At 39.9% G+C, this 70,838-nt stretch overlaps 2 protein-coding genes across 6 annotated transcripts in view; both read left to right on the forward strand.

Annotated features, from left to right (window-relative positions):
• The first annotated feature begins 1,460 nt into the window (after positions 1-1,460).
• Positions 1,461-54,591, forward strand: PPFIA1 (PTPRF interacting protein alpha 1). 4 transcript variants are annotated; one of them, XM_082059617.1, is made up of 30 exons: positions 1,461-2,746; positions 3,870-4,133; positions 20,170-20,271; positions 21,524-21,688; positions 22,143-22,217; positions 22,718-22,819; positions 23,063-23,284; positions 24,064-24,210; positions 25,119-25,253; positions 25,786-25,860; positions 26,293-26,376; positions 26,957-27,088; positions 29,310-29,372; positions 30,557-30,636; positions 30,893-31,025; positions 31,711-31,934; positions 32,625-32,859; positions 36,251-36,402; positions 37,133-37,305; positions 37,753-37,846; positions 43,403-43,484; positions 43,610-43,810; positions 44,603-44,665; positions 46,873-47,048; positions 47,138-47,235; positions 48,421-48,596; positions 49,133-49,201; positions 49,656-49,821; positions 51,015-51,085; positions 52,203-54,591. In XM_082059617.1, exons 2-29 carry the CDS (start codon positions 3,870-3,872, stop codon positions 51,071-51,073), a joined length of 3,747 nt encoding a protein of 1,248 aa, XP_081915743.1. In that variant the 5' UTR covers positions 1,461-2,746; the 3' UTR covers positions 51,074-51,085; positions 52,203-54,591. The 4 variants fall into 4 exon arrangements, with proteins under 4 accessions (XP_081915743.1, XP_081915741.1, XP_081915740.1 ...); XM_082059614.1 differs by lacking the exon at positions 25,786-25,860 and having other exon boundaries at positions 1,463-2,746; XM_082059615.1 differs by lacking the exons at positions 25,786-25,860; positions 51,015-51,085.
• Positions 54,592-56,336: 1,745 nt separating this feature from the next.
• Positions 56,337-70,838, forward strand: part of CTTN (cortactin) — a 22,705-nt gene continuing 8,203 nt past the window's right edge. Inside the window, exons 1-10 of one of the 2 annotated variants that reach the window (XM_082059211.1) lie at positions 56,337-56,441; positions 59,963-60,046; positions 60,464-60,537; positions 61,866-61,995; positions 64,768-64,878; positions 65,541-65,595; positions 66,118-66,228; positions 66,658-66,768; positions 68,009-68,119; positions 69,843-69,898. In XM_082059211.1, the coding sequence (XP_081915337.1) occupies positions 59,963-60,046; positions 60,464-60,537; positions 61,866-61,995; positions 64,768-64,878; positions 65,541-65,595; positions 66,118-66,228; positions 66,658-66,768; positions 68,009-68,119; positions 69,843-69,898 (843 nt within the window). In that variant the 5' untranslated portion in view covers positions 56,337-56,441. The remainder of the gene's footprint in view (positions 56,442-59,962; positions 60,047-60,463; positions 60,538-61,865; positions 61,996-64,767; positions 64,879-65,540; positions 65,596-66,117; positions 66,229-66,657; positions 66,769-68,008; positions 68,120-69,842; positions 69,899-70,838) is intronic. The other variant, XM_082059212.1, reaches the window with a different exon arrangement.

Below are 70,838 nucleotides of genomic sequence, written 5' to 3' on the forward strand. Positions count from 1 at the left end.
CAACCTAAACCTCCCCAGCACATCCATCCCCTCACGGCTCTGCGAGCCGCAAGGCTTGAACACGCGGCTTCCCTTCACATATTTTTGAATGCGCGGGTGGAGGGTGCAGACGGGGGGTTGAGGCCAAGGGTTAAGGACAAGAGGGCAGGCTGAGGAGCAGATCCAGGAAACAGGAGCGGGCTGAGGATCTGGGAGCAGACCAAGGGATCGGGATGTGCCCCATCTCCGACTAAGCAAGCTGTCCCTGCGCTGTTGGCAGAGCGGGCAGACCCGCCTGACGGGGCCATGCTGTGACACGCAAGCCCCGGGGAAGGGCCACGATTGCGGGGTGACTCTGGCACACACAGCGGGGATGACTCCGGTCCTGCCCTGTTGCAACGAGCACACCTCCTACCCCGGGGCTGTGCTCCGCAGAGGCGGCAGCTCTCCTTTGGGGAGGACACGTGTGGGCGGCGGGAGTATCACTTGTAAGGGAAGGGAAGGGAAAGGGCAGCACGGGCCATTTTAATTGCTATTGATTTTATGGTTAAAATCATAGTATTTGATTGTTATTCGATCAAACCAAGATTATTGGAGCATCTCCCTTATGAGGAAAGGCTGAGGGAGCTGGGTCCCTGGAGCTTGGAGAAGAGGAGACTGAGGGGTGACCTCATTCATGTTTATAAATATGTAAAGCGTGAGTGTCAGGAGGATGGAGCCAGGCTCTTCTCGGTGACAAACAATGACAGGACAAGGGGTAATGGGTTCAAACTGGAACACAAAAGGTTCCACTTAAATTTGAGAAGAAACTTCTTCCCAGTGAGGGTGGCAGAGCCTGGCCCAGGCTGCCCAGGGGGGTTGTGGAGTCTCCTTCTCTGCAGACATTCCAACCCGCCTGGACACCTTCCTGTGTAACCTCATCTGGGTGTTCCTGCTCCATGGGGGGATTGGAATGGATGAGCTTTGGAGGTCCCTTCCAACCCCTGACATTCTGGGATTCTGTGATTCAAGGCCACCTGAAGCCAAGGAAAATATTTCCTTTGATCCTCTTTGACCACAGCACACTTTGGCATGTCACAAAGTGTTGCTTATTGAACGATCGGGTTGGACTGGATGAGCTTTCCAGGTCCCTTCCAATCCCTGACATTCTGTGATTCTGTTATTCTGTGATCCTTTGATTGTATGTTTTGAAAACAAGAGCAGCAACAGCAAAAGTCACATCCCTAAAAAGGTTGGGAGCTGCAGAACGCTGCCAAGGCTGCAGCGGGGTCTCGAACCTGCGGCTCAAAGCGTCGGGGAAAGGAGGGCAGGAGCGCCCGAGCCTCCCCGCGCGGTGCATTGTGGGCCCCGCACTGATTTATGCGGGAGCCGCAGAGGGCGCCGGGAGGAGCGGGAGGCGGCGGCGCTCGGGGCCGGCGCGGCGGGTCGGGGGCCGGCGGCGAGCGGGGCTCTCCGAGCTCTCCGGGCCTTCGCCACCCCCTGAGGCCGCGGCACTACCACCGGGCCCAGGTCGCCGCCGACCGCGGGACGCAGCGGCACCTACCCGGCCTCAGCCGGCCCCTCGCCGGCCACCACGGACGTGGAGGCGGCGGCGGGCGGAGCCGGGCCCGGCCCGGAGGGACGCGAGTCCTCCCGCCGCGGGGGAGCCTGCCCCGCCGCTCGGTAGGGGCCGCAGGGAGGGCTCGCTCAGCCCTTGCGGCGCCGGGGCCTCCGCGGCCGCGCTCGCTCCTCAGGGGCTGCGCGGAGCCCCGGCCGGCGCTGCGCGGGCGGCTGCGGGGCCGGGCGGATCGGGCCGCGCTCCGGCGCCGCTGAGGCCTCCGGCGGGGACAGAGAGAGAGGGAGGCCCGGGCCGGCGCTCCCGTGAAGCAGAGAAGCCACATCTCCTCCGCCAGCATCTTTGTTTGCCGGGCCCTGCCGCGGGGAAGCGGAGCGGCGAGACCCGGGCGGCGAGTTCCCGGTGCCCCCGCGTATTTTCGGGCCTTTCCCCCCCGTTTCGGCTGAGTTTCCCGGGCGCTGCCTCGGTGCTCGGCGGCTTTTATCCCCCTCCTCTCGGCTGGAGATCTCGGATCCGGAGCGTCGCCGCTGGGACCGGCCGGGGACTGAGGCAGAGGAAACAACAGGTCTCCCTTCTCCTCGCCTTCCGAAGCGATTCCAGCGCCTCGCTCTTGGGATTATAAATGTGTGAACACAGACCCAGGGAACTGGAAGGGGAGCCTCCCGTCGGAATTAACACAAGAGAAAAGAAGGGAGGCTTTTCCAAATCCTTTACGAGAAACCTCGTGCCGTTTTCCCATCCTGCCCGTGCTCTCTTTAATAATGCCATTGTGACCTGAGTGGAATTTATGAGCGATGAACTGTTGAAGCTTGTTGCACCACTGCATCGGACTACGTATTTTTTGGGTTTTTTTGTTTGTTCGTTTATTTTCCTCGACACATGATTCCCCCATCCCAGCTGTTGCAGGACCTGTGGGCCAGTAATAGAAGGATGGGAAGCTGAGACAGTTTATTTTCACATTCTTCTGTTCTGGGGACTTGGCTGGTTGGCTGAAGCTGCTGCTTTTTACTGGATCTGCTCTTTTCTCGGCAGGTTTATTTGTTTTCATGTGCACGGGGTGTTTCAACTGAATAGACATTGGACTAGAGCTGAATGGATGCTTTGCAATCCAAAAGGTTTTTGGGGGTGACAATAAACTGCTAAAAACAGAAGAACTGGTACTGCAGGAAACCAGGGGCCTGTTTTCCAAGCCTTTTTATTTTATTGAGCAAGGTAAATAATGTGGCGGTGTTGAAAATGGAAAGGCTTGTGGTAATCATGCATGAAAATGTTATAAAGCACTTCAGGCTGTTCCAAGTCTTCCAAGGGATTGCGAGGTCCCACTGTAAGGCTCAGAATAAGTTTAATTGTTCTTGAAAATGTTCAGATATTTGAAATTTAAGGCTGAGAACAAGCTTTGTGGTACCTGAGACGCTGAGAGAACTATTTTTTCTGATTTGCCATAGGTTTATGATGTTGAGAGAGGCTGGCTGAAGGACTTCAGAAGTCTTAGAGGTTCAGTGAGAGTGTGCAGTAAATATATTAGTGTTTTTTTTCTCTCCGCTTTTAAAAAAACTTGATGCCTCAGCCTGTTGTAAGGATCTGCTAAGGTCTCTTAAAAGTCCTTCCAATTCAACAGTAGAACAGTGTTTACATTTGCATTGGTAATTGTAGTCATACTGTGCCTTGAATTATTTTTGCTTACCTTTATTTTTGTTATCCACAGTGGCAGCTGCTACGAATTCATAATGAACTTTTTGCTTTTTACCTTCATTTACATGTGCATCTCCTGAATTGGACTGTTTGGATTTACCACTAATTTACATGCATCACGTTTAGCATACACTTTCTACAGCCAGCATAAGCTCAAAGTACTGGTTTAGATACTATCTTTGTATGTTTCAAGTGTTGGAAGAAGCAGATAATGATTCTCAAAATATGCAGCGTAATCAGTTACTGGTTTAAGTGTCTGATTTTTGGTGGCATGCTGCATGCCTTATCTTTGTTGTTTTGTTGGGTTTTTTTAAGATCTCAGCAGCAGTTTAGCCTTAACAAAAATATGAATCCATTAAAATGAGATCACAGTCTGAAACGTAGCTGTAAAAATCTGGTTTTGCAAGAAGTCACAAGATTCTCATTATGAAGCGATGCCTTGATTAAATTGATTGGATACCTTTTCTCCCGCAGTCTTAATGAAATAGTGGCAAACGCTAAGGTGTTGGCAACTTTTGCTGATGCTATCAATGGGAACGCTAAGTTGCTATGATGGGTAGTATCCAAAGTTCCTTTGCTTATCCTGTTTAGATTTGTTTGACTTAAATTTACAGTCTTTGTTTTGTCTCGATTTTATTTCAAGATGATGTGTGAGGTGATGCCAACCATCAGCGAGGCAGAGATTCCCTCTGGGGGAAACGGAGGCCACGGTTCAGGTTCCCCGCTCCAGTCAGATGCAGATTCCCATTTTGAGCAATTAATGGTTTCCATGTTGGAAGAAAGGGATCGCCTTCTGGAAACACTCAGAGAAACGCAGGAGACGCTGGCGTTGACCCAGGGCAAGCTCCACGAAGTTGGTCACGAGAGAGATTCCTTGCAGAGGCAGCTCAACACTGCACTTCCACAGGTATGGACGTTGTGAAAGGAAGGGATCTTTCAATAATTCTCCTATTCTTTGTGAGATTTTTGGTTGGCTTTTTGTATATTTAATTGTCTGAAGAGTCAGGTTATGTTAGAGGGAGATGAATCTGGCTTAGTACTTTCCTGAAGTGTCTGTTGGTGCTTGCTCACTTAGAGAGGGATATAAAAACAAGGCAAGTGGGGAACATCAGCCCAGTTTGCTTTCCCAGTTCCTGGCATTTCTTTCTCTGGCTTAGCTTGAGCATGAAGTCTTATCTATATCCTTTTGTTTAGTAGAACTTGATGCACTTCTCTCACTAGTATTTTTTTAATGTAGGCCTGATACTGTTGTGGAATTTGATTTAAAAACTTGAGAAGTTGTGAATACATACAGCCTGAGTTGTCATGGCATTGTAGAAGTCCAGGTGTAGGTTGTGGTGGTTGGTTGTTTGGTTTTGTTTGGTCTTGGTTGTTGTGTTTGTTTTGTTTTTGGGGGGGATATGTTTGGGTTTGTTTTGGTCTTGCTAGGAGTTACTAATTATTGACTCCTGGAGGATGAAACATGCCAACATACAGCCTGTTGCGCTAAATGTGTTACATAGCGCAGTTGTGTGCAGTTAGGCAAAGTGATTGGTGTCTATGGAACTTCTCGTTTTTTAAAAATAATACAACGATTAAAAGAATACGAGTGGACTTTGAACACCTCGAAAAGCCTTTGGTTGGAGGCAAAGCAGAGGCCGCTTTCAAGTGTCAGTTAACTTGAACTTTCTGGCATGGAAGATTGTCCAAAGTGTGTCACGATGGTGTTAGACTTGCGCACCTTGTTCCAAGAATACTTATTATTTTTATAGTTGCTGTTTATACCTTTTAAAGCGGTAGTTTTAAACCCTCTGTTTGCGTGGCTCTCATTATAATGTAATCACTGTTTGACTCTTGGTGTGGTAATTGGTTCTGGCAATTACTCAGGGATAGAAACTAAAAACTAATACGTGTTAATCCAGTTGTGTTACAATGGTATGATGGAAATGAGAAAGGAGATGTTTCCAACCTTTACTGCTCCCGGTGTTCAATCATATGCTGCAGGCAAAAATCACTCTTTTTTTTATTATTGTAATAATTGTGGCTTCTCTTTAGCCGCTATTTCAGGTCTGCTACATTAATGGGTGCCTTTAACCAATTGTATCATCTGTAAACTGTTATACTTGGATTTGTGGCTGAGCAGAATCCCCCAAGCTCTAACCTGTGCTGTTCCTCTCTTCCCTTTTCAGTTCTCAGCTTTCCCTCCTAAATCTAGTAAGCTACTTACATGGCAACATTTCTAAAAGATTAATGCAGTTAAAAAAAAAAACAATTCCCATTTTCAAGAATGTCATAATTGTATGGCTTCATGTGAAATCTGTAAGAAAACAAGTCTCATGGTTCAGTCGTAAGATAAATTTTACTGCGATTTTATAAAAATATACAGCAGAGTGTAGATTTTGGAGATTGCTGGTGAAAAATCCTGTTGGTGCGCTGTGAGAACGATGCTGATTTTATCCTCAGTGGTGCTTAAGATAAATGGTTGTGGAAGGTGACAATTGATGGTGCTTTGAAAAGCCAAACTTATTTTATTATTCTGGCTACAATCAGAAATAACGCCTCTATTTTACAAGTTTTTGTTGCTGTTATGGTAAAGCATCAGGTACTTTATGGGTGTAAACATCTGAATAGGTGAAAAGGTTTCTTTTTTTTTAATTCTAATGAGTGTCCACTAGGAAAACTTGGTGGTGACTGTGATATTTGAAACTATTCAAACTTTTTTGTTAATTGTTTCAAGCTGGGCATTGTTTTGAGCTACTGTCTCAAATGACCTGTTTAGCTGTGGATTTCAAGGAGCGGCAGAAGCAGGATACCTTTAAATTTGCTGACAAGTGTGTTATTTTTTCAGGAAAAAAGGGTTTTAATAGTGGACTTTTTTTTTTAAAGTTCTTTATCATAGTAGTCGTTTTGAATTTAGTAGGAAGAGATGTGAAGATCAATTAAACTAGTTGTACAAATACTAGTAGGATTGCATGAATTGCTAAATCACAACATAACCAGTGTATTATTCCTCCCTCAGACTTGATGTGTTGCTTTGTAGTTGATTTTTGGAGCACTTTATCGAGTTCAATTGTTTGTGTGTAGAGTTTTTCTGTTTTATATATTTAGCTGAATCAGCCAGTTAGACTGTTCTGATGACTGATGGAAACTCCTTTTATAGATGAAGGAATGCCAGATTACTTCTGTACCAAAACTACTCTGTTTGTAGTATGAAGACACTCAATTTCTAATGACATCCCTGTACTTAATTCTTTACATTCATGAGTTTCTGCATATAAGGAAGAGGCTTGTACTGGTGTGCATATAGTTACAAAACGGCAAATTGGTACTTGTTTATTTGCACATCTTGTAGATTGTAAAAGTAAATGCAATTTAGAGTAAGAAGACTTTTGTTGTGGGTATCTAATTCACAGAAGAGCATTCTAATCTTGTATAGATGTGCTTTATCTCTTACATTTGCACAGAGTAAAACTGACAAGTTTTTCTTGTATGGACAGCTGGAAATGAAATACAGCAGCGTTGTCTTGATAAAATAACTGGATTCTTGGCAATGCCTGTTGTTTTCTGGGAGTTACCTTCTGTTAGAGATTACGCTGGTCAAACTGGACTCTGACCTTGGAAGATGAACTTGATGAAATCAAATTGCTGTGCAAGAACTTAAAAATAAATCTGCTCTTCCTAGAATTTTTCCCCAGAAAAAGTGAAAATTAACTTTGTACTCCGAGAACTTAGAGAACTGTTATTTTTAATGCAAACACGTTCAATTGTGATTTAATTATGGTCAGAAGAAATACTCCTTTCTGTTTCTTTCCACACCGCTAATGTGTTTTCTAGAGTGGATTCTACAAAATTCAAGATTAGCGTGCTTGAAATTTGTGAGTTAATCTGTGCAACATACAGGGCGCTACTGCATTTAAAAGTTAAATTTGGAAGTTAAAGTATATGAGGTCCAAGTGACAACCAGTTCTTGCTGTTGAGGTGTTGCAGGCTGGGGTTCAATTTGCTGGTAGAATTTCATGTAGAAGTTCCTGTAAATGACAACAAGAGGCTTGTTTTGGGGTAGAGAAGATTAGAGTTTAAATTAAAGGGACTCTGGTACCTAACACTAATAACACCAAACTTGATGAATTCACAACAGCTGTATCAGGATGACAATTTTAATGTGTATGTTAAGAATTTTGTAAGCTGATGTACAAATACGCTTCTTTAATACATCAACGCTCTCATTTAGATCCATCTTAATCTTGCACTTCTCATTATTTTGGTCTTAAATTTATCAAACTCCTATTCAGAATGTCTGTATTCAGCAGTGTATATAGGGGCAGATGAGAACTTTGTCAGAGGCGGTGGGTGTCTGTGTGTAAATAAGAGCGTTTTACTGTAATATGGAGTTAAATGGGGAAAAAACAAAACAAAATGCCAAAACCAAGAAAACCCAAAACAACAAATCAACCCTGCCTATAATTTTGGTTTGGCTTCAGCTTTACTAGGTCGCCCATTGTATCTTAATTTCAAGTGAGTTCCCAGCAGGCCATCTTGAGTTGCATTTTATTGTTAGTAAATATTTTTATGACTGCTGCACACTTTAGTTAAAAATAGTGTGTATCTCTTGGTATTAATGTAAATTTAGCTGTGTCTCTATAGAGTGATCTTCCTTCAACAATCTCAGAAATGCTGCTCGATGCCTCACAGCAAATAGTATCTAAACACTTGGTCTGGATACGGGCCTGGTATTGTTTTATTATGATGTACTTAAGAATTTAGTTGCCATTTTAGTAATGGTGTTACTTGGATTTCCTCCAGACAAGTTTTAAGTCATACAGGATGTCATGGATGTAGAAATGAGGCTTTGCATTGTACATAATATGAAGAACAGAGTTGCAGAAAGTACATTAAATAAAGCACTTGCCAAGCTTTGCAGCAGCTGAGATTTGCTTAGATTTCTTTTTATCTACACTGGTTTAAGTCAGATGGAGATAGGAGTTAATGTTCCAAATTCTTCACTGATTCGATCGATAAACCTCAGCTTTGCTAGCATTTCTTTCTTTGCAAGACATAAAACCAGACAACTTTTGTCTGAGACCTTCAGAATATTAAGTTATCAGAAACCATGCTCTATAATTGGGCCAAAAAAGGAGTAGCTACACTTAAATATTATAGTGGAGTATGTTGAGGACCAAGTCTAGTGTTTGGTCTGACTTAGTTTCTCATTTACATACATCTGGGCGAATTTGTTTATTGAAACATCCCACCCTTACCCAGCAGACATCTGCTTGCCTATCATTACCAACTTGCAGTTTATATTGTGCTTTTAATTTAGCTTATCTTGATTATAAATAGACCTTTTAGCTAGATTAAAGTTAGAATTAGTTTTAAAGTTGGGTTTTTTTTTTTGTAGTTGAGGGTGAACTTTAGTGTTCTTATGATGTCTCATCAATCCCTTTAATAAAAAGATTTTTATGAAGCCTAAAACTATTGTTTTTGTTTTCCTTGGTTTATTTGTAGGAAGAATGTTTTGGTGACTACACAGAAATGTTTTTGTTTGTTTTTAATAGTCGATGTAGCCCTGAAAGATGAGCTAGTGATTATTTTTTCTTCTGTTGCTATGCAGAAATGTCTGATAATCGGTTTATTAGTGTTTGCTGTGCTGTAGTCTGACAAACAGGCAGCACATAAGCTTGAGTGAAAGAGCTATAATCAAAATAAACTTAAATATATGGTATATTTAGAACCAGGTGAACTTCACAAATATCTATGCGAACTTGTCTGCAGCCTCTTGTACAACAGGTAGTGGTTATTTTGGTGTTCTGAGAATTCTTCACCTGCGAGCCCATCTATTTCTTCTCTATTCTTTCTAAGAGTATAACTAAAAACTACTTTAAGTATGTTTTTTTATCAAGACTTCAAGATTTAATGTGGCTACGTAGTTGCAATTTCCATCTAGGTGTTTTTTTTAAAAAAGGAAATAAAAAGCCTCTTGGATATTTTTGGGTTTGTTTTTAAGAGAAATGTGAATTAAAAATCCAACACTCCCCTCATCTCCCTGTTCGCCTTCCACACCTTACAAGTTGTTGTTGCTTTAACATCCACTGGCCTGTGACTTTGGTTTCTCCTTTCTGGTATTTATTTAGGTGGGTGTTGGGTTTACTTACTGTAGTATTTGATCTTAGAATTAAGAGTACACATTTGATTGAGGTTTTATATATGTAGATCCCTTACAGTTAACAACATTGTCAGAGAGCTTGGATCCCTGGAGAGAACATTTTACCTGTTTGGTAGTAATTTTGGTTTTTGCTCTTTGTAAGTTAGCACTGCATCCCAGAGCTAAATTAATATACTTCACACTTCAACTTCATTTTGCTTGTTTTAGTTGTTCTGCTTCAAATGAATATGTAAGAGTCTTCACATAAGCTGCTTTTAGAAATTTAGGCAGCTTAAGTCACTTTAAGTCTGTAAGGCTGACTGGTATCTGTTGACATGTATTAAGAAATACATATCATAAGCTCTTGTACGTAGGAATCTCAAGCTACAAATACTGAGAAGGGGTAAATTGCCTTGTGTGTGTCAGGTCATCTGGGTGTTCCTCACTTTCCAAGTGTATTTTTTTGGGAGCCTGCCTGCGGATTCTCCAAGTGTAAATGGGGAAATGCGTGGCAATTCTTGCCAGGAAAAATGTTTTCCCATTCTCTGGGCTGAGACAAGGATTATTATTTTGCTGTCGAGTGGAGTGAGTTTTTTATTCAACTTGACTTTTTCACAGGAGTACATGAAGAAGGGCTGTTTCTGCATTTTGTAGACTCCAGATAATTGCCTGGTGAGCTGAACCCATAGCTTGAGATTCCTCTCCTCGTTCATATATTCAGAATTGGAGCAACGCTGTGGTTACAGTATTTGCTAATGCTCAGTTTCATTCGGATATGTTGTTTTCCTTTAGAATCTCTGTAAATTGATGTGAATACTGGGGTTTTGTATGAGCTCTACTGAGCATCAGCTCCTCTTCTGACCAGCCTGACGAGGCTCTGTGGCCTGTTCCTCGGTGACCAGAGCTGTAACGTTTTTAAGAGGAGTTTTGTTACTTAATCTGCTTTTCTGCTGTTCCACAGTGGCCAACCTCAAACTTTGCCCATGTGAGTGTTTGTGTCTTTTGGACGGCAGTGAAAAGCTTAACGGGAATATAATTGTGGTTGCATCTGAAATATACTATGACTTTTGATGGGTACATATCAATAAGAACAATCAATGCATCTTTTCCTGTAGTTCATATGGTTACGTTTTCAGAAATATAAACCTTTAGAAGTAGTATTTTGTTTTAAAACTTCTATGAAGTGCCCCAAGATTCTTTAATGAAAAGATCCTCATGCTACCAGTATTAGATGTAATCAGGTGTCATCAGGACAGATCTTAAACGAGGCCCATTGCTTGTTTAAAGGGCCATGTGGAAAAAAGCTTGAAAAATTTGTTAGGCATGTCCTCCTAGTTTTGTTGAGGAGAGAAAAAGAACTTCCACTTGGAAAATAAGCAAGTTTTTTCTATTTGTTGCAATAGGAGAATGGGCAGCCTTCAAATAGAATATCTGGTAAAAATGAGTGAAGACTGTGAGTTAATAAACTCTCAAAAGAAGTGACATTTTTTCCCATCTCAAATTTGCAGAACAGCACACACTATAAAGATATATAAATGTAGGTTGCTAAGTAATTTACATAGTAAAACCAACCAAACAAAAACCCAAACAAAACCAACAAAAAACACCAAACAAACCAAAAAAGGCAAAAAACCCCAAAGCCACCTTAACGTGTTCAGTTTAAAGAAATATTTTTTGTGCTGACCTATACAAAGTTTAGACTGGCTTGATGTATAGTTGAACTGTCTAACTATGAATGTTCATGCAAAGAAAGTACCTTCGTGAAGTTTATTAATCATTATCTTCTCAGCATTGACAACTTCCTGTAATGATAAATGGTGCCTATTTTGAATTACTTGAATTATGTGGGATTTTGTCTGCCCAAATCCTTGATCTAATAGCTAAAACTTTGTTTAATGCGGAGAGAGCTCAATCTAATTTTATATTCTTTAAGGTTCTGCTGTGTGTCATATTTAAAGTCCCGACTGGCATCTCGCACTTGAATCTCTTCAAGGATTTCAGGCATGGGCCGCCTGTTGTGTTTTAACTTGGAAACCCAGAAATAAAAGAAACTTTGGACCCAAATCAAAGGTCATTTAAAAATTTCAATGGGATTCTGTGCTTCAGAGAGTTACCTGTAGCACTAGAAGTTCTTTACATAATCTCATTATGTGTTAAAGGAGAGACCAAGGTTGGAACAGCAGAGCATCTATGGAGGGTGGTCGTGGATATATGGGTGAATCTGGTTGGAGTTTTCACATATTTATGTCTTAGGTAAACGTCTAACTTCAGAATATCTCTTCAAAGCTCTATTTGCCATATGACATTTGGGTGAATGACTGGAAGTTTGGTTTAGATAATTTCAGGGATGCCTTGGGATACCACAGTGATATTTCAGTAATATATTCCTCATGCAGTATTATCACCTTTTTGTAGTTCATGGGGAAAAGGCTCGGAAGGTCATAACATTCTTTTAGCTTAGTGTTGAAGAACACGAGGCAGGTGCATCTAGCAATGGATTCCTTTTGGAACAGGCTGCTTGAGTTTCAGCGTGTCTTTGGAGGGTGTGGTTCACCAACACCATCTTCCAAAAGCTGAGCCTTTGTCTGAAGAAATCTGGAATTACTTTACTTCATGTAAAGTGGAAATGAAAAGGCTTTTTAGGATTTTAGCCCTCGCTGCCTGTCCGTGCAGGAAAGCAGCTGTCCCTTCCCCTCCTGTAATCTGATTTATGCTGATACTCACGCTGCTGTAACTCTGATCCCCTGTAGTCTTCAGCGACTGCGTAACACTCTTCTGTATTTTGTGCAATGCTTACGAAAGATTAAGTCCTGGGAAGCAGTAGAGGAGCAACGGGCCACGCAAACCTATTTTCTCAACCGGTTGCATCAGCTTTCCCTTGTTTGCAGCCCAGTGTGGAACTGGAGCTTCTCCTCTGCAGACCAGGTTCCTCACCCATCTGTCCTTTGCTTCAGCACTGGGTGCTGGTTCCAGCACGTTAACAGGTTGTCCTTGTCTCTTCTTTTTCTTCCCTGCCTTTTAGTGTTCTTCATATCCCTGGTTTTGTTCTGTAGTGTAACGTGCTTCTTGGGTTCAGGTAGTTACCAAGTTTGGAACTGTTGATTATGGGGTATCTGTTGTGGCAGAGAAAAAATTACTTTGAACATAAAAAAAACCCACATAAACCAACTCTTTGACACTTAATCTGTGTTGCTGATTGAAGTTTTTCTGTGTTTAAACACCAGGCTTGTCTGTTGTAAGACCCGAGTCTGTTTGTTGCATTGGTTTTAGAGGTGCCTTTATTTGTAAAAATCAAGCAACTTTTCCATGGAATGGTTCAGTTGCATCTGTTCTGAATATTGCAGATTTGGATATATTTCGTTTCAGTTAGCCCAGTAAATTCACTTACCATGTAAACTGGGGTGACAGAGTGCAAAGAAAATGAACTGTAAAGAGCCCGTAAGTTGAATTCTCTGCTGAAGGCACGTATGTGTCCTCATTGTGCATTACCTGCTTAAACAAGTTTGAAATTACAAGGCTGAAGTGTTCATCACCTGGCAAAAAAAAAAGTGTATAATAGGAAAGCACTGAGGGGGAAGCACATGTTGGCACTTGTTTAATGAGGGTGGCTTGGCCAACCTTATTCAGATATTCCCAAGCACTCCCTTTTAATGCGGCGTGAAAAACGTTCTTTCCAAGGACTGGCCGCAGAACTAAACCTGCCGACGAGGCCGAGATGAAGGAGCAGAACAGGGCAGGGCCTCACCTGCCTCTTGGGCTTTTTGCAACCAGAAGGGTCTTGTCACTGAAATAACAAGTGATGAATCTTGTCCTGGGTCTATTACTAAAAAAAAAAAAAGCAGCAAAGTATTTATTAGTTGTGTGAGGATTAATTTTTTTAAACACAGTATTTATTATGAAGTAATTTTGAATTAATAAAAGTCATAGGAATTTAATATGAATGGTGCTGTTTCTTGTGGGTACAGTGTGTTTAGGGTTGATACACAGAAAAATACATATTTTTGTTTTCTTGTCCAAGGAAACTGACAGTTCAATGTCATAGCTGCTCAGCCTCTAGAATGGGGGAGTCCCAGGAAAAATACTGAACTTGGGACATTTTCTCAGCATATATTGCATTATTTTTACCATTTGGCATTTTTGAGGAGCATCGTATGCTGTGAAATCCTGTATGAGACGGCAGGAAATCTTGACCAACTTTATATGTGGAGGGGAAAAACTCCAATGAAATCTCTGCAGTGTCGTATTAAAGATGGAGACTGGTTCTGTCCCATACCCTGTCAAACTGGTAATGCAAGATTCTTCCTCTTTAATTAAGTACAACTGTATTCTCCTTTTGCCACAGTGGGTATGGGTGTGGGTAGGTTTCTTCACTGACTTGGACTCCAAAAATGGAGATGCCTAAAGCTACAACTAAGAAGTTGTGCTGCTACTTACTGCATTAGTTACTAATCAAAATAGACCAGGCTAGGGGTGCAGGAATGTGGCAATTCATGTTGTGAAACCCTTAGAATTCACTGGTTCAGAGTGTAACTGAGAGGCACTTGTTTTTCTAACATCCCCCAAGTATGGTAAACTTATTTGTGTGTTAAGGTAAGCTGTTCTTCTGGAATATTGCTACGGTATTGGAAAGGATTACTCCAACAGTCTCAGCAGTCACAGCTCTGCACAAAGTAGCCAGACACATCCCAAGCTGAAAAGCCTGTTTCTCAATGATGACTAAAGGTTTCCTGATACATATTTTAGCTGATCTTGTGCATTTTTCCAAGCTGTACAAGCTCGGTATGGTTCTGAACCCTTCTGTGCCGTATCTGCCTTTTCAGGGGACATATTCACATACATCCAAGAGCAGCTAAGGTGATACTCATTGCGTAACCACCACAATGTAAAGATTCCAGCCATGTGATGGAAGGTTTTCTGCCACGGTTGCATATGGATAGATGCTGAGTTTCATGCAAGTCTGAAGAGTATTTCTGTATTTCCCATGCTTGCTGCCGGGCAGCTGTTACTTTACAAATGTTGTAATGGTTCTACTTTTGGGCTTTCTTACTCAGACTATTCATAATGTTTCATCAGGAGGGACAACATTTGAAGAGTATTTTACAAAGTCAAGAGAAGGAAACATCTAAAAACACTAGTTTAGAGTTTTAAGCTAATGTTCAGGTTGTTCTTTTCTTGCTAATCCTCTGTCTGTGCTGTAAAGTTGGAGAGTTCACCCCCCACACTGAGTATTTGGGGAAAGCCTTTAGAAAAAAACAGTAATTCGGTATAGTTGCTCACTGGTTTGATGTGTAATCTTTGATACACATCTGTGGCTTTAAAAGTAGTTGAAAAGCCAGTGTTGTTATAAAAAGGCTGTGTTAAAAATGCCTTGTGTCCACTCTGGGTTCTGTAAAAATATGCCCTGTGTGATCTAACGTGCTTTGAAGCAGCCTCAGATGCTGGCAGTGATTTGTTAGTTTATGAAAAGATTAACTCGGGACATTCTATGATTCTACCTGGAGAAATGATGGATTCTTAATCTTTCAGTGATCGCAGGGCTGGTTGCCCTATGAGAAGACACTTAGCAAACTGCAAGTTGTTAGACCTGAAAGAAGTAACTGGATGAGATTTTCTCACTTGTTTAAACAACTTAACGTTCTCTTTCCTTTATTTCACAGACCTACAAAGAGATTGATTTAGCACTGAACAAAATAGGATGCAGCTGTGGCTTAGTTTGGATTTCCAGCACATTGCCAGATTTGTGGCGTATGTGACTTATATTCACTGTGTTGTATGTAGGTCTAATGAACAGTGGAGTTTGGAAGATACTCAGAGGTTGACATGTGTACCTTGCAGTGCAAAGTGCGTTATATATATATAACCCTTTGTGGACGAGGGTTTACAGACATTTCAAACTGTTCTGAACCGGCAACAGGGAGTTTCATTCCAGAGCAATTACATTACGCAACTGTAAACAATTTAAAAACTTAATTGCCCATTTAGGATTGAGCGGTGTTAATGACAAAGCCTAGACAGGTCAATCCAAGACGCACGCTTGAGAGAATACTGTGCTAAAAAAGAGGGCTGGAATGATAAAAACTGACTTGTTTTTCGTGGTAGCCACTGAATGTCAGCAATATGCACTTGGGTGTTTTCATGCAGAGTTGCAGTTTTTGCTAGAGAGGAAAATAAAGATTAAAAAAGGAATGGTTTTTGAGTCAAGGAAAAGACAAACTTTGGAGAGTTGACCCAAAGCGGCATTAAACGTTTTAAAACATCTCAATGCCACTAGTGGGAAACTGAGCATTGTTTTAATAGTAGATAAATCCGCACCTGTGTTTTAGTAGTGGTCTTTTGGGTTATAAAACATGTATAAGGAGAAGTAGTAAGGAGGTTGATACGTTAATTCTATTATAAGCTACAGTGCGTTCTCCCTCTGGCTGGTGGTTTAGATCTAGTTGGAAAAAACGCTGCTCCCAGTGTGAAAAACCTTCCAATGCTCTGAAATGCAAGAGTTTGACATAACCATATTTTAATATGACTTTAAGTATTTTCTTACTTTTTAAGTTATTGGAGTTTTTGAGAACAAAAGATAAACTTATCTCATAGAACTGAATCTCTTAATGCTTGCAATAAGTGTTATGTTTCCAGGTTAGAAAATTCAGGCTGCTTGATACTGGAAATTAATTTCACTAGGTGAAAAGCAAAAGATTTTTCTTTAGACTTCTTCAACCTTTCCATCTCTCTGACATGTGCTAATGGGAAAGATCCATCTGATTTATTATAAAGAACGAGCAAAGCACAGCTTGTATGGGTTGGTGTTTCTTCTGGATTTGTTGCTGTTAACACGTGTTCCTGTGTTTTCTTGGGAGGCTGGACTTAATCATTAAAACATGTCAATTCTTTTCAGTTTTAACTCTAAATACCCTTGAATTATTTCATAAATCTGACTGCTAGCTTAAAAAAAAAATTAAATGGGCGTGACTTAATAGGTGCAAAAATTTGCTTGCTACAAACTTTTGGATATATTAGGGATATTGGTCGCTATGTGCTACCTTAAACCCCTTTGGTTTAAAATGAAGTGGCTGTGAAATATATGTAACAAGGGCAAGTGTAGAGTGTTGCATCTGGGGATAACAGATAACAGATAAATTCTGCTCACATATTTCTGGCAGAGATGTTCCTAATGATGCAGCAGTTGCATCTGTCCTTGTATTGCCAGAATATATTACTTTAAAAGTATTTTGAATTTGAAGTGTTTCTCTTTTATATCTTTTTGTCCTTTAAATAAACTTTCTGGTCGTCTTATTGCCTGTAATCCATGGATCCTTATGCACTCAGGACTGATGTTGCATTTTATTGTTGAATAGTTTTATTTCTTTTCACTTGAGCAAATTCCAAGTAGACTTCCAGTTCTTTGTAGAGCATTCCTAGTACACAGTTTATGATAATAAACTTCCAGGAATTAATCCGTGTTTCCTTCAAGTTTTTTCCTAAGTCAAATACCAACTTTCCTGTCATGTAGCTTTTATTGTTTTGTGATGTACTATCCATGGAAGCTATAAATTATGCTTTTAATAAACGTGAAGAGAACCTGTTCCCTGAAAACCGATGTTCCTGGACTGAAATGTCCCACATAATCAAGTGGCTCGACACTAGTTGATCCAGCTTTTGGGAGGATGTTTATGTTGTGATCTCTAAAATACTAAAGGCTGAAGGTCGGTTCTGGAAGTTGGTACAGAAGAAACACCGCTATTGCTTTAAAAAATCATGAAGTTTATGCACAAAAAAACTCCCCAGAAAATTATTAGTGAACAATGACCAACTTAGTGGCTCGATTTAGCGTTTTGTTGAGAGTATTTGTTTCTGGTAGCAAGCGTGTCATATTTGGAATGACTTGGGTGGTTCAGAAAGTTACTTTCTTCAGTAAAAAAATCAGTCTAGTAGAGAGTATGGGTGTGTGTTAGTAGGTTCTGCTCAACAAGGGACATTTCCCTGGTATATCTGGCACTCTGACTGATTCTTGTAAGTGCTCTAAAGTGCTTATTCTGTGTCTCATTCTTGTCAGTCCTCAGAATTGGGTTTTTATTATTTTGATGACAACCAGGAGCAGAGCAGGACCTTGTCCTGATGTTCTCAGTCTTCTCCTTAACTACAGAAAACTCACACAGCACTGCAGATAAGCAGAAAACTCTCTCAAGGTTTTTCTTCTTCCTTTATTTCTTCCTGTACATTCATCTAATAGCAAGAAGAAATTATGAGACGACTCAAGCTTTTTCGAGATGGCAAATAGTTTCTCTCCTTTCGAACTGCTTGAGGAAATCACCAATTGTTTACCAGTGAAGGTGAGTTTTAGGACTAGAAAGGACACGTCTTTTGGCACTGTCAACTGAAACCAAGGACATTGAAATGTTCTTTATTAGGCAGCTTACGGGACTCAAAGCAACTATATTTTGTTGAAACAAACAGCGAGGGAGGTGTTATGCAATGCCAGGAATACGTGTCAGTCTGTTTATGCAGCAGCGATTTAAATCACTGCGTGCATTGTTCTTTTTTGGGGTCATCTGACAGCGCGATGGTTCGTGTCATGATATATTTGCGCTGCAGTTTCTGTTTGCGCAGAAGCGTGCAGTGGAATAGAACTGGATGTGCTGTGATAATTTGAAGAGTCGATAGGCTTTTAAATATATATCTGTGTTTCAGAAGGTGAAGCTCGTAGATGTCTTAGATAAGAAAATGTATATTAATGTGATGCTTTTAAGTTGAGAAAGGATGACGAAACTCTGTGTCTAGTAGTCTTTACTCTTTCTGTTTTATGCTGTTCTCAACACTTGAGGTAAAGACTGGAAAAATACAGACTGTTCCATGTCAGTCTCATGTCCTTTGGAGAAATATGTCGATACTTGTCAATTAAAATGATGGAATTTTGAGAGCTTTTTAATGGTTTTGAAAAAGGCAAAACCACCACTAAGAAAATAAGTTCAGATCGAGCTCTTTTGCAAATACTTTTAGTGCTTCTAGTAGTTTCAGTAGAACTTAATCATCAAAGAAATAAAGATAAGGAGGGAAGGCCTGTGAAGAACCATAACGTTGGAACCGCGTTCTGGTTCACCAAACCTTGTACCGGAGCCAAAGGGAAATACTGCAGTGATATATTTATGTTAGTGTAATCATTAAGAATGTTAAAGAAATCAGTTTTTTTTCTAGCAATTGAAAAAAGAGATTAAGACTATTTTGCAGTCATTTGCTGATTAACGAGGGGAACTACGCTGAATCTTTTTTCCAATGAGCAGTTTTTTATTTAGGAGGAGACCTTGTGGATTCTGCATGTGTGCTGGTGGTATCACTGTCTTTTTAGAGCAGCCTTCAAAAGCCAAATACATTAGTACGTCCAAAGGAGTTCACTGTAGGTACATGTTGCACAACAGTGTTTTTTGTCTTTTCAATCCCGTGTATGTTTTAGAGTAAAGTTTACCAAATTAATCTGGGAACTTGCAGACAATGTCTTTTGACTATTCCTGCTTGTTTTAGCTGCGTGTTAGAATTTGCAGACGTGCTGGCGTAATTAGGTAATGTGTCCTTCTGGTTTTAAGCACGTCTTTTCTGTCACTTTGAATTTTACTGCAAAACAGCTCCATCTTAAGCTTTTACTCGATATGTAGCTACAGTCTATGCAGCAGCATATCTTGCAGAGTTTGGGGAATTCAGAGGAGCAGCGTTGGTGCACAGTGAGTTTCCATGCCTGTTCTTAGCTGCCATTTGTCTTGTCCAGATCATCACCAGCTCAGCTGTACTCATTGACTGTTTATTAGGCATGACTCTTGTTTGTTATTGTGTTTTCCTTCTTTTAAACAATAGCAAAGACTAATTTATTTACTAGCATTTCAATGTTTTCTTATACAAGTGCTTCTGAAGTGTTCACCAGTATTGGAGTGACCGATGTGTATTTATTTTCCCATCCTGAGTTAGGCTCAGTATTTGCAACTCTACACCACATTTATAAGCATCTTCTACCCAGAGTGCGCTCACTGAGTTGACATCAAGTTTAAATGGCTTTTATGTTGAATATTTTTAGTGAGGATGTTGATAGAGTGGAGGTAATTAAGGATGTAAGGGCTCTTCAGATACTCAGTACAGTTGTGTCCTGATGGGAACCCACAAATTTAGAAATATAGTCTTTAAATCTGACTAATCTCAATGTTGAAAAATGTTCTGATGGAATTAGCTGAACTCCTGTTCCCTGATGACTCTGGGAAAGGGCTGTTTCAGTTCCATTCTGTGAGGTTTGAAAGTAGGTACAGATGAAATCCCTGTAGGTCGCTTAAGTAGATAAATACCTGTAAAGGTCAGAGTTGTCTGGTTGTGAAGCTTCAAAGATGCTTTATTATTAAGAAATAACCTGTATTTTCTGGGAGATGCCAGTGTTATGCGTTGGCTCTGACAATCAAATACCTACTTGAAATTTGCCATGTTTTGCTGGGTTCTGTTTTTGCTTAGCGCTCTGTTGTTTTTTTATGTAACCCCAACAAACAACAACTTTTTAAAATAGTAACATAGTGCATTACAAAGATGTTTCTCCCTTTACTTACTAGGGATATCCCAATTCAGATAATTGCATGGAGACAAATGAATTCTCAAAAGCCAAACATCTTTTATCTTTACGTTTGCAGTGTAACGGTTCAAGTGTGTGGAGTTAAGCCTGCTTAGCATGACTAATGCAACTGGTTTGAGTTTAGACATCTGAAATGAATACTTCAAGAAATCATGTCAAGTGTTGGTATGAATCTGCTCTCACTATATCCTGATATTTGATGTGTTTGTATTTCTGTCTGGTTTATTTCAGGAATTTGCAGCGCTTACGAAAGAGCTGAATGTGTGCAGAGAGCAGCTGCTTGAACGGGAAGAAGAAATCGCTGAACTGAAAGCAGAAAGAAATAATACGAGGGTTCGTTCTTTGCCTTCTCCAAGATCACTGTTGTTAAAGCATCCAACTACATGGAGAAAAACATTAAATGAAAAGCTAAAAGTATTTTTTTTCCTGATATTGGCATGTGAATCCCCTTGAAAGTGTCAATGTGTGACCATGAGCCGGCACTGGGCCCTTGTGGCCAGGAAGGCCAATGGTACCTGGGGTGGTCAGTAGGTCAGAGAGGTTCTCCTGCCCCTCTGCTCTGTCCTGGTGAGACCACACCTGGAATATTGTGTCCAGTTGTGGCCCCTCAGTTCCAGCAGGACAGGGAACTGCTGGAGAGAGTCCAGCGCAGGGCAACAAAGATGCTGAAGGGAGTGGAGCATCTCCCGTGTGAGGAAAGGCTGAGGGAGCTGGGGCTCTGGAGCTGGAGGAGACTGAGGGGTGACCTCATTCATGTTTACAAGTATATTAAGTGTGATTGTCAGGAGGATGGAGCCAGGCTCTTCTCAGTGACAAGCAACGGTAGGACAAGGAGTAATGGGTTCAAACTGGAACACAAGAGGTTCCACTTAAATTTGAGAAGAAACTTCTTCTCAGTGAGGGTGGCAGAGCCTGGCCCAGGCTGCCCAGGGAGGTTGTGGAGTCTCCTCTGCAGACATTCCAACCTGCCTGGACACCTTCCTGTGTAACCTCAGCTGGGTGTTCCTGCTCCATGAGGGGATTGCACTGGATAAGCTCTCCAGGTCCCTTCAACCCCTGACATTCTGGGATTCTGTGTGTTGATTAAGAAAGTTTGGAAGCTTCTGCACAGCCCCAAATCCTGCTGTGCAGAATGGGGAAAAGCTTGTAAGGCCACACTGCTTCTGTCATTCAGCTTTCTCGCTATTAAAGTTTTGTAATCATACAACACCCAAAATCAGCAGAACAGGGCAGGCGAGCTGCAGTGATGCCCCAGCAGCTCACGCTGCCAGAACAGCTGCTCCCTCATTCCCAGCATTTCCCACGTGTGTCCTTCTGATGAGCAATGCAGTTCCTCAGGCTGGTGCTTGGAACTGAGAAGACCTGCTTAAGTAAAAACCTCGTTTAAAAGCTAGACTGAAATTGAGAGGTAGGAAATGTGTTAGCTCTGTAACTTCTAGCATGGCTAAAATGCTACAGATGGGTCCTATGCCTGATGCCGTGGTAGTTGGCTGCCAGATTTGAAGTTTAGGACTTAATGTTTTAGGAGGCAAAGTTTTCTGCAGCTGTGCCAAACTCAAAAAACATTGTTCCTTTGTTGTTGTAGCTATTACTGGAACATTTGGAGTGTCTGGTCTCCCGGCATGAGAGATCTCTCAGAATGACCGTTGTGAAGAGACAAGCTCAGTCTCCAGCAGGAGTTTCTAGTGAAGTAGAAGTTCTCAAAGCACTAAAATCTTTATTTGAGCACCATAAAGCCCTTGATGAGAAGGTAAGAAATACGGTAACTAACATCTTATCCTGTGCCCTCATTTTGTGTGGACCATGCGGTTGTTCAGACTGAAGTTCTGTCTCTTCTTCTTCGTTGTAAATAAGCAAAAACATACACACTGTGTGCCTTACAAAAGAAAAGGCAAATTCTGGATATATTTAATTCTTGCCTATATGTACAGGTCATGTTGAGATACAATTTGCTTATGATGAAAAGGAAAAACTAGATTTTAAGATACACATTGTTTATTTAGAAGGTTTTTATTGTTTGTGTTGTAATTAGTACTTAAGGTTAAGCAGGTCTCCAAGTGTAGTGGAAATAGTCTTGTTTACTGACTGAAGGGGTATGGCAGCGTGGCAATAAGTGAAATTGGCTTCTTTTCAATGTGAATGATTTCAAATTTTGTTTCTTTTCAATGTGAATGATTTCAAATTATTTCAAATTACTCTTTCAGGTAAGGGAGAGGTTACGAGTAGCACTTGAAAGATGTAGCTTATTGGAAGAAGAACTAGGTACTACACATAAAGAGGTAGGTTTCTTTTTTCTCAATAAGTTGTCATGTGTGCATTGTGGGTGTTTTAGTCAATATTTATGCACAGTAATTAATTAATGTTCACTTCCACTTTTTTTTTTGGCCAGAAGGGATAACTATAATTTTTAACGTAGTCACTTGGAAAGAGCAGGAAAGGAAAAAACCCCACACAACAAAACAACAACAAACACCAAAACATTGTCCCCCAACTAACAGGAACAACAAAACAAATGAACAAGCTGCCCATCACCTCTATCCCCCCAAACCCAACAAAAATGAAACGCCAACAGAACAACAAATAGAGTTCCTGTGGCTTTAAAATCAGAATTTTTGGGTTGCAGTGGCATAAGTTTTTGAGTGCCTGTTCATATTTTATTAATACATACCTTGTGGTAGAATCAGTAATTGTTTTGCTCCTTTGCTTTTGCAGCTGTTCCTTATATTATTAGTGAGAGAGGAATTAACTTGAAACACGTGTATATAAACTTTTCTTTTAGTTAATGATCCTGAAAGAGCAAAATAATCAGAAGAAAACACTTCCAGATGGGATGCTGGATATAAATCACGAACAAGAAAATACACCAACTACAAATGGGAAGGTACAGCTGTTTACTTTTTTTAAGCTGATATCTGATTTTTTTTTAATGATTTGCTGTAATATTTTCATTTTAAACTATAATAAAAGATGTTGATTTATTTAATTAAAAAGTATCACTTACAATTTCAGTTTTTGCAGTTTATCCAACAATAAATTTATCTTGTCGGGGTGTTTACAGGTAGGTAACAAGTGTTTTTTTCACATTTCTGTGTAACATGCAAATACATCTTTCCCTGTTTTATAGCGATCTTCTGATGGTTCTTTATGCCACGATGAAAACCTTGCTAAAGTGTTGGAGCTCCAAGACGTCATAGACAAGCAAAACAAAGAACAGACACAAATGAAAGAGCGTCTTACGGCTTTGTCGAGCAGAGTAACAGAGCTGGAAGAAGATCTTGACACGGCTAGAAAAGACTTAATAAAATCTGAAGAAATGAATACCAAGTTACAGAGAGACGTACGAGAGGTGAGGAGTAAACTGTCAAAATTTGGGTAGTTGCAAATGTGATTGCTTTTAAAATTTTGGTGTCATTGGTGCTCAGTTTGTTGTCTTTAGTTTTAGTTGTCTCAGTTTTATGTCTTTAGTTTGATAGGTAAGAAGATGATTGTTTAGACTATGATGGTGCCATTTTTTGTTTAAAAGACCAGTTGCTTAGAACATTCCTCTTCAGAATTAATCTGTGAATAACTATATATTTTGCGAATATATTAAATTGTAGATTTAGCATTGTGAACCGTAACATGTTCTAGAAAAGATGCCTGATCTTACCGTAAACTCTACGCTTTTTCATGGAGTCTGAATTTTCTGCTTTTAAAGAGGTACATGGTTGAGGAGCCACTTTGTGTGGTGTGATTGACAATTCCTGGTACCGATCAGTCACTAATCCCAAGGTCCTGTGTATTGTATCCTTATTAAATAGAAAGGGAGCTTGGTTAAATCCGAGAATGCTCTCTGACCAACCCCAGGAAGTAAAGGTTTGCTGTGTTTATGCCATTGAAAAGGTAAGTAGCATATCTGTGGTGTAATATAATAAAGACCTGTCTTTTTAAGCAATCACCATTGCTTAAAAAAAAAAAACCCAAACTTTTAAACCCAAGTGAGGCTATTCTTTCTACTTCAGTTTTACTGAGAGATCTAACAAAGTGTAAAGTATTAGTATTAGTATTAGTTTGTGGATTTTTCTCCCCAGTTTGATCAGTAAATGATCATCTGTTATATTCTGAATTCTGTCTTGTCTTGCACAGACTATGGCCCAAAAGGAGGACATGGAGGAGAGGATCACGACTCTCGAGAAACGCTACCTCGCCGCACAACGTGAAGCGACATCTGTGCATGACCTCAATGATAAACTTGAAAATGAAATCGCCACTAAAGACTCCATGCATCGACAGGTTGTAATTTGAAAGAAGATAAAGTACATTTTGCTCAGCGTAAAACTAATGGAAATAATTAATCTTCATACTGTACTAAAGCATTTTGCTTTTAGGAAGATAAATGTCAACTGTGATGTGCTGTTGTTACCGATTGTATTTCAGTAGCTGTAGGAGTGTATTGTACAGAGTTTTACCCTGGAGATGAAGGTGGGACAGTTTACTGTGCAGCAGGGCTGTTGTCCCTATTAATTGTGGATTTTTAAGTTATAATATGTGTATCCAGGCGTCTTTATTTTCATGTGTGAGAATTACTCATTCCAAGTTAAAACAGTTTCTAAATTTTTGTAGTGTTTAGTGATTTCTTTATAGCCTATGATAGAAGTCAATGTTGCCTTACTGCGGCAGGAAATTTGACGTATGTTTGACATGAATTAGTCCAACTTAAAACCAGAAATAGTAGTTTAGCCAATCACTTTGTAACCCAAGGAAGCCAGACAACTTAGTGAACAAGATAAGTCCCTTTTAGTACAACTTTTAAAATACATACTTTAAATCAAAATGGAAATATGCGTAGTGTTATTTAAAATATGAAGGAATTTGTTCTTTCCTTGATATAACTCAGCACAGCCTTGGAATTTAAAATTCGCAGCTTGTTCTGTGCTGCTTCCTATACTGTGACTGAGTTTATTTGGTGATATAGTTGCTTTCAGAATACACAAAATCACCTGCAGAAAGAAAACGTGTAGAGAAGAGTTTTTTCCTGCAATGAAGGGACTGATGCCACAGCTTTGGTTTTAAAACCCGCTTTGGCCAGTTTGTTCTCTGTGGGTCTAGTAAAGGCAGGAATCTGTACCTTTCCTTTCCACTTAGATGAGAATTAATTGCTATTTTAACACTAAACGTTTGCTGCTCGCAATCCTGTGTAGAGTGAAGATAAGAACAGGCAGTTGCAGGAACGACTGGAACTCGCTGAGCAGAAGCTGCAGCAGACGCTGAGGAAAGCGGAGACGTTGCCGGAGGTGGAAGCTGAGCTGGCGCAGAGAGTTGCAGCCCTGACAAAGGTGAGTCCGTCGGGCAGTGCTCTCAAGACTCTTCTCGGTTCGTGTCCTGCTGCACAAAATCTGTTCTTAAAGTGTTTGTGTTTCCCCCACCTAATTCAGAAAGTTTCTCCTTGTTTCCTGTGCTTTCTGTTCATCTCTGAATGCATTCTGGTATTTTTAATTTCTGTTCTTTGCAACTTCACCAGGTTTTGTGTTAACTCAGTTACGTTATGAAAATGTCTCTGAGTTATTTTGTTGCTTTTGATGAAAATTCATTCAATAATAGGCATCAAGTCTTCTAAAACAACCATTTCTGAAGGGGGAACCCAAATCTCTTCCACTGTTAACCAGCTGAGGAGTGGGGGGAGACAGAGAAGTGATGGTACTCACTAAATATTAAGATTTTTAGAAGGCTGCAAATGGAATAATGAAGTCTGAAGAATTACATGTAGTAACTACAAATGAGCCTTTTCAAGTGCGTGTGTGTTTTCTTTTAAAGTCTTAGTTTCATTTCTTTCCCTGTTATCTCTCCTGTCCCTAACTGGCTCTTTAGTCTGACCTTTTGTCTCCTGGGAGCTCTGCTGCTAAAGATGCTAAAGTGTTGGAACTTGCCACCAAGCTTAGGAAGGTAGAATTTGTATCTTAGTCCTTGTTTCTGCTTGCTGCTTTCTGCTTTCTCATGATTACTAACAAAGGGTCACATTGTCTAGGCTTAGCCAGGAAAAGCTGCAAATGCACTTAGTTTTTATTTTGGGGTTGGTTTTGTTTGTTTTCTTTGTAATTCTTGGGTATTTGAATGAACTGCTGTTGCAAGCTCATTTGCAAATAGTAGTTGATTCATGGTACTTAGGGGTGAGAGGCTTCATCATTTTGTTACTTACCATATCGACTCTTACTGGGTTCTTTTATTGACAGAAAGGCATCTGTTCCACATTGTGTATTACCATAAATGGCAGTTGCGCAAAGCATGTTAGATATATTATCGTACTTCAATGTTCCTATGCTTTAGAAACCTTTTTTGTTTAAAAAAAAATACCTAATTTTGTGTTCAAATTGACAGGCTGAGGAGAGACACGGCAATATAGAAGAACGGCTGAGGCAGATGGAAGCACAGCTAGAGGAAAAGAATCAAGAACTGCAAAGGGTACCGTACATGTTTTTGGCAAAGATACAAAGCTGAAAGGAATAGTTGAATCCCCTTCATGGCTGCCCTCCATTCAGCAAAGCTGGTTTTATTTCTCTTCTCTAAAATAAAAGCAGAGTTGAGGCTGGCTGATAGTTGGGAGATTTCAGCCGCTGTACTATGACTGACCTTAAATCCCAAGAAAAAGCTGAAAGTGTCCGAGGAAAGTTTGAAATATATTTGGAAATAACTAATTCCTAGTGATGCTTTCTGACAAGGACACAGATCGAAAACTTGTTGAATTAAATGACTATAGAAAAATTGGTTCCTAGGTTATAAATAACAGAATTGGTTCTGAAGTCTGAGTGTAAGCTCAGATTTTCAAGCTTCTGATCTTGGGACAGTTATTGATGTCTTAAGTGTCGCTTGTACTCCCCTACAGAGTCATGGGGTTACATGCAATACTCCTTATTCCTTTGGAAAAATATTTCTATTAAAGAAAATGCATTTAGATTAAAGAAAGCTTACTGTTTTTACAACCTGGAAATTGTTATAGGCCTTGTAAATTTTAATTGATTTCAGTAGCTTTTGTGTATCTTAGGCTAGACAGAGAGAGAAGATGAATGAAGAGCATAATAAACGTTTGTCAGAAACTGTTGATAAGCTTCTGTCTGAATCTAATGAAAGGCTTCAGCTGCACCTCAAGGAAAGGATGGCTGCCTTGGAAGATAAGGTAACAAGTCACATCCTGGCATATACATTAATTCGATGTTCACCATTCTGTAGTGATTTGTGTACTTTGCAATGTGTCTATAACTTCAGTAAATAATCACTAAGGCCTTATCGATAAGTAGTTTCTGTCAAGGCTGTTTTCTAGTGTGGATTTCGAAAATATGTTCTGAAAGTTTTGGGTTTTTTGGAGGTTGGCCCTACGATGTTGAGAAGGCAGCTTTTAAGAAGCTTTATCCCTCTTAGTGGACTGGTGTGGGCTGCATAAATACATTCATCCACTGTAATACAGGAAGTCTAAAGAGTTAAGACTAGAACTTTGACCTCTTCAGTTTCTTTTATTTCCCACTGGTTCTGTCTGCACGAGTTGCCCTGACTCATAGTGGGATTTTGGCACATTGAAACAACTTTGTGTTTTCTTCCTGGTAGATCATTTTGAGGCAGGTTATATGATGTAAACGGGCTGTTCCCTGTGCTGCCAAAGCACATCCTGGAGCCTTGCCCTGGATCCAGTTCATCTTCTAACTTGTGACACACTTTACTCTGGTTTTGGATCTAGGTCCTTGCAGATTTTTCTTCCCTGCATGTCTTCGAGTATTCCCTTATTCTGCATAGTGGTGTCTTAAGTAGCACATTGCTTGATGTTGACTTCGAATTGCTTTGTCTCAGATTAAAAAAGTACTTAGTTTCTTTTACTGGAGGGAGGAATGGCCATCTGGGGAAATATTTCAATGAAAGCCGAGTGGCTTTTGTTTTAAAGTCATGGTAATAAAACGCCTCAGTTGCAACATCTAATGATGTATTCAGACTTTGATAAATTTTGACTTTCTCTTGCATTCATGTCAGCTCAGTTCTCATCCCTAAACCATGGGGCAGGTATCTGACGTGTCTCTCCAGAATTCCAGAACGGTGCTTCTCTCACATCATTACAAAGATTTAGTTCATTCTTTTCCCCGCTTTTCCATTCTCAGAGCTGAGAGGGACCAGATGCTGCAGAACACATGCGGGTCCTGCTGGTCCCCGTCCTTTGGGTTAATGATAAAGGTGCTTATCTGCCATCTGAGGCTGCAAACTCGGACTTGTGGTTTTTACTTAACATCACTATTTGCAAGATCACCAACTGCTCCTAATACTTCAGAAATTCTTCTTATGGGCCTTGTTTTGATGTCAACAAGGTTGTTTTAATGGTCTGAACTGCTTGAATATTGAGGGCAGGGGTCTTAGTGAACCTTAGTGAACCCTTTACCCTCCAAACCCTGACTACGTTCATGAATGAGGAAAATCTAGTTTCCTTCCCTCTAAGTAACAGCTTCTAGACAAGTATTCTTGCTGTGGCTTCATTCTTTTATGATAAATTGGGAAGAAACATGCAGGTAAAAATTTAAGCCTTTTTTCTGATGACTGTGGCTTTTTTCCTGGCATGATTTGTGTGTTCGCTTGTGGAATTTTACTACGCGTTTGATGCAAATCGTAGTATTACTTGCGTCAAGGAAATGTGTTTAGCAGAACTTCCTGGCAATGGTGGAAAAGGAAAAGAAAGTGACCCACTTATAAGTTTCCTATTAGAAGACGGAATCTCTTTTTTTTTCCTTCTTGGCATTGCATCCTACAGTCAAGTACAATAGCTGAAATTCCTGCATTGTTGTAGCTCTCAAATGTTTCTTAATTCTCAGATGATTTTTAGTCTGAATTTGGAAAGCGCTTCGAGTAAAGATGTTGTAGTAGTCATAAGTATTTAAATGTACTGGAATTGTTTAGAAGTCATAGTATACCTATAAAAATGACAGCTCTGATGTTAATAAAGGCACATAAGTGAGGGAGTGTTGCAGTTCTGGAGGTGCAGTACATCCAAGACGTTACTGTATAGCAATTTACTAGGTTAGGCAAGTTAAAAGAAAATTAAAAACTAATGATAACAGCCAGTAATGCCTTAGTAACCACTCAGTGAATTACTTTGAATTATTTTAGCCCTCTAATATTTCCTTTTTTTACTAGTTTTGTCAAGTGGAGCTTTAAAAGGCTGGTATTGATATTAAATTTTTATGGAACTTGTACTATTACTAAATACTTGTACTATTACTATGGCCAAACCTTCAACTCTAATCAAAGTGAAATGATGTTTGCAATAAGGTGTCTGTGACTTAAGGTGCATCTGTGTAGTGTTGACGGCAAGTTTGTGATGCTCGTTTTGGTCATGGTTTAATTTGTGGTATGTTTTATTTTAGAATTCACTTATTCGGGAAATTGAACATGCAAAAAAACAAATAGAGGAACTTCAGCATGAAAAGGTACGATACACATTTTTGAAACACTATAATTGCTGCTTAGCAGGACCAGGTTTGAACACCCCCATAAAACTTAACATTACCTGGTCTGTTTCAAAGTAGGGGGCTGTTATTGCTCATTTTATGGCATAGTGTGCCCCAGTTTATGATGATTTTATAGGCAACATGTAGTTTTTTTACTGAAAGACTTAACACACTTCTGGATATGCGGAGTGGCTGAATGTATTGGAAATTTGCCAGAGTTCGAAGATCGTGTAGAACTTTTACACTGTTGTACGTGTGACCTTGAACAGTAAAAAGAAAAGAGAAATACTTTCAATATTGGGTATTTTCCCGTAAGTTTTTTCTTAAAGCATTTGGGTATCATGAAATGCTTGTTTGACCGATAAAGTTTTTTTCAAGTTTGAAGAATTGGTGGGCAGGGACAGAAATATTTATTAGGCTTGGCTGTTCCTCATGTTTTGCTTGTCCTGGACCTAAGAAATTCCCTTTTTGAATAACAGTGGTGGGGCCTTTCATTTCTTTGCGTTCTTAAGCAGTGGCGATTGATTTTGTTCTGAAATAATACGTGTTATTAGTTATTAAATCACAGGTGAATTGCATCTCCCAAGATGGTTCTAGCAAGTAGTGAGGCCGAACTGTCTGGGCTGTGCTTCTGTAACAAAATGAAGAACGCATTCAGAATATTTTGCAGAATGTGCTTTGAATGTTTGTCTGTGTAGCCAGCAGTTTCCGCACAAGGCACAGATGTTCATCATCAGCCACTTTTTATTAGTCTTTCATTGTTTCTCATTCATTGGGTTTCTCTGCTGTTAAACTCCGAGTTTCTAGAGCATATAAGAATGTCCAAGTTAAAAGTGAATGCGCTTTGAACCTTTGCACAGAGCTTGAAAAATCTTGTTTCTTATTCAATATTATCCTTAATTACAGTGAAGTTAGTAATGTGTGAATCTTATTTGGTAGTTGTATTTAAAATACACGTTGTCATTAAGTAGAGTCACAGTGTAGAGAGGTGACGGGATTATTCTTGGGTGTCCTTTTGCGATGGTGCAAAATAGCAAAACTTTTTACATTTTACATCATTGAAGGGTATGTTGTAAATTCTGTTATTTCTGAGTTTCATAGAAATAAGACCAAAAAACTAAATATTCATTTATATTGTGTATTTTGTCTATTTATTTTTACAGGATCAGCTGGTATTAAATGTTGAAGCATTAAGGGCTGAAAATGACCAAGTGAGACTCAGAGCCACATCACTTCATCACAGGTACCAGCATTTAATTGTATTTCATTTTTTTCTGATTTCTTTAAAGCTGCTTTGCTGAATGTAATTTTGTCTATTATAACTGCAAATACTTTAGTTACAGCAATGAAATATATTTTTTATAGAGCATATAAAGCAGCTTTTATACTACGTAGAAAAAAGTGTCACTGGTGGGACAACAGGAATCATTTGGGTGGATATTTTTGTTTGTTTCCACCTTCCCTGTACCTTTGTTAAGGATCAAATGTTTGTGTTCTAGCCGACCAGATTTCAGATACCCGATGGCACCTTCGGCTGTGGCCGACAGTCACACTGATTCCTATGGCACCTCAGCAGTGTTAAGGCGGCCCCAGAAAGGACGTTTGGCAGCTCTCAGAGATGAACCTTCAAAGGTAATAGAACTCTGAATATAATAATAATAATAATAATAATAATAATAATAATAATAATAATAACAACAACAGTAATAATAATAATAATACTTTGTCAACAAAATAGATTAGATGAGGCTTATCTATTGCAAGGAGTACGTAGCGCTAAACTGCTAGATATATCCCATTTTACTAACTGATGCACAGCTACTAGTCTTTTTAATTGTTAGCAAATAATTGTAAAATTAGTTTTTTGAAGGCCAGTTTGTATTAAGTGTGATAAGCTTGTAAAATATCATTGGAAACAGTCCTAATACACTAATCTGTTACTGTTTTGCGAGCAATTTTAAGTCCCTTTCGGGCCATATGACTTCTGATTATGTCAGGCTGCTTCCAAAATTCCCATTGGATTTGATAGCAAAATTCTACTGTAATTTAGGGTTTATGTAGCCAAGATATGCAATGTTTTAATGTATTCAATGGGACTGCCCATTTTTAAATTTCACTGAGCTGTAAGATGCAAACTTTTCTACATTATAGCTTTTTTTTTTTACATTTCTCTAAACGTCGCCGTCTTGATGGATGCATTCAGCATGTAAGTGGGCTATTTAAAAATTACTTTAAACATCTTGGAAAAACAGTAGAAATGTCACGCTTTTCCCATTGGAGTTTGGAATTTCTTTCAAATGTTTCTTAATTCTTGTAGGTTCAGACTCTGAACGAGCAGGACTGGGAGCGAGCCCAACAAGCAAGTGTGTTGGCCAACGTGGCCCAGGCGTTTGAAAGCGACGTTGACGTGTCAGATGTTGAGGATGACAGGGAGACCATATTCAGTTCTGTTGACCTCCTGTCGCCCAGCGGTCAGGCTGATGCTCAGACTTTGGCCATGATGCTTCAGGAGCAGTTGGATGCAATCAACAAAGAGATTAGGTACGGTCTGCCTGGTCTTAGGATTCTGATAAAAAGAAGTTTCTGTGACACTAGAGATGTTTTTTGTGGGGTTACTCAGAAAATGGTGGCTGCCCATTGAGTTTCCTGGTGGGATGGTTGACAGAAGTAATTAGTTTGCTTACGGCCAAATTATCTTTTCTGGTTCTTTGTCTTCAGTCCCATTAATGGAAGGGTTTGTACATTACTAGTTTGGCAGAAGCATCTGCATGGTGGTAATAGCAGGAGTGTTCACCAGTTTTTTGAGTTTGGATTACAAGATTTTTTTAGTGTAGCTGCTTTACTCCTTTCTAATGCCTGAGTTGGCCATTCTGTTTCTACTGTACTTGGCTGAATATCATAGAATCATTTTGGTTGGAAGAGACCTTCAAGATCATCAAATCCAAGCATAACCTGACTCTGGCATTAAACCCTGTCCCTCAGAACCTCATCTGTACATCTTTTAAACACCTCAGGGAGGGTGACTCCATTTCCCTGGGCAGCCTGTTCAAGTGCTTGGCAACCTTTTCCATGAAGAATTTTTTCCTTACGTTCAATATGAACCTCCCCTGGTGCAACTTGAGGCCGTTTCCTGTCATCCTACCACTTGCTACTTGGGAGAAGAGACCAACCTCCTCCATGCTCCAACCTCCTTTCAGCTCATGTTTCTTTGAATTATATTTTTTCTTCTAGACTTATACAAGAAGAAAAGGAGAACACAGAGCAGCGTGCAGAGGAGATTGAAAGCAGAGTGGGTAGTGGCAGTTTGGACGCCCATGGCCGATTCCGGTCCATGAGCTCCATTCCTCCTCCCTATGCAAGTGGTTCACTGGCTGGTTCTTCCCCTCCTGGCAGTGGCCGCTCCACCCCGAGGCGGATTCCGCACAGTCCAGCTCGGGAAGTGGACAGACTAGGTATCATGACACTGGTGAGTATCCACTAGCTTTAATTTTCTGGAGGAGTGTTCCTTTTCTCTAGGAAATGGTGGTTTTATTTTTTTTCTTTATCTCCCCCCCCCTTTTCTCCTCTTCTTACTCAGCTGTATTTTTCCTTTCTCTAGGTTTTCCTACTGCTTCCTTTCAACTTCTATAAAAAGTGTAAGATACAGTCATAATGATTAGGAAAAACATTCAGAGCTCAAGTCTCTTATTTGGTGAATATCTCATGCCTAAGTATTCCATCTGTTGTTACGGTCTTTCTTCTCACTCCTCTTCCTAGAAGAAATAATGTTTTCTTTTCAACGCCTGGTACAGCAACCAGTGTCTCCCCCTGCTTTGAACTTGATTTTTAGCAGTCCACTATTCCACTAATTACTCAGCTAAAAAGTGATTTGCATATATTTTATGAATCTTGAGGGTTGTGGAGGTATAACAGCTGTCTTTAATGAGCACTGCTGTTTTGGTTTAGCCTATTAAGACTGGCAGGTAAAAGAAGCATCTGTTAGACCTCATAGCAGATGAAATAGGAGCTTGGGCTTAGCACTTCAGTGAGCAGAGAAAGATGGATCCATTCTTTTGACATTAATACGACTGCTTAGAAAAATTAGTCCTTGTGGGAGCCGCTTTATGCACTTGAGCCTGTCTGTAAAAACAACATACAAGTTCTCCGCCTTTTTGTTTTTACGTAAATGTTAAGCAAACCTACCAGTTTCTCATATTAGGAATACCTTCTGCTGAGGGGCATCTTGGATACAGGTATTTATTTGCAAGCTCCCTCCAGGAAAAACTCCTTCTCTAACTTAGCTCTAGGTACATTACTTTGTCTCCAGGTTTTGCGTATGTGTTTGGAAATTGTACTTACTAGTTGTACATGCAACACCATACTTAATATTCATTATTGCGTTGCATCACTGCACGTGTGTCGTGTCCGTACGATACCAAACAGTAGACAAGGAATTCTGTCCATCACTGCAAGAGCAGGTGGGCTGTCAATGACTGACTCAACTCATTTGAGTCTCTTACTTGTCTTTAAACAGTCCCATGTTTCAGCTGATTCCTTCTGCTAGCTTTTTAAAATGCGTACATATACCAAAAAGTCTATTTTCATAACAAGGAATAATTTCATCTTTCTTGCATTTAAAATTAAAAAAAAAGTATCAGCTGTAGCCATATATCCAGGGTCAAGCACACTTGTATAGAAACTAACACATTTCAAAATGTCGAAGGCTTTATATTCTAATTTTTCACAGTAACAAGTAGTTAAGCTACGTACTTCTCTTACAGAAAACCATACACAAATGTAATAGCTATTTTCATGAAAACTAGATGAGAAGAATGTGTGTCACGTGGAAATCTAATGTAACTGAATGAAAGAATTACATTCACTTTAGATCGTAAGATTTGTGACTCAAAAGCACTTGACCCATTGTTTGCAGTTGCAGTTGGCATTTTAGTACCTTCTTGCAACTGATTTGTGAAAGCATGAAAACAAGAAGCTGTGCTTCTAGAATTACAGAACAAGAGCTTTCTAGGAACTGTTGGAATGGCTATTATGGATTATCAGACTTGAATGAGTTCTTATGGGGTTTTTTTTGATGTTTAACATACAGTTTTTTATATTTATGAGCATGGTGGCAACATTAGCTCAGTGCCAGCTGCAGTAGTGGTCTTAGGCAGTTCAGTTTCAGCTGAAAACACCCACGATTAAAATGAATTAAAAAGCATCAACATGATAAATCGAGAAACCCATAGCTCTCTTCAGCAGCTCCTGTGGACAGTTTTGATTCCATATGGTGAACATTTTTATGGGTGGTCAGATTTCATAGATCAATGAGTCTGCTGTGATTGGAGGAGCGAGTGGATGATCTTTAAAGGTCCCTTCCAGCCCACACTCTCCGGCGATTCTGTGAACTTACAATTTATTAACGTAGCACTCTACAGCCACTCTGAACTCAACTTGACATGTTAATGCTGCATATTTGCATGTATTCTAAATTTAAAAAAATGATTAGAAGTTGTCATCTTGGGGAAGGAAGCAACAGTCTTTTGAAAGATTTTATTGCCAAATACATTGATAATTAGAGGACAAATTATCTCAGTTAAGCTGTTGTCAGCATCGGTCTGAATAACTGAGGTTGCTGCCTCGCTCTGTGCGCTGCAGATGTGGGAACATCTGGAAAGTGAGATTCTGGGGCTTCTGGAGTGGGTGGAGAATAAAATAAAACCGGTGGGAGATTCTTCCTCAAACATTCCTGCACTTTTAAAATTAGTAAAAAGCACAGAACACCGTTAGTGTGGAGAAATCAGCTATTGCTGGCACTTTCTGTCTCGCCGTTAAAGTGCAGCTGCTTTTTACACTATGGACAACCAGCTATAAGCCTTGATTATTTTTTTTCCTTCCCTTTCCCCACTTCAGGGATACATTGAAGTAATCTGTGATTTGAAGAGTATTTCGTACTCTGTATCTTTCTCTGTGCCGTTGCTGTAATTGTTATTGATATTCTCCCTTATATGTTTTGTCTGTAGTACTTGTCTCAGTCTGTGCTACAGTTTGCAATAAATACAACTTTTCCAAATTTCTTTTCTTTGCATGCATCTATCAGCCTAGTGATTTAAGGAAACACCGTAGAAAGGTAAAAATCTTTAGTTTATTTACTGGTGTGCTCCTTCATCTCTTCCCCTGGCCCCAAACTCATTAGTGGATAACAGGAACATAAAGGAAACCATTTGTAGGGTAACCCTGTAACCAGGATTATATGCTCTTTGATATTAAATGTAAATGGTTTATTCATCTGAAGTGTGGATTTTTGTTTTGCTGGTGTGCAGGACTGTTGTGTCGCTTTCTGTTTGTAAACCGCTTTTTGTTTGCAAACACTATTTTGCTGTTTTTCTGGAACAATATTTAATTTTAAAGAGCTGCTAGTGCACACACAAGTCTTAATTTCTGTGATTCAAACTTGGAGATAAAGCATAGCCACAGGTATATAGAAACTGACTTCATAGAATTGGTAGTGTTACTAATCATTGTCTAAACAGATAAAAGCCATTTCAGTTCTCACTGTTATTTCACAGGACCCTTCAGCTTAAGTTCTGTGTATTAGTTTTGTGGTGCTGAAGACATTACTTTAGTTGGTAGCTCTATGAATGAATAAAAGATGAGCACTACTTGCTCATTTCAGTCTTAGTAGTTTGTCACTGAAGGTAACAGAAAATGCAGAAAGAAGTCCAAAAATAGACACCTGCAGAATGGTAAGGGCAAGAGCAACTCTTTAACACTGAAATAATTCATTTTTCCTTTCAGTATTTTGTATAGCATTGATACTGCATTCATGTTTTTGCGTTTCCAACGACCCCTCAAGTTTTCATTCATTTTTTCATTAGTCTCCGGCTTCTAGAGAAGAGGTACGAGATGATAAAACCACCATCAAATGTGAGACGTCGCCGCCTTCTTCACCGCGCTCTTTGCGTTTGGACAGAGTCCAGAAAGGAGCTTTGCACACAGTGAGCCATGAAGATATCAGGGACATTAGGAAGTAAGTCAGGCCTACCAGGGTATCAGAATAAAATCCTAAAGCTGCCAAGCTGTTCAGTTTATAGGATTTTAGTCTAGATATTCAAGTGTTTCTCAAAAGGCAACATTATGAGCCCATCGATGGGTGACTGTGTTACATAAAAAATAAGAATCCAGATCTTTTTGATGGTCAGAAATGGCTTTATAAGAAGAATTCTTCTGCTAGTCAAGGTCCGCATTAAGTTTGCTTCATGTTTAGGAAATGAAAAATGTACAATTCCCATCTTCTCTCACAGGCTGGAATTTAGCTACAAACTTCAAAATACATTGCAAAATAACCATCAAATGGCTTGGTTTGGGTTTTTTTGAGCACTTAAGTATCTGGGGTGGATTCCACTCAAGTATTTCAAACTTCCATTGGGTGCCTCAGGAACTTGAGTTGTCAATTGTGGCCTCTCTGAATTGCACTTTAAACAGTTTTATTTCTTAAAGAATTGATGTGTAGTTCTATGCTATAATATATAAATATGTTTCTTGCATGATGTAGTTGCTTCCACCGTTTTTTTTCTATTTAATGATACGTGTTTTAGTAGACAAGTTTGTTTTCATGACTCACTAAAAGCTGAAATTAGAGCTCATTAGTGAGTTATTGAGTGAACTTGCACAGAAACCCAAACTTGTTTTTCGCTATGTCATGCTAGTGAATTTGTTATATCTGTGCTCCTTTATGACTCCTTTTTTTTTTGGTACAGTTCAACAGGTTCGCAAGATGGGCAAACAAGTAATCCCAGTAGCAGCAATAGTAGCCAAGATTCCCTTCATAAAGCCCCCAAAAAGAAGGGGATCAAATCCTCCATTGGCCGCTTGTTTGGCAAGAAAGAAAAGGGACGACCTGGACAAACCAGCAAGGAAACACTAGGACAAGGTTGGTGGGTTTTGTTTGGTTGGTTTTTGTTTCTTCGGGTTTTTTTCCACAGTAAGAGAGTGCAAGACTGATTTTTCTGATGTGTGTATCCATATGTGCGTATTTATAACTGATTATTTAGATTGGGTACAGGATTTTTTGGAACTAGTGACGCTGAATCTTCTGGTAGGTCCTTTTGTGCGTGCAGGACGCAAGTTCAGCTAGTCAGGTATTACCATCTTTCATGTTCAATAAACTGGTTACCTGAGACTTATTGAACTGTTACGGCTTGTTTTATGAAGCAAAAATTTCATCTGTATCTCAGAAATGAAAGAGACTTTTGTTAGTATTGATGGCAGTCATATTGCAAAGGCTTAAATACTTTTTAGGAAAGCACTAGTGATTTTTGAGTTCTGAGTGGCCAAAATGGAGAAGATAACAAGATTGGTGTTTGTTTTTATCTTGTAGTTGGCATGGGAGAAGCTGATAGTTCCTCTCAGGATGCCTTAGGCCTCAGCAAGCTTGGAGGTCAGGCAGAAAAAAACAGGAAAATGCAGAAAAAGTAAGTTATGAAATACTTTTAATCCTCTGTTGTTAAGATATTGCTTTGTTTAATTTTTTTTTGTTCTGTTTGGTTTTTGTTTTGTGTGTTTTCAGAGCATTAATAGTAGTGTAGGTCATGTTAAGTTTGAAACAGACTTCAGTGCTGAAAGCTGCAATAAACAAAGTTGGAGATAAAGGTAGATTCTGATCAAACCCTCCTCAGAACTTTGTTCTATTTAATACCTGTGAGTTGAACTCATTTGCAAGATCTCCCAACGTTGTCTTTGGCTGCAAAAGGGCTGACAGAGTGAAAGGCTGAGATGTTCTTCTCTACATCCTTCTCTGTGCGTTTGCTGCTTCCTTTCTAGCAGGTGACTCTGAAAGTCCAAGAAAAACTTCAGTTTAACGTTCACCTTTGAGTAGCTATTGAATGTTCCCAGGCTTAGAAGAGATGAAGGAAAGACTGTAATAATAGGTGCAAATATAAATTGATGCTAGTAGAAATCTTAACTTGATGTTTATGTGGTAATACAGGAAACAGTCAAATTTATGTGAAGTAGGATCAAGCATTCTTTGCATTTTTGCACCCAAAGCCTTGAGCTTTGTTGCTTCTGTTCGGCTGCATTTACTGTGTCAAAAAACTGACCAAGATCAGACCCATCTTGTGGGTTTTTTTTTTACTTTTGAAGGCAAAATAGTTAATGTTGCAAAGAAACTGTGCTGATCTTTCTCTTTGTGCGGGAGATTCCTTGCGGTACCTGAGTTCTTTCACCAAATAATGATAATAATGCCTGGTGGCTGCTAATGAAAACCAGCAGGGTGTTGGTTTGCAAAGTCAGAATGGAATGTGGGTTTGTTTGTATAACAGAATGCTCAGCTGTTTTTCTTCAGACTGTTCCACTGAAGGCAGCCGAACATTATTGTGATCTGGTATTTTCCCCTTTGTACAGAGCTTTAAATTCATAGCACATCTTGGCTGAATAAACAGTTTTAGCCTGGTCATATCTATATAGTGGCAGGCATTTGAACAATATAGATCTTAGTACCAGCAATAAACTTCCTTCTGGAGTAAAACAATGTAGAGTGGCTTGTTTTAACAAATGCAAGAAATGCAGTTGCAGATAAATCATGGCTTTTCTTTGTAAACATTCTGCCTTTCAAAAATTTACTGCTATTACTTAAAATATGCCTCATGGCTGCGCGTTGGTTGCTTAAAAGGCACGTGTCTGTATCAGGCAGATGAGAAGTTTTAGTCTGAAATTGCCTCACCAAGCTATTAAATATGAGTATGTGCTTATTCGCAGGAAGGTATCCGTGATTCAGGTATGAAACAAGACCGTGGTGATAAATATACGTATCACAATGTTTAGTTTTATTTCTCTTTCTGCTGAGGGCTGTGAACTTCCATGAGAAGCAAATCTGCTATGATATTTTAAAAATGCCGGCAGTATCCTTTTAATCCGGCTGTTCCAGAATCCTGGCAGGTATTGGGAAGGTGGGAAGGGACATTATCACAGCGTCCCGGATCCCTCGCTGCCTTCTCCACATGCTCCTTATCAAAACGAAAAAGCGGCAAAGCTGGATGAATGAGGAGAGTTGGGGTTAAATCAAATTCTTGAGCCCGACTTCACTTATAAAACCCTGTATTGAGCAAAAAGGATTCCAGTTACCTGAATGCTCGGAACAATGACAGCTGCTCCTATTTATAGTTGTGTCTAATCCCCCTTTGCTTGCTTATCTTTCTGGTTTCTGCCTGCACGCACACAAACAGGCTGAGGGCAGCATTCGGTGTCTTTACTAACAAAAACCTATTTATAGTTACAGAATTAAATCGCAGTACCCATTATTTGTTTGGTTTTGTATGCCTTTGAGTTCAGTTTAATCCTAGTTTTCTTTTTTTCCCTTCATTGTTTCGTTTTCCTTTTGTTTACCGTTTGATGTGGTAGTGCAAAATCAGGGTAAGTTTATATTTATTTTATTAGGATTGTTGTGAAATAATGATAAATCCCATTTGGATTATTTAACTATTAAAAACCCCAACTTTTCTCAAAGAAGTCTAATTGTGAGAGGAGATAGTACGTTGTGAAAACGTGTTGCTGAAATCAATCCAGTGTTGTGTAGTTCAGTGTGAATTCTTGTTCAATGTCTTGTCTTAGTTTGCATGGTGTGAATTTGTATAGTGGAAATATTAAACCCTACTTTGAATTAATTTTCTAACTTGGGTTTTTAAAGTTCTTTAGCAATAGTAGACATTTGTGGCTGTTCGTTTCCAGGGTAGCTGTATTTCTGTAAACCCTCGCTCTTTGTGTACTGAATTGAAGTTGGTTTTGGTGTTTTCATGCTGTTCATCTTTGTGAGCTGTGCTACTGACAGTGTTTGCCACAACTTATTTGTGCTTTTCTGTGTACAACACAACAAACTTAATACTGTATTAATCAAAAAGGAAGGCAACCCTAAATTTAATATAACTCTCCCTAAAAAAAAATATGCACAAAACATTTATTACATTCCTGAAATCAATATATAATAAGGATATTAAGTTTCCACTGGTGCTCTGCCTGGGGTAATTCTGTTTTCACCTCATGTTTTGCTGCTGTTGCCATTCAGTTTTTACATCTTGGACTCTCTTCACCACCTTCCCTACAGTGTTTTTTCTACTCCCAACTCCTTCCAGCTCAGTTCTCTTCAGTTCCAACCAGGAAAGCTGGTCCCCAGCGTTCCTCCTCGGCTACCATTTCTGGATTTTCCCATTCCCATGCTGTCTTAACCCAGTCACAAAGTGATGTAGCTCCGCGCTGCTTCATTTCCCCTCTGGGATTAGCACATGTTGCCTGCCAAGAGCACTTCTAAACACTTCAGATGCTCTTTAAAGGGCCTCATGTGTTCGCGGCTCCATCGGGCACCTGCAGGTTTGACATCATTTCTCATCCCACATGGCCACAATTTCTTTGTTCTCCGCAGCTGAGATGCCTTTTGAATGTGTCCAACAACAAGTGTTCCCCTCTTGCAGCAGCGCATTTGGTCTCCCTTTCCAAATCTTTTATTAAGTCTGTAGACATTCATCCCTTGGTTTCATCACCCAAGAGTTATTCTGGTAGCCAGCTACTCCTTTAACATTCCTATGTCCTTCATGGTGCCAGCTTTATAGCATCTGTTAACACTGTAATGTTTTGTTTTTCTCACCAAAATACGAGGCTGGATTTTGCACCCACTTCTTAGGTTGTATAATCTTTACGGAATCTGATCGTGTATTGCTGGAATGCAGCGAGTTTCTTGGTGAAGTTGGAAGGGAATCATTGGAAAAGTGAGGTTTTCTGCTATAGGAAAAGAAAAATGATGCATCATTTGTGGATTAAAACAGCAGCTGCCTTTGAATTCTTCCCATGAGATGTTTGGTGCCTGGGCTACGTCTTGAGCTTTCAGTTTAATGATTTCCCATGCCAGCAAGTTTCAGTCTCTTCTTGCATGTGAACGAATTCCGCTATTAATTTTCTGCTTCATGTCTGCTTTCCTCTTTGGATCCATCGAATCATTTCTGCATAAAGTTATCTCATAAATACTTTTATTTCTGTGTTTGCCTCCATCACGTAACACTTGCAGCCACAGTTGCTTACTGCACAATACCATGAGTTTGTTGTTTCCGTCGTATCCTCTCCTTATGCTTTTGATCCATTCCCAGTACTGCTCATCTCCAGATGCTTTGCTGTTTCATGGTCAACCTGAATTACATGGGGAGACTTATAAAACTACCAGAAACAATACTGCAATTCTCTGAATTGCATACAGTGCCCAAGCTGCTTTATAACCACCAAAAATGAAGGCAAAGACACCATTTTTGAAGTTAAACTACTTGGAAAAGACATTGTATTCCTTTCTGGCCAATACAGTATTAAGCATTTGATTCTGTTCTTGCCAAGCAGGATTTTATAACATCTTATTGATTTGTTTTTCTTACATTTTTAGTCTTTAAACAACAAAGTGAAGCAAAACTAGTGATTTGTGGGACTAACGTAATGCATCCCACAATAGCAGGAAAATAGCCGATCCTTTATTCCTAATTTAGAAATATACGTATATTTTTGATGTCTACAAATATATATTAATTTTTATGGTCTTCTCTGTTAGTGAAATCCAGCTATTGAGCTGCTAACTGTTGAAGACTCTCTCTATCTTAATTACTGGGTCTCAAAATGGGTAGGTTAGAATGGTTATTTGTAACCAGTTCGCTGGCAGTTCCTCCCTCCCCTTTTTTCATTCCTTGGCAGGACATTTAATTAGAATAAAGCATCAGGAGGTGCTTCTAGAGTAATAGGAATTCATTGACATGCAGCTGGAGAAGTACTATCCATTGCTAAAGCTGTTGCTAGTATATTTATTACTTCATTGATTATTTTTTATGTTGCCTACCAATATAGCATGAAGATCCTAGGTAGGCTGGCGTGTCTAAAAGAGCTGATACTGCACATTTATTCTGCACTACTAGCAGAAAAAGCTGCTAGTATTTCAGTGACCCCTTTTCAAGACGTCTTGTAGATGTGTTTAATGACACAGTTCTGAAGGTGAGGGGATTTGGCTTTAAATTGCGAGCGAATTATAAATCCATAACGTAGGATCCTGAATCTGTAGTATTGCTGTTTATCTTCTTAATTCTACACTTGCAGGCTTGAATAAAAAGCATAAAAGAGTAAAAACTGTCCAATTAGACTACACTGGTTTTTCTAAAGTTCTGTGGAGGGTGAGTGGAGACTTAACCCTATACAAGTAGCTTTCAAAGGCAGCTTAAATATGTTTTTTTCAGAGTTTACCCATTTTTTCAGGCAGACATAACCAAGCAACGTCACATGCTAATACCCACAACGCTAGTTTTTGTCTCTTGGTTTATCAAACATCTTTGGCAGCTTTTTATAGGGATCTTATGTGCTCCCATTGTTTCTGGAAGCTGAATTGCCAGTTTTCAACTTCAGCCCCTTCTGTTGCAGAGTAACAAAGGAAACGGTGTCATCGCAGGAGATGAAAGCGGAGTTTCAGGACGCAGCCTTGCAGAATAGAATTGCCAAGGAGTATAATGCTTGTCTGAAACAACGCTTGAAATTCTGACAGGCTGCAAATTAAAATTCGCCAATTACATGGTTATTGTCTCAGCGTCCGGCCTGATGGGCAGTAGCGTTTTGGTATTGTGGGTATCTGATCTGTACTCACACACCTCCACGGGTTTCAAATCTGCACATTGAGGAAAAAGCGACTATTTTGGCTCAGTTCTAATTTGCCGAAGAGAAAATTGCAGCAGCTGAGAATCTGACTGACAGATCAGTCTGAGACCTCTGCTTTGTGTTGGTTGGGGTGCCAGTAGAAGCTTCAGACACAAATTTCTGAAAGGCAAGATCCCGAAACCTCCTACCCAGCTCATATGGTCCTTGTACGTGTGCTGTGGCTGCCTTAGTGGCCTGTCATATAAGGCTGGAAAAAGAAAGGAAACCAACTCTTGGAAAGAAGATAGGAAATCGAATGCAGTATTTAAATGGTAGAGTTATACCGAGTTTCTCTTTGTTATTAATAACTATTTCTGTAATTGTAGGCATGAGTTGCTGGAGGAAGCCAGAAGACAAGGTTTGCCTTTTGCCCAGTGGGATGGGCCAACTGTGGTTGTGTGGCTGGAGGTCAGTGGTCCTTCCAAAACAAATAATTGACCCCCCCTCAGTGTGCAGACTTGTAAAGAATGTAAAGTTTTGGAGCCAGGAATGTTTTGCAGCTCCTGTTCACTTCTTTTTCTTGTGTGTTTCAGCTGTGGGTTGGGATGCCAGCCTGGTATGTGGCTGCTTGCCGAGCAAATGTGAAAAGCGGTGCTATCATGTCAGCTTTGTCTGATACAGAGATCCAGCGGGAAATTGGGATTAGCAACCCCCTGCACAGGCTGAAGCTGAGGCTGGCCATTCAAGAAATCATGTCACTAACGAGTCCGTCTGCACCTCCCACCTCCAGGACGGTAAGGAGAATGATCCAGCATTAAACATCTTCTTAGAACCGTTACAGTTTCCAAAAATTCTCCCATAAAGATGTAACTGAAAGGATTTGAGCTTCAAATAAAATTAAATTGTAGAACACCACATTATTTAAATACAGGATGTTTCTTTCATGGAAATTAAATGAAGGAATAACTACGTTTTCTTTCCTAAGGGAAAGAGAAGTTAATATCAATGTAAGTATATAATCCAAAATATTTGGAGTACATGTTATTTGCCTCATCTTTTGGCCTCAGAAGAATTTGTAATACAGCTGAAGTGTGAGTGTACAGAAACTTGTGCAATAGTCGGGAGGCTCTTTTAATCCATTGACTGCAAATAATGATTCGGCCTACATAAACTAGGAGTCCATGCCTCTGTCTCTACTCCAGTACATTTGGACACTCAAAGTCAGTGTGAATTCCCTCTCAGGAGTCTGTCAGCCCTATAATCTAATTTCTGAGATTCCTGGGATTACACCTGAGACCACCAATGGATTTTTGGCATTAGAGCAGAGTCAAGTGTTTGCCCATTAATTCCATCAGTATAAGCTGTTTATCACGTTCAGTGTTGTTAATATCTTTGAGGAAAAGCGATCCGTGTTAAAGGGTTTTTATTCCATGCCGTTACTTTCACTATATACACCTAGTCTTAAGACTTACCGTTACTTTTGCCCATGCCTGCTCCTTACATGTACCGATTGCTTATATGTTCTGCAACCTCTCCTCTTTGTTACTGCTTTCCTTGCACTGGATGGGATTGTGGGGTCATGTTAGACCACGGGAAATGTCTGGGTAACACACGAAGAAATGGAAAATCTTGCAGCCACCCAGCAAACGGTTAGTTTATAGTGTTGCCGCTTCTGTTCCTTGGAGTGCTTTTCCCGCTTTCTGAACATTTGAATCAAACGCCTTTTGGTCTTTGATTTTTGATTAATGCATTCAAATTCTGGATCATTGGTTCTTCTAATTATTAACCTTGTAACCTGCATCTTGGTAGTGTTTTTTTTCCGAAAGCTGGGGCGGGGGGGAAAATCACCACTGATAACATTGTAAACAAGGCTCTTTCTAATCTGGAAAATGGAGCTCTAATTTGATTCACTAATAGACAAATTGAATTATTTATGCAGAAATTTCTTCTCTCCAGAAAACCTAATCAGTAGATGGTTTTGTGGCCCCCTCACGAGTGCCTTGTGTATTGTTTTCCAATGCATGATTCTTGCTTTATCTAGATTTTTTTGGTATGCAGTAGGCATAGTCTTGCAGTGCATCTTTAATTGTGGTCTCCTTACTAAACTTAAATACTAATACATGTGTGTTCTTTTGCTTTTCTAACCACGTAACAGGAAGATGAGGAGGGAAGCTGGGCTCAGGTTGGAAACTTTATGTAATATTATAGACTATATGTAAACTGTCACAATAATGAGAGGATAAAAGAATCTGGGTTTCCTTTTTTAGCACTTTTAATGATTCTTGGCGTGGCTTGGGGATTGGGAGAGGGAGAAACTAGAGGCTTATCTCTGTATAATACATACTTGGAATGTACACTTTTATATTTAGGTGATTTAAATATTTTAACGTTTTCTGCTACTTCCAAGATTTGGTGGTTCGTCATTGAAAATTTGTAAAATACTTTGTTACATAAGGATTTTTAATAATAGGGCTGTCAGGGGAAAGAATACCCAAAAGTCTTTGTCATTAGCTTGCTGAAGTATTTCTCCTCTAGCTTATGATTTGCCAAAATGTAGTTACTCTTGCTTAATAAGCGTAGTTGTATTCTATTAATTGAACATATTAGATAATATTATTAAGTCATTTGATGCCATAAAGCGTGGTGGTTTTGGGGGGGTGGCTCTTTGGGAAGGCAGAAATCCCCCATTAATCTGGTGTGTGCAGACAGTCCCAGCTCAGCCTTGGCCACCCCAGGTGTGCTGCAAGACACACGGAGCCTCGATACTTAATTAGATTTCTCTGCACTAATTCTGTAATCCTTCTTGATTAATTGTTTTCCCTTCAAGTGCCGACAAACCCTAATTGTATTTTCGGGCATTGAGATAGTTATTTTATACAAGGATAGAAACAAAACTTGGGATTTGCCCGTGAGCCGGATCTTAGGACAGGCGAGTCTCTTCTTGTTTGGCTGCCCCCCAGCTTAAACCTGGTTTAATTCCCATTAACCAGATACTCATTTGCAGATTGTCAGGAATAACAATCAGAGTTTCCCTCCCTGTTATTATACAAGAGTAACTTGCTGTTTCAGTCTGCAACCCAGCGATGGCTGGAAGAAACGCTCCTTTCTACAAGATGCTTCCTCTAGAGGAGAAATAAAGCTTCTGACTTTTAATTGCACAGTAAAAATGAATTATTACCCTTAACTTCTGAAAAAAAAGGAGCTGCTGGTTTCGTTGCTCGAGGGTGATTAGATGCGTAGTTATAAAGTCTCTCATTTTTAGAAGTTTTATCCAAAAAATGCCTGATGAATTGCAGGTCAAAACTGCAGTGTGGTTGGTTTGTTTTTTAGGATAAGGACTAGCACTTAGAATTATTCTTCAGTAATGCATTTTTAGCATTTTTTGCTTACTTAATTGGGATCAGTTTCTGAAAACACTTAAGAGGATTAAAAAACCCCCTGCAGTTATTTTTTTAATACCTTGTATTTCTATGGTCATGGGAAAAATAAGATTCCCCTGTCCCCCAATTTTCAAGAGATACAATATTTTCAGGATCTTAACAATATGAAATTCTGTGGCTTTTACTATCAAGACAGCATAGATGAGTCTCTTTAAATTTTTATTAATGTACATTTTAATGCTCTTCAACATAAAATAAAGGCAGCTTTACTTGATCTGAATATCTAAACTTGCTTTTCTTCATGAGGCCAATGACCTCAGAGAGCAGACATGTAGCATTCAGTGTCTTTATTTGCTTATCTTTATAGGCTAAGGAGTAAGCATTACTTTTTTTTTCTTTAAAATATATTGTCTTAAAAAGCTTTTCTCTTTTATTTCTCACTTTAATAAGCTTATTTCTTAATCTTTTAAACCCAGACGTTAGCGTACGGTGATATGAACCACGAGTGGATTGGCAATGAATGGCTCCCCAGCCTGGGGCTCCCTCAGTACCGCAGCTATTTCATGGAATGTCTTGTTGATGCTCGAATGCTGGATCATTTAACTAAAAAAGATCTGCGTGGGCAGCTGAAAATGGTGGACAGCTTTCACAGGTAAAGAAATTGAAGTTGGAGACCTAACAGTAAATGTTTCCGTTATCTCTAAATGATTTTTTTACGCTTTTCTTTTTTTTCCGAAACAGAAACAGTTTTCAGTGTGGAATTATGTGCCTGCGAAGACTGAACTATGATCGAAAAGAACTTGAAAGAAAGAGAGAGGAAAGCCAGAATGAAATTAAGGGTTAGTGCATTGCGGCGACCTCAGTCTGATTCTCATGCATTTTCACTGTTCTGCCTCAATTTCTTTTGTTTTTAAAGGCATTAGAGAGAGGAGATGCAGACCCTGGATGGTGCATCGTGAAACACACCATTAAATCATTCGCTTGTGCAGAGATGTGCTACAAATGCAGCTGGTTTTGAAGCTCTTGCTGCTCTGAAGTTTGAAACAAAACTAAATGTCTCAGGAAAATGAGGGTTTGCTCCTTGAAATATGGAACCCTTGAGTTCCTCCTGGGAATAGTTTGGGAAGAGGAGGAGTTGACACAAGCCAGAGACGCGCTGTGGATCGTTATAACAATTTAGGTGCAGACATTCCTCAGGAGTGTAAAACAACCTGCTTCCAAGAATGTAGTTTTTGTTTTGACATTTGGGCCAAACATGTAAATGCTGCTTTATAACATTTTTCCTTAAAAAAGTTAAAGATGAGAATATATCGATCGTTGAACTGCTGTGGCATGAAATGCCTTCCAGCAAACTTCAAATATGTCACTTTCCACTTTAAATTTATGATTGTGGAAAAGCATAGCAGTATACAAACAAAAGCTGAAGCACTAAATCAAACACCTCCAGAACTTAAAAGGTAGATAGGGTTATAAAACTAATAAATAACAAAGCTTTATACAATAATAAATAAGCTTTCTGTTCAAATCCAGTAGGAAGCGCGTGAGGAAGCGCTGTAAAATATTTATTTTGAGTAGTAAATGTTTTTTTTTTTTCCAAAATATTTAATGTCTGGGGTGATGTACAAGCCGGTAAGTGGCTGTGTAAAATATTAATAAAAGATCCTGTCTTCTCCATCTGCGTGAATGTTCTGCCCAGCTCAACTTGTCTCCGAACTGTGACTACAAAGAGAGAGGATGGAGCAAGGTCTGTTCCTTCTGGGTGCAAGGAAACTATTGCATGGGAAGGATCCAACACCAGCACGAAGTTTTGTTGCCACTTCAGAGCGTTTCATGCACACCAGAAAGTCAGGGGCAGATTAGATCGCAACCTGTTAAATACCACCATTCCTTGAGGGCTACTACTTAATGCTGAATTGTGTGTATGTGGAAATCAATCCCAACACCAACATGCAGATCAAGAAACTGTGAGTCTTTTGTTCAGAACAGTGGTTTTGTATAAACCGGGCAACTTTTTGTCTCCACAGATGTCCTCGTGTGGAGCAACGAAAGGATGATCCACTGGGTAGTGTCCATTGGCCTCAAAGAATACGCGAATAACCTTATCGAGAGCGGAGTTCACGGAGCACTTGTGGCCTTAGATGAATCGTTTGATTACAATGCATTAGCTCTCTTATTGCAAATACCCACTCAGAACACCCAGGTAAGCAAAAAGTAGTTGCATTATCACCAATGGGATTTTTCTCCACTCTAAGAAAGTTAAAAATGGCACTGACATTTTTTATTAAGTGCATATCTTTCCATTTCAAGTTTCTAGAGCCAGGAACAGAAAGTTGTCTTTAATTTCATTGTGTAAGAGAAGAACACAAAACTATGCTTTTTTTACTGATTTCTAATTGTTAATTCTGGTTGATAAATTTGTTTGAACAAAACCTATTTTTCTTATAACCCATCTTCACAACATGAGTGCAAAACTCATCTGTTTGCTGGCTTTTTATTATGAAATAGTGAAGTTTGAGACAGAAATCATGAACTTTCATATGACAACTAAGGGGAGGGGGAGCTGTTGAGTCTTAAATTTTTTAAAAGTTACAACTGAAATAGTAACTTTTAAAGTGCTATATTTATTAAGCTGATAAGAAGGTATTAAACAATTTGGGTTATATTAAGTTTTTAGAAATTACTCTAGGTTACTAATTACTAATCTTTTGGAATTTATTTTTGTGCTATAAACTTTAGGCCCGTGCTGTTCTGGAGAAGGAATTTAATAACCTCCTTGCTATGGGCACTGACAGAAGACTTGATGAAGTAAGTTACTTGAGCTGATGACCCAACTAATGCAGACACTTGGCTCATTCTCAAAGGGTATAAATTTTACCTAAAATGGCATTCAAAGGATTGAACTGTTTCTAATTTAGCCTCTATATGTCAGTGTTCCCAAAGCGGCTTTTCCGATCTGCTCCACTCCTCATGTCCCCTACGAATGAGTGATGTGATGCTTCTGAATTACTGCAAATTGTGAAGTACGGACATTCGAAGCACAAAATGTTTTCTTAAATGTGCTGAGCACGTGAATTTCTGTAGTTACTGAGCTGAGGAGCTCAGTTGGTGCAACTGAAAACCCCTGCGGCCATCGCACCTGAACCGCAAATTAACTCATTCGGTGGTGACATGTTTACTTAAGATTGCCAGTAATCCTTTTAATGTCGGTAACAATCCTACACTTTTTTTTAATGGCTAATGATGTTTATCAATGTAACAGGATGATGATAAGAGCTTTAGGAGAGCACCTTCCTGGAGAAAGAAGTTTAGACCAAAGGACATAAGAGGTTTAGCTGCTGGATCAGCAGAGACTCTTCCTGCAAATTTCAGAGTTACAACCTCAATGTCTTCACCCTCTATGCAGCCAAAGAAGATGCAGATTGATGGTATTGATTTTTGTATTATTTTAAGCATGATGCACTTTTTTTGCTTGAGATTACAAGGGGATTCAGTTCAAATTACCTTTTTCCTGCATAAAAGCATCTGCCTTGTGCATGGTTGTGTATATAACACTGTGTTTAACCATAGGGCGCTTTATAATTTCAGGAAGCTGCACTAGGTGTGCAGTTTTTTTACTTCATTGGAATAACAAAGTGAATGTTATAGTTAGAAATAGATTCATTTTAACCTAGGAAAACAAAGTGACATTTCAGTAGAAGCCTTTTAATCACATGATGCATAATTTCTAATTAGCAGCAATTAGACCAATGTAAGTCTCGCTTCTGAAATGCAATAAAACGCATTCAACAAATGATGAGTAAACTCCCTTGGATAATTTTGGGATTATTAAAATTTAAAAGATGTGATCCCTCCCACAGTAATTATAGTATTGATTGTACTTGAAATTACAGTTTCATTCATTGCTATGTAGTTAATGATCTATATGTATTAAAAAACCCAACCAAACCCAGAATACCCCATCTGGAAGTGGGAGTTGGTCACCTGTCATATGAGGTATCTTGTCTGTTTAAAAACAGTCTCTTTAGTACCATAATAACATTTACTTGAGTTTATTTTACAAAGCACAAGTAAAAATGAATGGAAAAGGTATTTAAGTGGAACAGACAGGACGAGAACCTGAGCATCACCTACCAGAGTTGCCTCAGGTTCTGAACATTAAAGCTCAAAGAAATGAGCTTTACACATGATGTTACTCTCGAAGCTGGGAACCGGTTTAAATTTAAAATATTGGCTCTAGCACAAAATATTTTCCAGATTTCACATGGAAAATTATGTATATTAAGTGAAGTCTTTACCATGCAACCCCCCTTTCTTTTTCTGCTAAAAACCAGAAAAATATATACACTTTAAGAAATAGAAAAATACATTCCTTATAAAATTACCACTGGCAATTTCTGTGTTAGTTGGCATGCAGATTACTTTTGTTAGAATTCTTTTTGTTAGCCACTGAAACGAGAAGTGGTAAAATAAACTGTAAAATACATTCTGCTTTTCTAACTTGTAAGCTTAGAGTTGGGTGAGTACAGTAGCTGTTAGCACCTTGCTGTGGGGTATTTTTGGTGTGGAAAACTAACATGCATGCTGTGTTCTGCATGTCTTCCCATGCTTCTTGAAATAGGCAGTGTATCAGGAACACAAAGATTGGATTCTGCTACAGTAAGGACCTACTCCTGTTAAAGCCTTCTCCTGGTGAGTAAAGTTGGGAGCTTTCATAGTAAAGCAGCTACTTATGAAGTAAAATATCTCATATTTTAATACAGTGACTTTACACACAAGATGGTTTCAAGTGTTCAGGGTAGATTGTTATATTGAATTTCTTTATAAACAGGATTTTCTTTATAAACAGCCTCAAAAAAGACCCATGCAAAGTAGTGTGGAAAGCAAAGGTTGGGTGAAGCAGCTGGTCGAAGTGGGTAGGAGGGAGGGAACTAAAATAGGCATATAAAGGAAAGAAAACACTGAGGTGTGTGACACTGAGCTTCAGATTATTGATCCTTCAGAATCTTGGCCAACGTTATCCCCCTGCAATATACATCAATATTGAATTGTTATGGGCGTTACTGCATCGTTTTCCAAATCCTGGATACTTCAAACACAAAATACATGTATTCTGGCTTATGAAAGATGCGTAGTCCTGTCTCACTCTGGGATTTGCAATGATTTTCCTTCAGCTGTATTTTCTCAGGGAATGGGATTTCTCCCATTTTGCAAACAAGTGTGGAAACTGAATTTTGACTATATTGGAGTTTAAAAAAAAAAGAAATTCAGTCAGTCTTTGACTAGCTGGTACATTCCATGGGCTATAAATTGCATTTTCTGCTTACAGCTTCTTTCTTCTCACCAGTAACATCCCCACCAACTCCTGTATTTGCTGCCTTTTCCTCAAATTCGGAACCTTTTTGCACATACAAGTTTATATATGAAACGCTGAGGAGGGGAACTTGCACATAGCAGATCATGTGGATCTGTCAGTTTATAATCTCGGGGGAGATTTAAATTGTCTTTAATTTCATGACATTGAAGTTTGAAGTCTTCCCCAGCTTCTCCCCTCTGGTTCAGGATGTTCTGTAGTCGGATGAGCCAAGATAAAAATGTGGGAAGCAGGATTATTGTGCTTTATTTTGCATTGCAACTGAAGATGACAGGAGGCAATAAAACTGTATATGGCATGGCAATAATTTAATGCATGAATGCTGCGCTATTGAGCTGCGTTTGTGAGAAACTTAGAATGAAATGTTGTTGAAGAAACTGCTAACAGAATTCTTTTTGTTGTTTTCTTGTGTGTGTTTTGTTGTTGTTTTTGCAGTTTACCCACACTATTTCTACCGGTGATATGCAGCATTTTGAACATTTGGAACCCTTAACCTGTTAATACTTGTTAAATGGACACTTTGAGATATTTTATTACAGAGTTTTTAATTAGCAAAAAAAAATTCATGAGTACTATAGAGAAAATATTTTAGAATCTAAATGTTTCTTATATTTATGTGACTTCTCATTTATATAGTTACTTACTTTTTCTGTTTCTATTCAGTCTACAAATCAAATCATTGCTGATTTTTTTTATTCTAATTTTAGTCTTTCCAACTGAATGTACTGTAATGCTTGTATGTATATGTCCCTATAAGTAATATAGGGTTTTTGTAAATTATGCAGTTACTGTAATTATCATTGGTTTTTTTTAATAATGAAACTGAAGGTGAAAAGGATTTTAATACCTTTGTAAAAGTATCACGACACCAAGCAGTATATATTTTGTCTTTTGGAAATGTTAGCTTAGATCTGAAACCAAGTCCAGCTTTTTTGGGGGTAAAAACATGTGTTGTTGTAGGTCTGGTACATGATGTTTTCCCTTTCAGAGCTGTACCTTTCCACCCAGAGGCTTTGTCAGGTAGTGGGAATGTGTCTTTATTTAAAATAGAACTTGTTTTAAAAGCTGGGAAGAGCTCTAACACTATGGAACACGTTTTAGAAGTGCTTGACTCGGTCATGACACTCTCTGCTGTATTCGTGTAGCGTTGTCTTCACGGTGACTGAAAACAAGCCATAAACCAAGAACTGCTTTTATTTGTATTAGTTTTGTTTTTTCTTCCTTAACGGAGGAAGACAGACTTCATAATAATTCCTGGTCGTAATCCACGGGCCACACAGAGAGTTTGTGTCCTAGATCTTTTTGATTGTGGAAAGACGCTGGTGAAATTAGTTGGAATGGACCAATAATGAAGCACTGCAGCCCCCGTCAAATGAGTAGGGAACAATGAAGGTACAACGGGCTGAGAACTAAAGCAGTGCAACTTCTAATAAAGGCCTTACTTTTCTTATGTAAGTCATCTTTTGTGTTTTGTAAACTTGTCTGGACTTTAATTGCGATGGTCGTAGCCATTTTGGACTGTATGAGTAGAAAATGTATCCGACACTTGTAAATGGCACATTAAAAAGCCAGCAAGAATCTGTTCAGATGGTGCATTATTTATTATGCAACAATATATATAGCATGTCTTTTTTTTTCTTATTTTGTTTTCCACTTTTAACTCGCTTGTAAAACTGAAATTCATTGTTACTGTCCTGTTTTTCTATTAATCTTTTGTGTATTTTCAGATTATGTAACAATATGTACAGTCTACTTTTGAACTATTTTTATCACAGTATTATTTATTGCTTTCTTTCAATAAAGTACTGATGCATTTTCCACTGCCAATAAAACACTATTGAAAAGCTACGATCTAATTGTACGCAGGCAGATACTTTTGCAGTGAGTGGATATTGTCAATAAAGCATCTTAATGATTGTTTGCTGCCCTGTAGATCTTGTTTCAAATGACGGCTTTTCTCCAGTAGAAGAATGTTCCATTCGGTGCGACGTTTTCTTTGGAATTGTTCAAGTTCACGTGCGTGTTAATCCATTTTTTGAAGACCAGTTTTCAGGAGAAAACTGCTTTATTGCCTATTTCTACTAGTAGTTAGAGCTGTGATTTGCTTCCAAAAGAAAGCAACAAAGACTATCACACAACTTCAGTGTATTCTGGTGAAGATTGAAGTGCTGTTTTATAGAGCAGCAACGGTTGCTTTGTTAATAAAATAAGATTATGACCACAGCGATACCTGGGGAGAAACACAGGAGTCGAGGGAGCCAGTACAAAATTGGGTCACAATAGGGCTGTTTATGTTGGTTTTAATATATTTGTAAACCATTTATTGTGTAGAAGAGAAGACAGAAGGATAAAGTTACAGAATAATCGAGGCGGTAGTGAAGCGTATTTCATCTTGTCCTCTAGATCAACAGCGGGATGTGGAATGCATGGAATGGAGAAATATTGTGATTGATGCTTCAACCATTGTTCAGTAATGCATCTCTGTCTAGCTTGTCCGTGTGAGTTGCTGTCTGATCATTTGCAGTATCTTTTTATATTTTCAGAGAATCTATCTTTCTAGAAAAAAAGCTAAAAATGAAACTGCAGAAGGAAATCCTGACTCACTGTTTAGAGAAAAAAGAACTGCATAGACGTTTCTGGTCACTGATGTGATAGTGGGTGTTCGAAGTCGTGTATTGTTGCTTCTCAAAAGTGAAAACAACGCCGAATAGACTTGTAAAATGTGAAAAGAAAATATGTTTATTATTTTAAGGCTGTAAAACCTGAACTGTTATGGAACGATGGAATCGAGAGCTAGAATAAATGAGTGAAACAGAAAAAGCTTTCACGAACTGGCAAACCTGTGTGGTGACTTCCTTCTGTGTTATACAGCAAAGCTGTCTTGGAGAAATGGGGAAAAAACATCTCAATTTTAATAACTCCCTCAGAAAGAAAAACATGCAAGTGAATGTGTAAAAGGCATATAGTTATGTTACAGTAATATTTAAATAGTTTGACTATAACTTTTTGTAATTTGCCCAATGTCTTTAAAGGCTTGAGTTGGAAAGAGCGCTAGAAATTGAAGTATGTGTTTTATCTGCAGTGAGGAGATGGTACAATTAGCTCTGAGAACTTTAAACTTGCAATTTTTGCATGTTTAGCTGGCAGAGAATCTCAGTTGTTATAATTTTACACTTTCTGCTTTTAAACACATGTAGAATTAAAAGGTGAGTTGTTTTTGCAGTGTCTTGGGGACACTAGTGATTTATCACGCCGAAACTCGGGATTGTGATTGAACATGTGTTGTAGTTCAAAGCACAATTCATGTCTGGAAGGATGTAGACTAAAGATTGGGGGGTGGGAAATCAGCAAAAATTAACTTTCAGGTAAATAAAATCTGTCACAATGTTATATTTGAAGAGTTATTTGAGGGCTGATGTTTTTGTTGAAACTAAGGAGTTAGTTTGCCTTGAAAAGGAAAGCGTTTTGTCACTTGAAAATCCCGTTTGCAGGGTTGTAGTTTGGGTGCACTGCTTGAACTCAAGTTATTCTGAATGCCATTAGTTTCATTTTTTGTTAATAGTAATTTTTGCGGAAAAAAAAAAGGCGCCTGTCTAATGTAGGTAGCAGCACGTTGTGGTTTCATATGCCATGGAATGGATGGATGAGGAGTGATCTATAGGTGTGGCTGGTGTTCAGACCTGTGCAGAGGACGGGGAAGGTTCCCAAGGGCAGCAGAGCCAGAAGCGATGCCAGAAGGACAGAGGTTCTCTGAGCTGCCTTCTCCTCTAGTCTTTGCTTTAAGAGTAAGTTTTAGCCCACTTTTTAAAATGTATTTGGATTTCAGGGTAAATTACCCTATGTTTAATATAGCAATAAATTAATTTAGCTTATTTGTACTGTGAACTGACTGCGTTTGGTTTTAGGTGACTGGAGGTAACTAGGAAACCATTCACCTTGATTTTTTTTTATATTTTATCCTTTATTACAGTTGAATTTGTGCGTTTATTTGTAGTGGTTTTCACTAGAAATGCCCACCCTTGGAGTCAGTTTCCTGTCCTCCAAAAGATACAAACCAGCAGCGGGTCCAACAACTCTGTAAGTGTTAAGGCTGCTTTTTAACACCTCATTATTTTCCTTTAATATATATCTATTTAATTTAGGTAAATCAGTTCAGCCAGATGTGAACCTTTTGCCTGCTGGTAGATACAGAAACCCCTCAAGATGATGTAGTTGCCATTTTCCAAAATATGGTGCAAAAGCTGGGCAGTAAGATTTACAAAAATAATAATGAAGTCTAAAAATGTGCATAATCCGTGTGCATTTTAAACTCCTGACGGTGCATTTTTTTTGAAGCAGTAGGTGATCAAGCGCTAATTCGTGCGATTTTAAGAACTAGGGAGAGGAGCTGTAGTTACACTATCTATGGAAATATCGATATAATTTACTCAAAGCCCCCTTTTTTTGCGTTGAAACGCGGTTGGGCGCTGTGCGGGCCCCGCGTTCTGCCGGCCCGGCCGCGGCTGCTCCGCCCCGTCCCGCTCCCACCTGGAGCCGCCCCGGCGGGCGGGAAGAGGAAGTGGGAGCTCGGGAGAAGCGGAAATTGCAGCAGCAGCCGCCGCCAGCCCGAGGAGCACCGGCGGGCAGCCAGGGGCAGCGGCGGCCGGAGAGGAGGAGGAGGCGGCGGGTGTCAGAGTAAGAGCGGCGTGGGGTCTGGGGAACCCCTCCGCACCCCCATCCCGCCGGTGGGGGAGCCCCGGCGGGGCCGACCGGCTTTGTTGGGCGGGTTTGGGCTGCGGCTCCAACCGCAGGCCCGGGTGGGGACGGGGCTTCTCACCGGCCCGGAGCTCCCTGAGGGGGCCCCGACGTGGGTCGCTCTGCTGGTGAAAGGCCGAGGCAGGTTTACCTGACTCATTCTTTTTATTTATTTAATTATTATTATTTTTTTTAAAAAACTATAAAGCCACCCGCAGCTCAGAGGCCTCCGAGGTGGTAACTTGAAAGAAGAAAAAGCTATAGGTTTGTTGCCGCCGTATCGATTGTGCCACTAGGTGAGGCCGCACCTCGAACGCCGTGTTCAGTTTTGGGCCCCTCAGCGTAACAAGGACATTGAAATATTAGAGGAGGTGGTGAAGCTGGTGAGGGGCTGGAGCACAAGGGTGATGGAGCGGCTGAGGGACCTGGGGGTTCAGCTGGAGAACAGGAGCTGGGGGGAGACCTTCTGATCTCTGAACTGCCTGAAAGGAGCTTGGAGCCAGGGGTTGGTCTCTTCTCCCAAGTAACAAGACCAGAGGAAACGGCCTCAAGTTGTGCCAGGGGAGGTTCAGATTGGATATTAGGAAAAAATTCTTCCTGGAAAGGGCTGTTGGGTGTCGGAACAGGCTGCCCAGGGCAGTGGTGGAGTCACCATCCCTGGAGGGATTTAAAAGGCATTTAGACGAGGTTATCACTAGAGTTAGGTTATGGCTGGACTTGATGATCCTGAGGGTCTCTTCCAACTAAAATGGTTCTATGATTTCTTCTATGATTTTAGGTCTCTGGGGGCTTGGGGAAGGCAGCAGCGATGAGGGGGAGGGGGGCGAGCCCCGCCATGGCCCGGGAAGGTTGGCCTGAGGTGATTCCCATGCACCCAGAAAAAAGAGGAAACTCCCTGAATGTCCTTCCCCTCATGAATATTCCTTCCCTGCCGGGGGGATGACGAGGACCCGGGACAGACAGCGGGACCCCCGCTGGTCCTGCTCCCACCATTGAGCCTTGTCTGGGAGCTGCTCCTTGGTTCTCTCTACCTGCAGTGTGATGTCTGGGGTGAAAGCCTTGGCACCCCCACTTTGTTCCTTCCAGGAGTTTGTCTGTCGGTCCTGGGGAAGAGGGGAGTTCCCAGGGGAGCTGCTGAAGGTGCTGGGCAGGAGGCTGCGACTGCCCGTTAGTCATAAAAGCAACGAAGAACAGAGCTGGCCGGCTAAATTCAAAGCATATATTTAGCCTCGGTTTGCGTTTGAATCGTAGCGTTTTCTTTTTCCTTTAGAAATTTGACCATGTGAGCTGGTGACTCATAAATAGATCATATTTCTCCACATTCAGCTCTGGAAGAGATGCTGGATTAGCAAACTGCTGCGGAAACCTGGATTGTGTCTTTCAGCTCCTCACCAGCAATCAGAGGTCTTGACTGAGCCCCCTTGTTACCAGGCTGCTTCGCACCCTTTTGTAATTCACTTTATTGAATGCGGGCTTGAGGTGCGGAAAAATGTTGGTGTTCACGTGCATAATTTAGGAAGAAATAAGAAATATGGTGGATTATGGATTTTGTTAGGGCGTGCATGTGAAATCCTTCCTTTATTATTGTTCCTGAGAGTTTGAGGAGGAAGTAAAGAAGTCTAGACGTAAGGATCTAGCTTCTGTTCTTTTAAATGCCTGAGCACAGCTGAACACACAAAGCAAAACAAAACAATCGAGTGAATGCTTGAATTATGTACTTAGGGGCACGAAGTTGTGTTTTGCCCAGCTTGATAGATAGAGTAACCGTGTGCGTATAAACCTGTGTTTCAGCTCTCGTTTAGAGATGGAATTCAGGTGAGTTGCACGGTGTGGTGGAGCATGAAGGGAGGGAAATGAGCCTCCCCTCTTAGGAGTGACCGTGGCTTTTTGTTTGTACCACATTAGAACTTGGTCCCCACTTTGAGTTTCATTGTTGAGCTGGTTTGGTTCTGCTTTCCAACAGTTTGTATTATGAATATGTAGTCTCGTAAGTTTTCTGGATATTAAGTAATTTAATAAATGCTAGTTCCTTAATTGCAATAGGAAGTTGGAGGTGGGAGACCTGAAGAAGCAGAAGGGGAAATGTACTACTGCTTCATTGGGATGTCATCTGCTCTGCTCCTACATTTTCCTTCCAGGCCACTCTGTCATTTGCTACCTTGGTGTTTGACAAGCTGTATTTCAGTTGCTCTCATTTGTCACTAGTCCTGAAAGTTCTGAAATGCTCCATAAAACAGGCTTATCAGTTTATTCTGCCAGGCTGTAGAGCAAGCGGTGTTTTTTTACCTCTGTGCACTTTACCTGTGGATTATTAGTTACTCATTTAAAAGGAAGTTGTCGTTCCACCCACTGGGTTAGGCTTGTGTGGATGAAATAGTCTGTGGTAATCATCCTTGTAATCTATTCTTCGTCAGAAAAATAAAGGTAAGTAGAAGGAATGATGGCATGTTGAAGAACTGAACTCTAGTGGAATAGCAGTGAAGAAAAAATCCTTCTGACTTGTGTGCCTGAAAAATCTGGGAGAACAGAAAGCTTTTTTTTTTATTTTGCTTTTTAGAATTTATTGTTTTGATTTACCTAGAATAAGGAGTCCAAAACCCAGCCACCAGCACCAGGCAGGTCAGGCAGGTATTCTGCCCACCAGTCACGTTCAAAAGTGTTAATTAAAAGTGTCCAACTTGATACTCCATGGGAGATAAGGTTTCCAGGAAGTGAGAAGCCCAAAGCTTTAAAGTGTTGAATGTTGTTTCTGGATGTTATTGTTTGCGTTCTCATGAGTTTTGCTTCCTGCTGTCAGTACTCCAGCACTCGTCCTCTCTTTCTCCTGAAAATCAGACAAGATGCTGGGTTTGCGTACATATTTCATAAGGAATTCTCTGAGAAATGCAATAACTCATGTATTCCGATGTTGCAGGCAGCTGGACTGATGTCTAGATTGCGTGCAAATTCTGACAGTTGTTTGATTTCTTTTATAATGCTGTGACACGTTACAACGCAGTAGAAACACGTAGGTTATGCTGCCTAATGAACAAAATCATGCTCATCATTACTAATGGCTGGGGAAGAAAAACCAGCTGTTCCTACGCCTTAAATATGTGCATCAGGTCTAGAATGAGCAGCAATTTTCAGAAGTGGTGGTGGTTTGGAGACCTGTTTGAGGAGAAGTCTTTCAGTGCACCGAATGAAGGAAAGACACGTTCTCTTTGAAATCGTGTCAGTGGTTGCTCCTAAGCTTTGCACAGTGCCAATAGGAAAAGTAAAAAGGGTTTTCAAACCAGCCTGAAGGCAGCCTAGGAGCCAAGGTCAAATCTATTTTCAGTGCAAATATAGCTTTCGTTTATGTGCTTGCATAATATACTTTATTGGGAATTTTGGATTGTGTTTTCATCCACTTATACATAATATACGATAAGTTGGCGTGTAACTGGAGTGTGACAGTGCTTCTTCTGCTGGTGTTGCAGATGTGGAAGGCAACTGCAGGCCACACCGCTTCTGTCCATCAGATTGACGGTGCCGATGACTGGGAGACGGATCCCGATTTTGTGGTATGGCTATTGAATGTTCTCGACTCAGCAGGAATGTGTTACGTAGCAGGTTAAAGAGTAATTCAGGGTGAAGGGGGTGTATCTCAGCAAAATAAATTATAGGAGCGTGTTCCTGGTAGGAGGGGGAATTAGGGGTTTGTGCCTGTGAGTGATTAACAAAAGTACCCTGGCCGGGTGCTGCAGGGAAGTCTGTGCGGAAGAGATTTGTGCGAAGAAGCAGCAGCTTTTTGGGGCTGAACATGTGCTCTGTGCATTTCAACAGAGGACAAAGCAAGGGGATCACAGCACAAGAGAAGAGAAGGTGGCCTTCACTGCTTTTCTAAATTCTTCCCGACTGCTGAAGGCTTTTACTGTCAGCTCTGAAGTGCAGAGTAACGTCTTTGGGTTTTTAACGCTTTTTATGTGTGTTCTTTGCAGAATGATGTGAGTGAGAAAGAGCAGCGCTGGGGAGCTAAAACTGTGAAAGGATCCGGCCATCAAGAACACATCAAGTAAAGCAGCTTTCTTTTTAAATTTATTAATAGTCACAGTCCCAGGCGACTTAATCAGCTCATGTTCTCTGTTACTTGTACCTTCATAATTAAAACAAGAGTCTCTGTAGAAGATTGATTCTTTTCCAGATTGCTGGTCTTTCAAATACGTCAGTATCTTCAGATCTGAAATTAAGATCAGAACTGTGGTGTAAGGACTCAGACAGTTTTTTGAAACTTGAAATGTAATTTTTCATGCCTCTTTGTGTCTGGAAAGTTTGTTTCTCTGTCCTGTTTTGGTGCAAGAGCTAATACTGGCCAGGGGAGAAATTTATGTTGGGTCATCTGAGCGGCTCCAGTTTGATATTTTAAGGATACATTTGGTCCCTTAATTTTTAGGCTTTGTTTAGAAAACTGCTACCAAACTCCTAAAAATTCTGGCCAAGTAACAATTGACCCCTCTGGCAGAAAAGCAAATGAATGCGTCATGAAGAGCTGTGTGGGCAGAAATGGTCCATTTTCTGAATCTTGCACTTCTTATGAAAAGTGCCTAAGATTTAACTTTAAAGCAAGCTTAGGAAATCTGTGATTGTGATGTTTGTTTTGGTTTTGCTTGTGGGTTTCTGGGGCATCAACCCTCATGGTATAAAGCTAAGAATAAATGTCAGCAGTGCTGCGAACTGAATTATGTGGTTTAATTCTGGGCTCAATTTTACTCTAACCTGTTTGGAGTGTGGTGGGGACGCCACCTGGCTGCGTTACACTCAGGTGGGAAGTGGTTTAAGGTATCAGTTACCATCGTGGTTTCTCCTTGGTGTATATCACCTGCTCTACTATAAGTTCAACTCCTGCGTATTGCAGAGGAACACTTGGGGAAGAGGAAGTGCATCTCTTCTTGCATCTTTATTTCGCATTACAGTTGTGTCCAGAATGCTCAGTTAGAATTAGAGTTTCGTTACCATAGGGACTGTCTGATAAGAGATGATCCCTATTCTGAAAAGTTGCCATCTAAAGAAAAAACATTGGAAAGAACTTAAATTAGGACATGAGAAGAAAATATGTTTCAGGCATGTATATATTCTAAGTAATTGCTCGTTCAAATAGCAAAATACCCTTCCATGTTAGTCTTAAAATCAATGTGTTCTTTTTTGCAACAGAGTAAACTCTGTTTCTCAGAATACGATGAAGTGCTTTGTGCACTGAAAAAAATGCAAAGGATTTGAAAAATACAAGCTGTCCAACTTTTAGTTAAGATGATATTTTTATCATCCTTTTATGTTGCATCTTTTTGAAGTTCTCCTCAGAAACTTTCTTAGGAAAACTTACCGCTTCATTATCTGTCTTTGAAGTATTCATCAGCTGAGAGAGAACGTATTCCAAGAGCACCAGAACCTCAAAGAGAAGGAGCTTGAAACAGGACCCAAAGCTTCCCATGGCTATGGAGGGAAATTCGGCGTTGAGCAAGATCGCATGGATAAAGTAAGTATGAATGTTTCCTGGGCTGATATTATAAACCTTGCTTGTAGCCAGCACAACTATGTATAACTATATAATTGTGTGTATATATATATATATATATAAAAAACAAGGACACTTGTAACCACTATTACCCAAATCTGTCAGGCCGTCATGCTCTGTTCCCCAATTAAATCAAGATGCTCCTACAGAAAGAACTGGAGCTAAAGCACTTGAAGCATGAGGAACAAATATTATCAGGTGGCAAATTAGGAATGTGGGAACAATGAGGAGAAGTTCTGGGATGTGTGGTGGCCCCACATGTTTTTGTTTGATGCTTGCTCTGTCTTTAGAGTAGGTCTACTGGCTTATGTCCTGAGTGGATTGCCCCAGAGTCAAGATTCAAGTTTCTTAATGTATATTTGTAAATGAACAAAGTACTTCATGCATGAAGAAATCCAGGATTGTTTTTAATTTCAGTGCTCTGCCAGCTCTTCCATGTATATGGGGGTTGCCTAAAAGAAAGAAGAGGCTGTGCTGCTGCTTTTAAATTAGGAGGCGGCTCTCAAACAGTGATAAGCTATGAACAGTAACAAGTAATCCAAGTATTTAAAAAATCACTGTACTTCAGTCAGATAGTAATGTTTTCCATAAGGACAGGATGGCTGTTTGAGTTACACTCTATTAACAAAAGCACTGATAATTCTTAAGGTAATTCCGTTAGCCATGTGACAGTTGGACAGCCATATCAATTTCTGGGTAGTTTCTTTCGTGTACTCTGTTAAAGTGAGAGCCAAACTCTTTCCTGAACAAGAATGATTTTATTTTCTGACTTTATTTACTTTCTGGCTTTCTAGTAATTTGACAGCCTTAAATTTTGCTGGAATTCTGTATTCCAGAGTAAATTGCTGTATAATTCTCAGTGGACCCTTGGAATAGGCTAACGGAACATTTCAATCTGGGAATTGCTGAGCAGATTCAACCATTAGACCTGTTCTGCAGCAGTGTAGCTCTCTAGTGTCAGCAGCTTGTCCCGCACCTGCGTCCATGACAATAAAGAAAAAGAAAAGTGAGGACTGTTTCTCATAGGCCAGAAATAATCATCAGGAAAAATGTAATGCTCATGTCCATCTGAGTGATACTGGTGACAGGAGATATACGTAATTTATTTTTTTAATAAAGCTTTATTGCTTATAACTGTAGTTCTAAAACCTGATCGCTGAGATCTCTCCTTCACAGGTATCTGTGCTGTATTAAGGCTCGACTCACCTGAAGTGAATGAGTTTTACTGCAGCGTTGTCAATTGTACAGGTTTTTGCTGCGTTTAGGACAGAACCTCGATGCTGACTTAAAACGAACAGTTACATCGTTCTCTGTGCCAGATCTCCATAAGTGGTTTAAAATGTAGCTGAGTATTGTGCTGAGGAATTATGAGGGCAGTTTACTCTGAAATACAGATTTCCAAGAGAGTTTTTTTTTCTAAGTCTTGAGAGGGTGTGTTGTAATGCTTGGTATTTGGTGAAACGCAGAAAGTTGTACCACATGAAGAAAACAACATGCTTAAACCTCACCTATCCCACCTGACATAACAACAGAGAGATCACCTAAAACCACACAAAACCTAGGATTTCCAGAGCCTCACGTCTTCCATAAATACAGTGGGTAACAGGAAGAAGAACAGAAGGCAGGAGCCTTTTCTGCCACATTTAACAGTTATTCTACTACAGAACACCTGCAAAGGCAACAAGAGTATGACTGTTCCAGTCAGGAAAAGAAAGGAGCTTTTATATTGCTTAGAAGTTCAGGTAGTGTCCTATTATTGACATCCTTCTTCTGTTACCTGGCAATTACTTCAGCCATTATGTGCAGTAATATTTTGTTTTCCAATGTGCTGGAAATATTCCCCAAACAGCACCTGTGTAAAAAAAGAACCAACCAACCAAACACCCCAAACCAAAACAGACTACACCACATTTTTGGCTATGTTATGTAGCACCCCTCAAGGTGCAAGGCTCTACCATCAGTTCCAGGATCTAGAAGCGTATCCTGGCACTAGATGAGTGTAACACTATCAAACACTATGTGGCCGTACTTCCAGGTGTGTAATTCCATATCCTTGTGTCCCACTGAAGCCGGGCGCAGCGCGATGGAACTGCGCTAAGCTTGTGTTCAGCTTGAGTTCGGGGACAGACTCACACTCTGGGGCTGTGATGCCTTTACCTTTGTCTTAATATGAATGCACCATGTCATGTCATGATGCCATTTTGCAAGTGAGGAGAAGGCACAGAGAAAAGATTCCAAATTTTGATTTACGCAGAAGATCAGGGCGTCTCCCTAAAAGAATGTCAAAGGAAAACCTAGCTGGAGTTGGATGTGATTGCAATCTAGTATCAGCTAAAACAGATCTCTAGCTATGTGCTTAAGTATGTGTATTTTATCTGGAACTAATCCTGATTTTAAATCCGGTGTGAACACCATCAAGATCCCAGCTGTATCTTTCTGGTTTTCATTACTGTGGGTTTGAAGGAAAAATCCAGAATGTCAAACAGTCTTCATAGAACAGGTTTTGCTGTCAAACTCTTTCTTTGCACTTGCCTTGGCTGTATTGGCAGCCTGGTGAGAGTCTTGCAAAGACTTTTCAAGTGAGCAGCAATTGCTGGGCAAGTTACTTTCAACAAGAATGGTGGTGATGCATGTTTGGAACAAAGCTTCTCCTCAAGTGGCTTGTTTGCAGTGTTTTATGTACAGAACTGTATAGAACTGGTGGCTGTTTCTGAACTTTCCGATTTCTTCTAGTCAGCTGTTGGACATGAATATCAATCCAAACTTTCTCAGCATTGCTCTCAAGTGGATTCCGTGAAAGGGTTTGGTGGCAAGTTTGGAGTACAAACTGATAGAGTTGACCAGGTAAGCGATTTCATCTTGAAACTCAGCTCTTCGCAGTAGTTGAGTTTATAATTTTTTGCATACAGCTGAAAAATTCCAATACCTTAAAATGCTGCTAATGTCTGCTCTCCCTGCTGATTTTAGGTTTAGCAGGAAACTAACACTGACTATTGCAGAGATAAATTTATGTTTGAAGAAAAACAGAAAAAAGCTCTTAGGGGAAACTGGGATGAAAACTGGAAAGAGATGCTAAAACATGCCTTTCAGCAAGACTGTGTTCTTTGATGAGGATAAAATCAGCGTGAATGCTGTACAAGTAGGGATTTGGGGGTGGTTTGTCCTGTATCACAACACGAGCTACTGGACAGAATAATTGGTGGCCTGTTCCAGGCCTGTGTAACAACCCCTGCATGGAAATGCCAAATTCCTGTTGTACTGAATTGCTGAACCTGGCAAGACTAGTACGATTTCTTTGGCAGGGGCTGACAAAAACCCTTGCCATGAACACATGTACTAAATTATCATGTAAATGAATGCGGCCTGTAAGTTAAGTAGGTATTTATGCTCCTGATCAAGAAGGTCAGAGCGGTGTGGAAAGATACAGAAGCTTTCCATGCTGTTCACTGAACTTCACGCAGTTTTTCTAACTCTTTATCACACATGCATTTGTATTTCTCTTCCAGTCAGCTGTTGGGTTTGAATATCAGGGGAAAACGGAGAAGCATGCCTCCCAAAAAGGTAAAGTGGTGAAGTGGTGGCCTCTGTAGACGTGTATTTTTAAAAAAATAATAGAGCTCAGTTCTTTTACTGTTCGTAAAAGACCATGTTTAGTGAGACCTCCATGTATTCTTCTCAACGAATCAAATGTTGAGGGTTTTGGGTGGAAGAGATGATGAAAAAATGAATTTCAAAGCAATTTCATGGGTTGATGAGGTTTTAGGAGAAGAAAATAGCCTGTCATCATGAGTCAAACTTTTCTTTTAGAAGTGAGGTTCAAGGACATTTTAGAAAGAGTGGGAATTGTCCTTTGCTGTGTTGCATCCTGTTGGAAACAGGGAGTAGATTTGAAAGGAACTACCATAGTTTATAGGACCGTTGCTCATCTTATTTCCGTGTTTCAAATTAAACTTAACTTTGTGTGATAAAGAGTAATAAAAAGAAGTTGTTTGGGTTCCCCCCGCCACCCCCAGTTGCTAGGATGTGATGTTTCCATTCAAAGCTGCTTCATTTCATTTTTATTGTGCTTTACTCTCAATGCAGACTACTCGAGTGGTTTTGGTGGTAAATACGGAGTACAGGCTGACAGGGTGGACAAGAGTGCGGTGGGGTTTGATTACCAGGGTAAAACTGAGAAGCACGAGTCACAGAAGGGTGAGTAGACACACGTGTTCATGTCGCAGGCATTCATGATAGGCAGTGTTGTAAAATACTGAATATTTTTTACATCTGTTGCACTCCTGACCTGCCGAAAGTTAGCAATGAATACAAGTTATGTCACTGAAAACTTTGACTTCTGAAAAAGAAACCTGAAACTTAGGTTCTGACTGGTTTTAAGTCATGATCCAACTGCCATTACTTTGGAACCAGGTTTGCCTGGGGGTTTTTTGCAACTGTTGAAAAGCTGCAGATTGAAGTACTGAGACTGTAAGGGGTTCAACCACAACAGAGAAACATTTCTAAAAGAATCCACTGCTTGTAGATTGAAACGTTTATCAGAGTTAGTAGTGTTTAGAGTTAATATTGTGTTGCTGTCTACACTCATAAACCAAAATAATCTTTTCTGAAACTTTGTGCATACAGATTATGTGAAGGGGTTCGGAGGCAAGTTTGGTGTGCAGACAGACAGACAAGACAAATGTGCGCTTGGCTGGGATCACCAGGAGAAAGTCCAGCTGCACGAATCCCAGAAAGGTACATCAATTCTTTGCCGTTCTTTCTGATTTCCCTCATTTGGACTCCTCCCTGTGTGCCCCCTCCTCCCCTGGTATCCTTGGCCACAGCTTTACAGGAGCTGAGATGAGTCTCCTTTTTCGGGGTTTGAACAGTTGCTGTGTGTTGGTTGCACTGGTGTCCGCAAAGCAGGTTTAACGCACCTGATTCCAAGTCTCTGAGAGTTCAGATTTACTGAGAAGTTCTCCCTGGAGCAGCTTTATGAGCTTGCAGATAGCCTGGGTTATTTTCTTTTCCTTTTTCATTTAAATTGTCCAAACCACAAATTAGCCATTTTTTGTACTTTGCACAAATAATCTCCCTTTTCCGCTTTCTGTTTTCTATATCCCTGTTTTCATGCAGGGGAAATCCGGTATCTAACCCCGTCTTTTCTCATTGCCTGTGAGGTACCTATTCCTATGAAATACTGGCACCCAGAAGAAAAATTGCAAAATAATGATTGCTCCCCAGCCCTATGCCTCTCACCACTCTTAAATAAAAGATTTTTAAAAAATTAATTAAGTGATCCTCAGAACATTGTTCTGTTGGATGCTCCAGCAGCTTCCTTGTGAGAGGATTACCTGATGCCCTTTTTATTTTATTTTTGAACCCTCATTTTATAGCATGTATTAAAATGGCTGTTCTAAGGCAGCAGTTCGGAGTGCTCATTGCTCTCCGCCAAGAGCCTTTTTCCCCTCAAGCTGTGCAGCAGCAGGAATATTCCTCTTCCTTTAAAGGATGCTGTGTAAGAAAATCTTGAGGATCCTACTGTCTGTGGACCATATCGTAACACTTTTTGAAAAGGCAGATCCATAGTGTACAGATGTTAACCATGCTGATGAGGGATGCTAATTTTATTTTCTTGTATCCTTTTGTAGGATGTTTTGGCTTAGGGAATGTATTGTGTATGTAGTGTGTTCATAATGCTGATCCAATGCAAGTGTATTATGCAGTATGTATAAAAAACATTGAGGAATTGCTTTTTTCTGTGACTTCAGAGTGTTGTTCTTACGTCTGATAAAACCTGCCGACTTCTTCTTGATCTCAAATGGAAACTTGTTTTGAATTTACTCTTACACAAATGTATTGAGACTCTTTTTTTTTTTTACCATTCAAGATTATTTGTAACTGAGAAAAACTGCGAAAATTATTTTGAGTGTCTCTGACTAAACTTCTTTATTTTCCTCCCTTCACTTAAATTTATTACATGTGGCTTTTTCAGACTATAAGAGTGGTTTCGGAGGGAAATTTGGTGTACAGACAGAAAGGCAGGACCCATCTGCTGTGGGGTTTGATTACAAGGAGAAACTAGCCAAGCATGAATCTCAACAAGGCACCGTTTTCACTTGTTACTTTCTTAACAGTGCAGCCACTTCTTACACAGTCTTCATTAGTTGTAGATTGATGCTAAAAATGTGCAGACACTTTCTTGCGCTTCTATTCCTCCATGATCTATCACTGTTCTTCTGTTTTATTCTTAAAATGTTACATAAAGCAAGCCTGTATTCAGGAAACAGATATCCAATGTTTAGTAAGAGCTCTACAACATTATGCATTTAGTACATACAATGTGATAATAACATTATTAGTAGTGTGATGTTAATGACGTCGTGATTACCAGTTTTAGCATCTAAATGTGAAATTTTGCCTGGATAAATTGGTGGAAAAATATTGAGATAAGGATCGTGCATGTAACCATTAACAAGCAAAGGGTTATGGCAAGATAATTTTAAAACGATTGTAGTCTTTAAAACAAGAAGTAGGGAATGTTTGTGGTTCTTGGGTGAGCAAATACTGTTATAATGCTCTCTTTATTCGTTGTGAAATAGTTGGGGTACAAACCATCAATTCCTGGTTTTCCGTTATCTTAAAGTGAGAAGTCTGGATCAGGAAAATGTAAGTGTAGTATATTTATTCTGGCTGAAAATCCATACAAAGCTGAAGAAAATGAGGTTGTTCATTCTGACAGTCAATATTTTTCTGTGCTACAGTGACTCGAATCCAAACTCCTGGAGCGTCAGGTGTGCTGTAGCAGAGCCTGGATAGAAACACCAAACTAGCTGGTTAGGGGGATCCAGGTGGTTTTGGGGCTGAAAGGAGGAGGAGTAGTTGTATTGCAGGGCTGTGTAGAAAGCCTGTCCATCTGCAGAGTCCAAGGGCACGTTCCCACAGCTCGCTGCCCCCAGAAAGGTGTTTTTCCAGCCACACACTCTTGCTGCTTCTGTTGCGCTGGCTGTGGTGCTCATCAGACATTGCTCCGAGTACAACTTGCTGGAAAGCGCAGAAGGCTACTTGTTAGGGTTCATTTGTTGGGTTTTTTTGTTGATGCCACTAGTGAGTTGAACTGATTTTTGGACTATAACAAGTCGTAGAGCCAGCATCAGGTGGGAGGAAGAGTGTGCAGCTTGGGGTTGGTATGGAATAGTGTGGCCTCCCCGTTTCTGTGGCGGTGAGCTGTTGCAGGCTCGTGCTGCCTTGCGGAATTGCCCCTTTCCATGTGTAGAGCAGGAGTTATTACCAATGACTTTAATGCTCATCATTTGGGTATCACAACCAAATCCACTGGAAAGAGAAATTAGTTATATTTTCCTGCCATTTGTCTAATTTACCAAGTTAAAGAGGAAAAAAACCACCACCTCTGTGGTCACCAAAGACTGGATATCGCTCCTTTGAGCAAAGCAAACTGGCTTAGGTTGTATAATTATTACTGAGGGCTAAGAATTGGTGCTGCGAAAGGCTGTGTTACAGAAGTGATGCATTAGAAGGGCTCATCCCTTATTCCTTTGCTTGATACCTTATCAGTCCTCAGCTTAATGTTTACTCCAAGAATGCATGTGGCCCACAATCTGTCATCTGCTGGTGTACCTGAAGGCTCTTGCAGTTATGTATCCTTTCTGCATCACAAACCAAGTTGCATTTTCTTTGGCCGCTGTCACTGTATCTCTGCATGCAGCTGAAATGGCTCTTTGCATTGGAAATGGCTGTTTGCGTTTGGCAGAAAGACGGGAGGGATAACAAGCTCCCCGCTCACTAACTTTTTTTTGTCCTGCTTTTAGATTATTCAAAAGGATTTGGTGGGAAGTACGGTGTGCAGAAAGATCGGATGGATAAGGTAAGTTGCTTAAAAGAGCCGTGACTTAAATAGCCTGTAGGGATAAAAACCAGTCTGGTTAGATCTGTAGTGTTCAGCTCTTTATTTCTGGGTACTTCTCCGGTCTAACAGTAGAGTTCTCTGCTTTTCTGAGTCTTTAAAAACTAAGTTTATACACGCAGAGCTGATGCCAGTTTACATACACATGGTGTGTAATGTATATATATTTAAGAAGGGAAAATGGAAGCATCGAAATGAAAGAATAGCAAAATCTATATGAAAGAACGAGAAAAATCTATTGATTCCACATTTTCAGTCATGTCTGCTAACAACTACCTAATCCCTTATATCTTGAGGACATCCTTTTAGTGGATTGCTTAAAACTGATACCTACCAATTTTGCCCACTTTGATTATCAAGGACCTTCTCTTTAGGAAAATTTGTTTTAGTATTCTGTAACAGTGAAAGACAGGGCAGCTGATACCTCCTTCTCCCTCTCCTTTTTACAATTTAAAAAGCTAGAAGATGAAAGAGGCCTCACTGAGATTTATCTACTGAATACATTTACTCTGAGCATTATGTAGGACATTCAAAAGTGAGAAAGTAGAGGAGCTTGAAAGTCTGTAGGATTTTTTTTACTTGTGGCTTCAGGACTCAAGACCATTCATTCAAAAAAAAAAGAAAAAAGAAGCAAAAAAGGAAAACAACAACTTGTATTTTGAATCCTGTTCTCAAAATACACCCTCTGTTTTAATTATATCTGCTTCTTTAAGGGAACTGGGTGCTTTTACCTTGGTAGAAATCCTGCATAATGTGGATTAGAACAGTAACAGCCACACAATAAATGTTTTGGATGTTGCCTCATTTTTAGTTCTGATGAATCATCTGTTCATAAGCCACATTGTTTTTTTTAATGAACAGGATTTTAATGTGTTTAAACCTGTTCCTGAAGATTAATTCT

This window comes from Streptopelia decaocto, assembly GCF_964273445.1.
Source record: "Streptopelia decaocto genome assembly, chromosome: 7".
Classification (NCBI taxonomy): Eukaryota; Metazoa; Chordata; class Aves; order Columbiformes; family Columbidae; genus Streptopelia; species Streptopelia decaocto.

Coding starts and splice junctions, on each gene's coding strand:
- PPFIA1 (XM_082059617.1), top strand. CDS start 3,870: ATGATGTGTGAGGTGATGCCAACCATCAGCGAGGCAGAGATTCCCTCT. Junction 22,820..23,062: donor CACCAACTACAAATGGGAAG/GTACAGCTGTTT, acceptor CCTGTTTTATAG/CGATCTTCTGATGGTTCTTT. Junction 44,666..46,872: donor TTGCAGCCACCCAGCAAACG/GTTAGTTTATAG, acceptor TTTTAAACCCAG/ACGTTAGCGTACGGTGATAT.